The sequence below is a fragment of the Phacochoerus africanus genome, chromosome 4, assembly GCF_016906955.1.
Source record: "Phacochoerus africanus isolate WHEZ1 chromosome 4, ROS_Pafr_v1, whole genome shotgun sequence".
Lineage (NCBI taxonomy): Eukaryota > Metazoa > Chordata > Mammalia > Artiodactyla > Suidae > Phacochoerus > Phacochoerus africanus.
Window position 1 is genome coordinate 59,104,383 of NC_062547.1, and position 72,089 is coordinate 59,176,471.

The 72,089-nt window shown below is 41.5% G+C and overlaps 2 protein-coding genes across 9 annotated transcripts in view; both read left to right on the forward strand.

Moving 5' to 3' along the window:
* Positions 1-9,015: 9,015 nt before the first annotated feature.
* On the forward strand, positions 9,016-22,966 carry ZFP62 (ZFP62 zinc finger protein). 4 transcript variants are annotated; one of them, XM_047776385.1, is made up of 3 exons: positions 9,025-9,104; positions 17,342-17,435; positions 19,102-22,966. In XM_047776385.1, the coding sequence occupies exons 2-3, from the start codon at positions 17,390-17,392 to the stop codon at positions 21,813-21,815; spliced, it is 2,760 nt and encodes a 919-aa protein (XP_047632341.1). In that variant the 5' UTR covers positions 9,025-9,104; positions 17,342-17,389; the 3' UTR covers positions 21,816-22,966. The 4 variants fall into 4 exon arrangements, with proteins under 4 accessions (XP_047632342.1, XP_047632341.1, XP_047632344.1 ...); XM_047776386.1 differs by lacking the exon at positions 17,342-17,435 and having other exon boundaries at positions 9,016-9,104; XM_047776388.1 differs by lacking the exon at positions 17,342-17,435 and having other exon boundaries at positions 9,029-9,108.
* A 40,305-nt stretch (positions 22,967-63,271) lies between these two features.
* Positions 63,272-72,089, forward strand: part of MGAT1 (alpha-1,3-mannosyl-glycoprotein 2-beta-N-acetylglucosaminyltransferase) — a 20,532-nt gene continuing 11,714 nt past the window's right edge. The window contains exons 1-3 of one of the 5 annotated variants that reach the window (XM_047776405.1): positions 63,615-63,767; positions 64,079-64,216; positions 64,349-64,781. The gene's annotated coding sequence lies outside the window, so the exon portion shown is untranslated. Of the gene's footprint in view, positions 63,403-63,614; positions 63,768-64,078; positions 64,217-64,348; positions 64,782-70,136; positions 70,300-72,089 lie in introns of those variants that run through there. The other 4 variants (XM_047776406.1, XM_047776407.1, XM_047776408.1 and 1 more) reach the window with 4 other exon arrangements.

A 72,089-nucleotide genomic window follows, 5' to 3' on the forward strand; every position in this document is an offset into this window, starting at 1 on the left:
TGATCTGCATCACACTTTATATGAGCAACAAATAAACTTTCTTACTGTTCAGCCACTGGAAATGGAAGGTTTATTTGTTAATGCAGCTTGGTCTAGTCCATCCTGACTAAGGATTGCCTTTTCCTATTTTCTCTCTTTCTGGGTCTTTGGGGTATTCCATGTATTCTTCAGGGCAGGTCCAGATTGTATGCACGTCTACACAGAAGTCCCCTTCAGCTTAGAGTGCCTTGTATAGACAGATTATCTCCAGAGTTTCAGGAACCCTGTTGCCCACCATGAAGGTAAAAATAAGGACCTGAGTCTTTTCTGTAATTTTCCCTAGCCCAGCCAAGACCAGGACATCATGTTTCACAAGATTTCACTATTGGAATAATAACCTACCACTGGTTACATTTGACATCCACAGACTAGGCAGTCTTTTGGGGCCCCTACAGACACCCCCCAACCCCTGCAAATGCAGGCATGCTCCCCTGAATGCTTCTGTGGTTTCCAAGAGAGCCAGACCCAGGGAGAAGAAGTCAATTTTTGACTCAGCAAAGAAATGCACTTCTAAGACACCAGGTCCTGCCTTAATATCTTCCTCTTCCCTGGAGGATGAATGATGATGATCCCCTTAGGCTCTAATGCTTCCAGGAATGTGACCACAGTAACGACAGCAGTTAATACTGGTAAAGTGCATATTATACGACAGGCTCTGTTCTAAGTGGTTTATATGTACTAGTTTATTTTTCATAGTAATTCTATGAATTAAGAGCTATTATTACCTATCTTCCAGATGAGGGAAGTGGGATCCAGGGAAGTTAAGTACCAACACAGGGTTACACAACTATCTAGAAACCTAGATCCCAAAACTGTTTCAAGAGAAATACTTTGAGGCAAGTCCCATTTTCTAAGAGCAGGCCATCCAAATCCTTTAATTTTCAACTTCCCCAAGGTCTTATATAACTGTGAGTTAATCAATGTGTACAAGAGGAAGTCTAATTCTCTCTCATTTTAAAAAAAAATTCCCATCTCCCACCAAATTGGCAGAGGCCTTGGTGGCATCCCAGTGTCCTTCTACTTCATCTTGGTGTTCTGTGGTCTGTTTGCAACAACTGGAGAAAAATAATAACTCCAGGAGGAGACCAGAAACCTAGGCTTGGACCAGCAGGTGCCAAATATGTTTTCAGGACAGAATGTTTCATAGATGTCAAAGATCCTAGCTTCAAAACTTTCAGCTAAGTATTCTTGGATACTTCACTTATCATCTCTGATCTATAAGGTGGAGAGATAAATAGACAGTGCCTTCATCATAGGGTTGATGAGAAAACTCAATATATCAATATATGTAACATATTTAGAACCAGCACAATATACACACCATAACAATGCTCCCTAGTGTTGATTGTCACTGCCGATGCAAGTTTCAACCAGGACTTCTGGGAAGAAACACATCTGCTTTTGCCCCAAAATGAGAACAATGGGAGAACTACTGTCTCTTCCAGATCTTCTTCCAAGAATTGTGAGTTATCCTTTTAGAGTCCCAAATAACTAAGATTTCTGCAGGTTCACCACTATCTTTCTTGCAGCACAACAGTGCCAACTGCCACATATGAAATTTATACATCCATTCAAAGCTTCCCAATGTGAAAGGAAATCATTGACCTTAAAAGGTAAACAGCAAAGAGAATAGTAACATTTATGGCAAATTCAAAAATAAATTTCTTTAATATAGAATCTATTCCTACAAGATACAGAAACTCCACCAAAGGTGTCAAGGTGATATTTGATCTAAGAAGGGCCAGTAACCACTGGAGATCTCTGTAAGGGTAAGCAAATTAATCAAGACATGACTTTTTGCCTGCAGACTTAGAGAAAAAAGCAAACCTGCTAAATTCTAATCCTTGAGAGGTGAGTGTATAAAGGGCTCTGTATTCATGGTTTGAGGACTCATAAATTGATATAATCCTTCTTGAGAGCAGTTTAGTGGTCTGATTCCTGTAAGTTTTATTATGCTTAAATTAAAATTTTGAATAAATAATGCACTCTTATGGTTCAAAATGCAAAGAGTACAAAAAGGATATGTACTGAAAATCTTTTTCCCCAACCTTCTCTTCCAGCAACCCAAGAACCTCTCCACTGATAGCCAATGTTAGTGGCTTTTGATGCTAACTTTCAGGAATATTTTTATGAACATAAACAAATATGAACATATTATTTGCATTATTTTTTGTACAGGTAAAGTATATGATAACTTGGAACATTGATATTTTGCATCTTGGAGGTTTTCCCAAGCATTCCGTAAAGAGCAACTTTCTTTTTATGTGTGAATGTTAGTCCATCACATGATGCTATGGATTGTATTTTATCCCCTTTGAAAAGTCTTATGTAGAAATCCTAACTCTGAGTACTCAGAATGTGCCCTTATTTGAAAATAGGCTTATTGCAGACATAATTAGTTAAGATGAGGTCATACTGGTGTATGTGTAACTGAGTCCAGGCTCATACTGCTTGCCGTGTGGCCGCCAGTAAATAAAGAGACAAGTTGTTGAGGCAGGGAATATTGTGTTTTGTTCAGAAGACCTGTAGTCTGAGAAGATGGTAGACTTGAGTCCAAAAAGCCATCTTACCTGAGTTAGAAATCAGGCATCTTTTTTACTAAAAAAGGCAGGGGATGTAGCTTGTTTTTGCAAAGTTCTTGATACTAGAATCCTTTGCTCTTGCAGCTGTCCAAGTAGATCTTGTCACAATGTTGCCATAAACCTCCCATAAGACAAATGTTGTTCTCTGTTACATAACTTTTTGATGGAAAAGTGTTATACCTTTAAAGTTCAGAGTCTTGAGTGGGCTAGCCTGTATGTGTCAGGTTCTAGGCAACTCTCTTTTACAGAGGTACAGACCCAGCTTGACTAAGCACAGGCAGCAGAGCACAAAGTTTAGAGCTAAAGGACTAGATTCAATATGGAGCCAGACTTTTTCTCTGTTATATAGGTTGGGCTCTAATCCAATATAACTGGTTTCCTTATTTATTTATTTGTTTGTTTGTTGATTTACTTTTATGCCTGCACCCACGCCATATAGAATTTCCCAGGCTAGAAGTCGAATTGGAGCTACAGCTGCTGATCTACACAGCCATAGCAATGCCAAATCCAAGCCGCATCTGCAGCATACACCACGGCTCACAGCAATGCCAGATCCTTAACCCTCTGAGCAAGGCCATGGATTAAACCTGTCCTCAAGAATACCAGCTGTGTTCGTTACCGCTGAGCCACAATGGGAATTCCACTGGTTTCCTTATTTAAAGGGGACATTTGTACATAGACATGCACATAGGGAGAATGCTGCATGAAGATGAAAGCAGGGATGGCATGATCTGTCTGCAAGCCAAGGAACACCAAAGATTTCCAGCAAACCACCAGAAGCTAGATGAGAAGCATGGTATAAATTCTCTCTCACAGGGCTCAGAAGGAGCCAACTCTGCCAACACTTTGATTTTGGACTTCTAACCTCCAGAATTGTAATACAATCTATCTCTGATATTTAAGCCCCTCCAGTTTCTGGTACTTTATTATGGCAGATGTTTATTTAATAACTTCCTTACTTTAGACTTTCTAGGTTTCCTTCAATCTTTTACTTTTAAAAATGCTGCAGTGAATGACCTTCACGCACATCATTTCACGAGTGCATGAGTACACCATCATGGTGAATATCTAGAGCAAAATTGCCAACGCAAAGGATGTATGTGTAATACTGTATGATGTCACTTACATGTGGACTCTAAAAAAATACAAGAAACTAGTGAATCTAACAAAAAAGAAACAGACATACAGATATAGAGAACAAACTCAGGATTACTAGTGGGGAGAGGGAAGGAGGGAGGGGAAAAAAGTTTAAGAGGTACAATCTATTATGTATAAAATAAGCTACAGGAGTTCCTACTGTGACTCAACAGATTCAGGACCAGAAGTTACCTCTGTGAGGATGCAGATTCAATCCCTGGCCTCACTAAAGATCTGAAATTGCCTCATGCTGCAGCATAGGTACCAGATGTGGCTTAGATATGGTTTTGCTGTGGCTATGGCTTAGGCCACAGTTGCAGCTCCGATTTGTTCCCTAGCCAGGGAACTTCCATATGCCACAAGTAAGGCCTTAAAAAAGTACAAGGATATATTGTATAGCACAGGGAACATAGCCAAAATTTTGTAATAACTATAAATAGAATATGAACTTTAAAATTGTGAATCACTATACTGTATTCTGTAACTTTTATAATATTGTATATTGACTATACTTCAGTTAAAAAATTTTTTTTAAAAACGATATGTGTGTGAATATCCATACTGCTAAGTGCCTGACCAGGGATTGGGAGAGTCTGCACTCCCTCCAGCAAGGCAGGAGATAGCTTCTTCCCCTTTTTCCATTACCACTGTGTGTCTTCAAACTTTTGGATCTTTGCCCATCTGATAAGAGAAAAATAGTGTCTCTGCGCAGTTTGGGTTTGCATTTTTTATTATGAATCATTTGTGTATACTTCTCTGTGAACCCATTTTTCTATTGGATTGTTGGTCTTTCTTATCAGTTTTGGAGGAGCTTTTTGTGTATAAGGGAAATAGACCTTTTGTGATATAAGATGCAAATACTTTTTCCCAGTTAGCCATTTGATTTTTCACTTTTATTATGGTGGTTTTAAAATTAAATATTTTTGTGTATTTGAAATGACTACTCTCCACTTTTATGGTTTCTGGATTTTGTTAGAGCAACAAAGAACAAAACCTTTTCCATTCCAATATGACCTAAGAATGGTCCAATAACACCAAGTTTCATGACACCAACTTAATTATTAACATGCTATAACAGTGCTCCCTCATCACTTGTATTTTTTTATTTTTTTATTTTTTGCTTTTTAGGGTCATGAGTTATGGAAGTTCCCAGGTTAGGGGTTGAATCAGAGCTACAGCTGCTGGCCTGCTCCACAGGCACAGCAATGCCAGATCCAACCCACTGGGCAAGGCCAGGGATCGAACCTGCAAACTCATGGATCCTAGTTGGGTTTGTTAACCACTGAGCCACGAAGGGAACTCCAACACTTTTTTTTTTTCAGGCATTTTCTGGCTAGAAAAAAAAAACAAGCAAGAGTTTGCTCATTTTTCCACTTGAACTTTAGAATCAATTGTGTGTTGCTAAAGAAGAAACTGTTGCTCTTTTTAATTGGGACCATTGCAATTATAGATTAATTTAGAGAGAAATTACATTTTCTGATGGTGAGTCTTTACATGACTGGGAATGGTGCATCCAAGAATCTTTCCATAAATTTAATTAATCTTTTGTGAACCCTGGAGCAATGTAACTTTTCTTCATAGAGGTCTTATATATATTTTATTAATCTCTTATTTTACTTTTTGTATATTTGTTTCCATTTTACATATAATCTTTCCTTCCCTTACATTAGTCTAACTCTAGTTTGTACATAAGGAAACTATTGGTTTCTGTATGTTGATTTGGAACTACACCTCTTACAGAATTCTGTTTTTTCTAGTTGTTTTTTAAAGCTAAAAACAAGGGTTTTCCCAAAATAAAATCTATTTATCTACAAATAGGGTAACTATACCCCTGCTTTCCAATGTTTATATTCTGCTTTCTTTTTCCTTATACAGCTGCAATGAGAAATAATGATAGGAGGGGTAACATACCTATCTGGTTCTCTACTCTGATTGCTTCCAATGTTTCTTGATTTTCCTTGCCAACTATTCCAAAGAAAACACCAAAAAAGCTTTTGCACACTACCATGTATTACAGCACTGATTTATTTTTAAGAAAAGACTTTATAAGAACTTCTATTATTAACAACAGAGAAGTTGAAGAGATTGTATTTCAATAGAATACCACAAAGAGGATTTCCCTTGTGGCACAGTAGGTTAAGGATCTGGCATTGTCACCACAGCAGCTCGAGTCGCTGCTGTGGTATGGGTTCGATCCCTAGCCCAGAAACTTCCATGTGCCACAAGTGTGGCCAAAAAAAAGAATATCACAAAGAGTAACAACATGAAAAATGATAATGTATAACATTATTTGTAAAAACACTCTCTGAAAGTTGCAGATGCTGTACAATTATAACCATCTGAAAAATTTGAAAATTGGGAATAGAAAGGAACAGAAGTTCTCTAAGATGTTAACTGGTTGTCACTAGGTAACAGGAATAAAAGTGAATTGTTTTCCTAATTTTTCTTTTTAATATTTTACATAATGAATTGATAGTATGCCATAGTGGGAGAGAGACTTTCATATAAAAAATTTGTGACCAATTTCAATGACGAAGAGTAGAGTTGGAAACAAGCCCCTTTGGGCATAGCTCAACATTTATCTGCACTTGAACCACTCCAAAGGGGGCAGAAGAACACAAAAAGAATGGCAAACTCTGGACAACATCATGCTGCACTTTTTGACCTTCTGCAGCAACATATAGAAAATAAAATCTAGAATGAAATGCCAGCCATGTATGTGACTTTTGATTTTCTGGTTAGACACATTTAAAGTGAAAAGAAACAGGTGAAATTCATTTTAACAATATATTTTTGGAGTTCCCATTGTAGCTCAGCGGTTAATGAATCCGACTAGGATCCATGAGGACATAGGTTCCACCCCTGGCCTGGATCAGTGGGTTAAGGATCTGGCATTGCCATGAGCTGTGGTGTAGGTCGCAGAGGTGGCTGCAATCCAGAGTTGCTGTGGCTGTTGTGTAGGCCGGCAGGTGCAGCTCCGATTCAACCCCTAGCCTGGGAAACTCCATATGCCTGGGGTGCAGCCCTGAAAAGACAACAAACAAACAAAAAGCAACATATTTTGCTTAACCCAATAGAACAAAAGTGTTATCATTTCAGTATGTAATCAACATAAAAATTAATAATGTCTTACATTCTCTTTTTCTACCAAGTCTTAGAAACCCAATGTGGATTCTACATTTACAGCACAGACTGTGTTTCACATGCTTAATAGCCATATGTAAATACTGGCTGCAATATTGGGCAGGGCAGGTCTACATACTACTCTGATTTGTAGATTTCCAGAAAAGACAGGTATTAGACACTAGAAGAAGCACATGTGCCTCTGTGTGTGTGTGTGTGTGTGTGTGTGTGTGTGTGTGTGTAGACACAAGTCTAAACAAAAGGTGCCTGGAGTACAAAAAATCTTGTGGAGGAAAAGAATCATCTAAAATAAAAATCACCTGAATTAAGATTACGTGGGTCTCTCACACTCCCACACTCCCATCTCCATACTACCTTTCACTGAGCAAAGCCACCCCAGCCTGGACATAAATATTTTCCACTTTGCTGCCTAAAGGGAAAAATAAACAAACTAAAAAACAGTCTTTCTCTGCCATGGGCAACAGGCTGGCCCAATATAGCAACCTTCTATCTGAATCCTTCTAGAGGCATGTGAGGACTGCTCAAAGTAACCTCTAGAGGTGTGCTATCCAATAAGGTGGCTGTTAGCCACATGCGACTATTTAACTAATTAAAAATTCAGATGCTCAGTCAGCTAGTCATTTTTCAAGTGCTCTACATACATTCTAGATTACTTTGGGAGGGTGTATCTCAAAATTATGCATGTGTTTTTACCTAAATCCAGGCAGCCTGAGAAAGTCCTGGTTGGAAGTTACCTGGGTCTTCTCTGTGACAAGAGGATTACTGGGTACTCATGGAGCCAAATGGGTCAAACATCCATTGCTAAAAGGAAACCTTTTCTATTCCTTCTACTTACCTGCATCTATAAAAAACGAAAAATAGGTATAGAAATGATGCTGAACATCTGCTCACTTCAGCGTTAAATAAAATCCATCCAAGTAATTTGCATATATTGAACTGTTAAAAAATCCATCTTAAAAAGTTGTGCGTCCAAGCATTTCACTTTTTGCCTAACAATCAATAGTAATATTCTGCAATTTATATACTTTTTAATTAATAATCCAGAAAATATTTAACGTAAATACTAATTTTGTTACAGAAATGCATACTATGGTGAACAATAAAACTTAAAGCATAAAACTATTTTACATTATGATAAAATTGAGTGATGTATGCAGAATGAAAATATTTTTGATTTGAATAAAAAACACGTGACGGACATAAAAATGTTTAAGGAGAAAACCCAAAAAGATGTAAAATTCATCACAAAGTGGATGATAGTATCAAATAGCCACGAATTTAAAGTACTTTGGATACTTTTTTTTTTTTTTTTTTTGGTCCTTTTAGGGCTGGACTCCCGGCATATGGAAGTTCCCAGGCTAGGACTAGAATTGGAGCTGTAGCTGCCAGCGTACACCACAGCCATGCAGAATCTGAGTCCGGTCTGCAACCTAAACCACTGCTCACGGCAAAGCCAGATCCTTAACCCACTGAGGGAGGGCAGGGATGGAACCCGTGTCTTCATGGATACTTGTCAGGTTCGTTAACAGCTGAGACGCTCAGGAACTACCATACTTTAAATACTCTTAAAGAATGAGAAGCAGTTGGTTTTTTGTTTGTTTTTTAATGTCAGTATTCACAATGTGCCCTCCAAATGTCTTTTCCAAGTTATTAAAAGATTTAAAAAAAAAAAAAAAAAAAGCTGTTACTTTAAAAAGCTTTCAAGGCCGGGTTTCCGAACCCGACACAGAGGTTCCAATCCGCTGGCGCCGCTGCAGGTTAGGGGTCCGGTCTGGTCAGGAGACAGCCTCCTCCCTCCTGGGGTGCCCCTGGGGCCTCCTTCTGCAACGAGATGTGTTTTCAAGAACAAAGGCCTTTAGGTGTTTATTTTACCGACCCACTTATTTGCTTTACTATCTGCCCCACCCGGGCACATAAAGTCATCAAAAACTGTCATCTTCGCGGTAATTTCTCCGGTTCCAGCCCACTAAGTGCCACTAGAAGCGCTGGGTAAATACTAAAACAAAAACCCTCCCTCGGCGTCCACGCCCTCGCAGCCCACCACGGTCACATGCCCGAAGGGGGGAAGCGACCATAGAGTCAGTCCTCCAGCTTCCCAGAGAGGACCCGGAAGTTCCCCGGAGCCGGTGTGGGTTTTTCCGGTAGGGCCGTCTGTGCTTTTGTCCCGCCGGCGGCCGGGCTCCCGCGGCGCCGCCACAGCCAGTACGTGAGTCCGCGGCTGCCCGCGCTCCCGCCCCTGGCCCTAGCCTGCCACGCCCTTCCCTTCGTGGCCGGGTCCTGACTACCCGGGGTCTCGGGCGGGATCCGGGAGGAAGCGTGCCCGCTCCCCACACACACCTCAGGAAGCGCGTTCCGGGGGAGTGGAGCGGAGGGTAGACATCGGGCCTGCTGACGGGTGTAGGGCGCAGCCCTGGAACGTATTTGGCTCCTTGTGGGCTCCACCTCCAACTGTTGGAGCGGGCCAGGCCCGGGTTGGGGCTGCCTGGTGTGTGGAGAAGGGCCGGGGCCTCGCACCGGTGTTTTGCAGTTCTTCACTGCTGTCTCTGGCGGGAGGGGAACCCTGAAAATTAGCCTCTGGTTGTGCCTACGCGGCAGTTAAGTTTGGCCCTGAGATTTGAGAGTAAATACGGGTGTTAGAGGGATCCCAGGGGGTGATCCGATTGGACCCCGCCCCCCTTTTTTTTCTTGATGGGGGAATGGTGTTGAGAGACTCCTCCTGCAGGTGTGGGTGGAGCTGCTGGTAGCCACTTCTGGTATTCGCCCCAGGGAAAGCTCACCTGTTATACAGATTCAGAATCCCGCGGGGAGACTGCCTGTCGCAGGGTCCACAAGATGGGAAGGAATTGACTAGGTAGGAAGTAGAAGGTCGAGGAGCCTCCTCGACCTGGGGACAGCCTGAGGGAAACCAGGCGTTGGGTTGAGAAAGAAGAATGAGGAATGCTGGGGCTAGGTGTGCTGCCCTGAGACGTTTGGACAGGGTGGCCACCAGGAGTATTTCTTTTTGAAACCACGAGAGAGTTTTCTTTTTAATAAATTTTTGAATATGTATTGTATTCTTAATGGTTCAGGTATTAAGAATATGAAAATATATCAGTGAAAAGGTTTCTTTCTGCCTAGCCATCTTGCTAGGCCCAACTCCCTTAGATAACCAGCCGCATTTGTTAGTTTCAGTATATCTTTCCGAGTTTCTTTATGCAAACCCTGGCAAATATGAATGCAGTTAGTTCCCCATTTTTTCACACAGGTGGTAGGATACTGTTCAGAGTTCTGCCCCTTGCTGCTTTTGCTTAATCTGTCTTAGAGATCATCCGAACACAAAGAGCTCCCCCCCCCCCCCCCCCCCCCCGCCAAATGATATTGGATTGCCTAGTTGGTCATTGTTTGGATGTTTTGCATGTTCCATAATTTTTTGGATCTATTCGGGCTATTTGGGTTGTTTCCAATTTTGTGTTACTTCAAACAGTAGTGGACTCAATGGCATTGTACTGGGGCATAACTGAGCAAGGATTATAAAGAGGGGATTAAGAATCATAAGTTTTTGTTTTACATTAACTCAGTCAGTTATCGATAGATTGTCAAATATGCCAAACCGCTATTATAATAACGTAGAGTGATGAACAAATTAAATCAGGTAGCTTTTCTCTTCTGGGACTTGTGTTTATGACACTTAGCCTTACAGTGGCCAAATAAAATAATTCTATTAGTTATTCTCTTCAAGCCAGTCTTTGTCCCTTTAGCTTCAGAAAATCTCTCAGCTTATCTTTCAGAATCCCTTTTGCTTACCTTCTTTCTTAGGATGATTAGAAATATCCTCACTACCAGGCGTGATAAGATTTTATTTCGTTTTTTACTTTAAGGAAAAAAATCACTTTTAATCATAAGGATTAAGCAGTAGAACCCAACTTATGTTAACCATTTATAACTCTGGTACTCATAAATTAAATGCAGTAATAACTAAAGCACAAATGTACCCTTTTCCCATCTGCGTATCATGTGTCTCACTCCTTAGTCTCATCTTTCATTTCTCCCATTCTCCCACTTCTTTCTTCTGAGTAGGTAAGCATTTTGTGCTCACGTGCCTGTTTTCTCTTTTTCTTTCTTTGGTCACCTCCTAGTCCAGTATAATATTCAAGAACTTAAGACACAGAATCTAAATGGTAGGTTGACTTGTAGAATATGATTGATACTCTGGAAATCCAAAGTAGCTGCAGGCCTGTTGCATCTGTTGCTTGTTGAAGTCTATTGTGAAGGCAGGAATTTTTAGCTAGAGTGAGCCACAGTTCCTCTCTTGTGAGTTGTCGAGTCTCTGGAGAAATTGCCCCTGACTCTCCTGGGCAAGGATAGTAAGAATTAAGGGCAGGTTCTTAATATTTACATGAACTTTTCTAGGAGGCTTTGGGGACAGAACATGAACAACAGGCACATAAGTGCCCAGAGTTTGTGGGTCATGTGGAAGGACTGGACAGCTTTCTGTGGCTGAGACTTAACTGATGGAACCAGGCTATTGGGTCATGCTCTCTGTTGAGAACTGGTGAGAGAGAAGTTCCCCATCAGCTTTGAGAATATTTAAGAAAGTAAACCATCTGACCCTCTCCCTATGCAGGAGTTGTGCTTTTGAGTGATTCTTTTCTTGTGTCATAGAGGCAGATGTGCTAGCCACCACATCAGTCTTTATTGAATTATAATAACCTCCTCCCAGACTCCAAGATTCAGTTCTCTCTCCCCTCAGTCCATTCTTCCACTGCAACCAGTATGAGTAGTCTTTACTGCTTAATTTTATATTATAAAAAACGATAGGAGAGTAAAATAGTACAGTGAATTCTATACATCCATCACTCAGATTCAACAATTATTAGGATTCTGCTTCACTTTTCCCTTTTACATTTTTTCCCCCATGCCTGCAGCATTCAGAAGTTCTGGGGAAAGGGATGAACTGACACCACAGCAGCAACCTGACCCTTAACCCACCGAGCCACCAGGGAACTCCCCCCTTTCATTTTTTTTGTTGAAGTATTTTCCAGACATCATGCCATTTCACCTTAGCATATTTTAGTCTAAAGAAAAGAGACACTTCTAACAGCCACAATACCTTTATCTCACACCATCCTAAATTAATTCTGATTCCTTGATATTATCTAACAGGGACTGGCAGACTACGCTATCCATGGTCTCTTTTTGTGTGACCCGCAAGCTTGAGAATGGTTTTTACTTTGCTTAAGGGATGTTAAAGAAGCAAACCCAAAAGAAAAACAAACAGTAGAATTGTATGTGGCCCACAAAACCTAAAATTTTTCCTATCTGGCCCTTTACTAACCCCTGTTTTGATAGAATAAGTCATCTTCCAAAATGCATATCTGAGTTTGGTACTCTTTGCCTAAAACTCTTCTGGATCAAGTCTGGAATCAGTATGATGGCAGACCCTGGTGTAGCCCTTATTTTTGCCCACCTATCCAGTTGTGCCTGCTATCTTCTGTTCTAGATGTCCAGAGGGTGGTGAACACCAGCCCTTTTGCAACTGCTCTTCCCTCTACTGCAACTACCTTGCTTGTCCTGAAGCTCTTTCCAGTTCATTGATGAAGAGGCTCTCCCCTTCCCTCATCCATGCCTTCTGTCTGCTATTTTTATCATATAGTAGTTATTTTCCTGCCAGACTCTCCTCTTTGCAAGTCCTTATTGACAGGGACTTGTCTTATTCATTTTTGTGTCCCTAGGATTAGCCTAGTGGCTGGAGAGGAAAGCAGGGTGTGGATCATAAGTTCCCTGGGCTACACCCAGCCTTAGAGATAACTGAGATACAGGAATGCATCTTCAGTATTGTTTGTAAGGATAACTTAATTTGTTATTCTCTTGATTGTCTTTACAATTTAACAACTATCTTATTCTGAGTGAGCTGCTATAAGAAAATACCACAGACAAAGTGGCTTATAAACAGAAATTTATTTTTCAAAGTTCTGGAGGCTGGGAAGTCCAAAATCAAGGCACCAAGGGAGCTCTGTGGGATTCTTTTATAAGATCACTAATCCTCTTTATGAAGGCTCCTCTCCTGACCTACAGACTCTTTCTTCCTATCCAAGTACCATCATTATGTTTTAGTGTTTTTCTGCCTGTGTGGGTTTTTTTTAGTGTTTATTTGTTTGGTTTTTGGCCATATGTGGAAGTTCCCAGGCCAGGGATTGAATCCACACTTCAGCAGCAACCCAGGCCACTGCAGTAACAACACCAGATCCTTAACCTGCTGTGCCACAGGGAACTCCTTTGTGTTTTTGACTGAACTTTAATATGAATTTCATTGAAAATCATTTCTTTTCAATGAAGATGCACATTTATATTGCTCTGTTTTGTTTTGAGTTATTAAGAGGATTGGGTGAGCTACATCAGATGATGGGAAGCTCTGCTTTCACACAAATACAGGAGGTTAAGCAGGCCTCGAACAGGGAGACTCCTGGAGGCTGCCTAGGTCAGAGTGGTAAACTGAAGTATTTGTGATTTCATGCAGACCAAGCCAGTCAGCAGCCAATAGAACAAGGAATCCCAGAGGAAGTGAAGGGTTCTGTCAGAGAGAGGGGAAAGGGTCCATCTGAGCCAAGGATGAGTAAATATGGTATCAGCAAGGGGGGAAGTAGCACAGCCCCTTTGGTGTCCAGCAAGTCACTCCAGCTGGCCAGATGCTGAAGACTTCAAGCACCACACTAGGTGGCCTGGAAACAACCATTAGGTAGTTCCCAGATATCCATTTTACAAAACTCAACAGCTGTTGGAAGAAGAATTGGACAGGGATAAGAATGAAGGTAGGGAGACTGGCAGAAGTTCAGGAGGGAATTCAGGAGAGCTTAAACTAAAGCCTTAGCAGTGGAGATGGAGTTGGGGGTGGGGATTTGAGAACTGTAGGTGGTGGAGTTAGCTGGTCTTAAGCAGTCTTTTTGATGTGGAATGGTTAGGGAAAGAGAAGGGCCCACTTACGATTTAGGCAAAAGGGAAGACAGGTGGATATGCAGCTCTATAATTGAAGAGAGTGATCTAGTGGGTGGAATGGATGGGGAGTTTGGGGTTGGTAGATGCAAACTGTTAGATCTGGACACAGATCTTTTTTATAACAGCTTTTCCCTCCAGTACAGATCCAGTTGAGGTCAGGTATTGAATTTAGTGGTCAAATCGCATTACCTTCTTTTATGTAGAACATTTGTATAGCCTTTCTTTGTCTTTTATGAAAATGATACTTTTAAAGAATACAAATACGTTTTAGTAGAATGTTCTTTGTTTTAGATTTATCTAATGTTTCCTTGTGTTTCAGTTCAAGTAATGCATTCTCATAGGTGATGTGTCCTTCTCAGGGTGTCACTTCTGGAAACACATGGTGTTTATCTGCCCCCTTCTTGGTGGTATTTAAGACACCAGGCCAAGGCATTATCTAATCTCCCTACTGTGTAATTAGTATTTTTTTCTCTTGTGGTCTACGGGAGAATATTTTAAGACCATGCATATACACTGTTCCTTGTCAGAATTTCCCCCAGGTTTAGAATCCATTGATAAATCTCTCCTGATCCTGGCTTTATTCTAATAGTTTCAGAATGCTGATTTTTTTCCTTCCAACTCTACCACTCCCTCCACATTTACCAGCCTGCCCCAGCATTATGCTTTAAGTAAGAGGCCTTCCCTTTCACCCCTGTTTGTACCTGTATAGACTCATGAAATCCTATTTTCAATGGTTTATAATTATTTTCATAATTACTATGGCACCTAAATTGGGCATTGAAGTTGGCTCTTGTGTCTTATGACATGCCCACATCATTTGTTTGTTTTTAGCATCTCCTTATTTGCTGGCACAACAAGATGTCTCATCTCATCTTGTACCTATTCTGCCTCTAGCCTGGAATCATCCTGGTTCCTTTTAGTGGGTAATGGTAGTAGAGACCTAGAACAAGGTGCTAAATAATGTGCTCATTAACTCAGGTATTTTTGTTTCTTAGCTTTTCAGACAGAGCTAGGGAGTATATGTACATTAACACACCTACGCACACAAGTATACAATACATGTGAATATACATGTGTATAATGTGCACATTTCTATATAATTTGGAAATCATGAGTTCACACCCAGTCATCTCCACAGGGTTCTTTTGTGTCTTCCCCTATTTCATATTTTTATGATCTTCTCCAGGAGAGCCCAACTAATCAACACAATTACTCAATCTCATAATAGATATAAAATTGTTCCTGAGTTGCTTTGCCCATTCCACTACAGAAAACAAGCCTGCTAAAAAGAGTTGTGTGCGGCTTTTCCACACTGCTCCCTCCAGGCTTCCCAAGACTGAGAGTATATAGTATATAGTCACATGTTATATACCCAAGTAACATGGGTTAGTTCTTTATTTCTTCTTGTGGTATTGGTATTCACATGAAATACAAGTGAGTTGATTGGTTTCCATTCACTTTCAGGCTTAGTAGCTTTCCCCATTCTTACTGTTTTAATTTTATTCTTTTTGAATCTTAAAACATTATCATGCTTCTATAAGTAAAAACTATACAAAAAGTTCTACTCAGGGTGTCTTTCTCCCCTCTCCCTTCTGTTCTATTCCCCTGCCCTACCCCTCATAGACAATAGACTTCACTGTTTTCTAGATTCTCTCACTACTGAAAAGATAAGCAGTTAATGTGCTTGCTTTTTAGTTTCCTTACATAAAATGTAACATATGCTCTTTTCTGTATCAATTTATAGAAATGTTCCTCATTCTTTTTTAGTACTCTATTGTGTATATGTGCCATAGTTTATTTAGCCACTGTTCTGTGCTTGTAGGGTTTTTTAAGATTTTTTTTTAATTAAAAATAATGCTACAGGGAATAACTTTGTGCATATATACTTTTGTATTACTGGAAGTGTATCTTCAGTATAAATTCCTAGATGGGATTTCTGGATTAGAGTACAATACCTACATAGTTGAGTAGATATTGGCAAATTTCCTTCAACAGGGACTATGCCAGTTTGCATTCCCAGTAATGTTTCCCTTTAACCTCACCCACAGAATATATTGTCACCCTTTAAAAAAAAAAAAATGTATTTTGATCCTGCTGTGTAGCACTGGGAACTATGTCTAGTCACTTCTGATGGAGCATGATAATGTAAGAAAAAAGAATCTATACATGTATGTGTAACTGGGTCACCATGCTGTACAGTCAAAAAAATAATAATAATGTATTGGGTAATAAAAAATAAAAAAAAAAAGCTTTGGCAAAGTAAAGGAAATTATCAACAAAAAAAAAAATTTTTTTTTTTTTTTTAATTTTATGGCTGCACCTGTGGCATGTGGAAATTCCCAGGTCACGGAGTAAATCCAAACCATAGCTGCAGCAACGCTGAATCTTTCAACTCACTGAGCTGGACTGGGGATTAAACCTGCTCCTCCATGGTGACCTGAGCCATTGTAGTGGGATTCTTAACCCACTGCCCCACAGCAGGAACTCCATCAACCTTTTAAATATTTGCCAATCTGCCACATGACAATGGAGATCTTAGTATTATTTTAATTTCTTATTATGAGTGAATTGAAAACATATATAAGGGCCATTTTAGTATTTCTTTTTGTGACTTGTCTGTTCATGTCTTTTGCCCATTTTTCTATAGGCTTTTTTTAGTCTTTTTCTTCAACTTTTAAAAATTCTTTGTGTATTAAAGATATTAGCTCTTGTATATGATGTATGGTGCCAAATATTTTCTTCCACTTTGTCATTTATTTCTTGATTTTGTTTATGGTGTTTTTGCCATGGATTTTATTTTTATTTCTATATGGTCAAATTTATCAATCTTTTCTTTTAGTGCATCTGGGTCATAGAAGCTTTCTCTGTACTCAGATTATAGAGGCATCCACCCATGTTTTTTTCCAGTATTTATATAGTGTCACTTTTTGGGGGGGTGCGCCTGCAGCACACAAAAGTTCCAGGCCAGGAGTTAAACCTGTGCCACAGCAGTAGCTCAAGCCACAGCAGTGACAACACTAGACCCTTAACCTGCTGTGCCACCAGGGAACTCCTAGTGTCACTTTTTACTATTTAGACCTCTGCTACATTTGGAGATTTTTCCTGTGTGTGGTGTAAAGAATGGATTTAATTTTATCTGTTTTGAAATGGCTTTATAGTTATTCCAACATTATCAAAAAGAGTATTTTTGCCTCAGTAATTTGATATACCATCTTTATCATGTATTAATTTCTATGTGTAATTGGGACTATTTCTGAATTTTTATTCTGTTCCATTTATTTATACACCAAATACCATGCTGTTTTAGTTATAGCAGCTTTTGGGTGTATTTAATATCTAGTATGGCTAGTCCACCTCCCTTGTACCTTTTCTTTTTATCCCCCTGCCCTGGCAAATTTTGTGTTTCCCTGGCAAACTTAGGGGATTTGGTTTTATGGCTATAGAAACTTGAATGTCTTTCTCTTCAGAGGGCTGAGTGTGAGTATAAGTGCAGGGGCCAAGGCCAAAGAGAAGGGATGGAGCCTGATGTGATGGGAGCAGGATTCAGAGCACAGATAAAAGGTGTGTTGCTGTTAATGGTCCAGAATTCCACTGCTAACCTAATAGCCCTCACATTTTTAGTTACTTGGACTGTTCTGCCCAAGGTAATAAAGGGAGCAAGGAACTACTCTGTACCACCATTCCTCAGTGACTTCTAATGATCTCTTAGCTAATATTACTTCATAGCCATTTTGTGACGCTTTCTCAGATGAGTCACCTTTGGTTTAATAGGTCTGTTGAGTGATTCTTTATTTTACCTTCCTGGTAATTATCTGAGTTCCTAGTTCCTCCTGTTGTGTACATTTTAATTCAGAGTTCATCATTCTAATCCCATAGTATAGGTTGGATCATGAGTGTGATTCTTTTACATGTTCCTCCGGAGTATATATCTTTTCTTTTATTGCCCCTGCTTCCTCATCACATGCTCATATATAGTTTCTAAGTAAAATTATGGAGTACTGACCAAGAGAGTCTGATACAAAGGGTAAGAGGGGAAGTCTGAATTTTAACTAAGTCTGTCTACACATGTCTCATTGTCTAAGTTGGAGAACAACTCGCTTAAAACTGATTATTTTATTCTCAGGAGTCAGTCTTTTAGTAGGTGGATGCTGATAGAATGCCATGTGTGTGTAGAGTACCTTCAAGGGAACAAAGGGTCACTGCTTTCACCCTAAAATCTACTTTGAGAAGAGTTTACCTTTCCTGAGTCCTGTGTTTTATCTTAAGGTTACAACTGTGATCCAGTAACCTGACTTTGATTAAATAATGAACTTGGTGATATAGTATATAGAACTAACAAAGTGACCCCAATTGTTCTCTGTGCTTTATATATTTATTTAATGCTCACATCATTTCTATTGCCATCATTTTACAGATCAGGAAACTGGCATTAAAGAGGTTAAATGACTTTCTTGAGATCATACAGCTATGTATTTGAACCTAGGTAGTATTAGTTCCTTTAGTTGATGGTTTGTGCTTTAGCTTCTGATCTTTGATATGCTCTGACTGCAGTTAGCTTCTTCATAAAGTAGGAATGAAAGCCTCTTTACCTGGCATGCCAGAGTCTGTTCTTCAGTGTAGAGTTCCACCCTGACTAAACCACTCCCCAGGGTCAGTGTTTCCTTGGAGGGGAAATCCAGGAGGCCACACCAACAATAGGAATCTGCAGCTTGTTTTCTTCCTCATCTCTGACATGACTGTCCTCATGATTTCGTAACCAGCTCCCCAGTACCTCCACCCATATACTGATTTCTCCTTTAGTTTTGCCAGCCTTCTGCTGAATGTGTCTTCTTAGCTTTTGTCTTACTTATTAATATTTCATCTCCTACTCTTCAGAGATTCCTTCTACCCATGGTTTTCCCAAGACTAGGTGGCATTTCCCAAAAACTGATCAGTGTTGCTCTTGGTTCTGTGTATCATTTTAACCCATTGCAACTTGCCCTTGTGCTGAGCTGTTATGCAAGAATAAAAGCTGTTCGTTCCATTGATAATCCAAGGCTCTTGCATTTTGACATTAGTTCCATGGGGCAGAAATTTTGACATGTCCATTATCCTATCACTAGCAGTTAAAAATGGTACCTGCACACAGCATGTAGTCAATAAACATTTGTTGAGTGAATGTGGATGTAATTCCTTTGGTTTCTTCTAAACCAAGTGAACAAGTATCATTTTCATTTTCTTGGTTTAGTGTCACATTTGAAGACGAGGGGCACTGAGGATGAGGACTCAACTGAAAATTATGAAATTGGAAATGCAGAATCTTTGTGGCCAAAAGTGGAAGGTCTTCACAAGAATCATATGCAGGAATCTAAGATTGGTGAAACTTATGATTGGGATAGCAAAATAGAGAATCAGGTGGAAAAGCCTGAGGGAAAACGAATGAAGGAAGACAAAAGTGGCACCAGGGAAAAGATTGGCAAAGCCAAGAATACAGTGAATATAAAAATAGAACATGAAGATGAGGCATCTGAGAAAAGCTTATGTCTGAGCTCAAAACATGTTACACACCAGACTGTCCCTATAGAACAGAAAAGCAGTGAACAAGGCACATGTGTGGAGAACATTAATGGAAACTCTCACCCCAGTTTACAGCAGAAAACAACTGCTGTTAAGAAGTCACATAAGTGTGATGAGTGTGGGAAATCCTTTAAATATAATTCCCGACTTGTTCAACATAAAATTATGCATACCGGTGAAAAACGCTATGAGTGTGATGACTGTGGAGGGACTTTCCGGAGCAGCTCAAGCCTTCGAGTCCACAAGCGAATCCATACTGGGGAGAAGCCGTACAAGTGTGAGGAGTGTGGGAAAGCCTACATGTCCTACTCCAGCCTTATCAACCACAAAAGCACCCATTCTGGGGAAAAGAACTGTAAGTGTGATGAGTGTGGAAAATCCTTCAATTACAGCTCTGTTTTGGACCAGCATAAGAGGATCCACACTGGGGAGAAGCCCTATGAATGTGGTGAGTGTGGGAAGGCTTTCAGGAACAGCTCTGGCCTCAGAGTCCACAAAAGGATCCACACAGGTGAGAAGCCCTATGAATGTGACATCTGTGGGAAAACCTTCAGTAATAGCTCTGGCCTCAGAGTCCACAAAAGGATTCACACAGGGGAGAAACCCTATGAATGTGATGAGTGTGGGAAGGCCTTCATTACTTGCAGAACACTTCTAAACCATAAAAGCATCCACTTTGGAGATAAACCTTATAAATGTGATGAGTGTGAGAAATCATTTAATTATAGTTCTCTCCTCATTCAGCATAAAGTTATCCACACTGGAGAGAAACCTTATGAATGTGATGAATGTGGAAAGGCCTTCAGGAACAGCTCAGGCCTAATAGTGCATAAAAGGATCCACACAGGAGAGAAACCTTACAAATGTGATGTCTGCGGCAAAGCATTCAGCTATAGCTCAGGCCTTGCAGTCCATAAAAGCATTCACCCTGGGAAGAAAGCCCATGAATGTAAGGAGTGTGGAAAATCCTTCAGTTATAACTCACTTCTTCTTCAGCATAAAACGATTCACACTGGAGAGAGACCTTATGTGTGTGATGTGTGTGGAAAAACTTTCAGAAACAATTCAGGACTCAAAGTCCACAGGAGGCTCCATACTGGGGAAAAACCATATAAGTGTGATGTGTGTGGAAAAGCCTATATCTCACGCTCTAGCCTTAAAAACCACAAAGGAATCCATCTTGGAGAGAAGCCCTATAAATGTAGCTATTGTGAGAAATCCTTTAATTACAGCTCTGCCCTTGAACAACATAAAAGGATTCATACAAGGGAGAAACCCTTTGGGTGTGATGAGTGTGGAAAAGCCTTCAGAAATAATTCAGGCCTTAAAGTACATAAACGAATCCACACTGGGGAGAGACCTTACAAATGTGAAGAATGTGGGAAAGCCTACATCTCACTCTCAAGCCTTATAAACCATAAAAGTGTACACCCTGGGGAAAAGCCCTATAAGTGTGATGAATGTGAAAAAGCCTTCGTCACATACCGAACACTTATAAATCACAAAAAAATTCATCTTGGGGAGAAGCCCTATAAATGCGATGTGTGTGAGAAATCTTTTAATTACACCTCACTCCTTTCTCAACACAGAAGGGTCCACACTAGAGAGAAGCCCTATGAATGTGACAGGTGTGAGAAGGTTTTCAGAAACAACTCAAGCCTTAAAGTGCATAAAAGAATCCATACTGGTGAGAAGCCCTATGAATGTGATGTGTGTGGAAAAGCCTATATCTCACACTCGAGCCTTATTAACCATAAAAGTACCCACCCTGGAAAGACACCTTACACATGTGATGAATGTGGAAAAGCTTTTTTCTCAAGTAGAACTCTTATAAGCCATAAAAGAGTCCATCTTGGGGAGAAACCCTTCAAATGTGTCGAGTGTGGGAAATCTTTCAGTTACAGCTCACTCCTCTCTCAACATAAGAGGATCCATACAGGGGAAAAACCCTATGTGTGTGATTGGTGTGGGAAGGCATTCAGGAACAGCTCAGGCCTCACAGTGCATAAAAGGATCCACACAGGTGAGAAACCCTATGGATGTGATCAATGTGAGAAGGCATACATCTCACACTCAAGTCTTATCAACCATAAAAGTATCCACAGTGGGCAGCAGCCCTATAATTGTGAGTGTGGGAAATCCTTTAATTACAGATCAGTCCTTGACCAACACAAAAGGATCCACACTGGAAAGAAGCCATACCGATGTAATGAGTGTGGGAAGGCTTTCAATATCAGATCAAATCTCACCAAGCATAAAAGAACCCATACTGGAGAGGAATCTTTAAATGTGACAAGTCTGGGAAGTCATAGTGGCACATTACAAAAAAGAACTCATGAGGTTGGGAATGTTCTAGATGGGACCAAGATGAGCAAATCCCTGTAGGAGGCAGAGCTTACTGAGTATCAACTCAAGTGAAGGAAAAAAAAAAAAAAAAAAAACCTTGTAAGAGTAATCTGAGGTCTATGTTCATGGCTTATAATTTACATAGTATAAATGAAAAGAGTAATTTTTATTTCTGTTCAGTCACACCTAGGAAGGAAGGTCCTAGTGTCAAAGTAGTTGAGCCCTTATGGAATATAAAATAATTCATACTGTGGATAAAACATATCAAAGTGATGAAGTATGAAAAAAAAAACAGACATTTCTGGACAGAAAACACACAAATGAAAAGACTTCTACTAGAAGTCAAATAGTCACAATCAGAAAGTTCATATTTGGGTAAATTCCGTGAATAGAAATGTAGGAGATTCAGGTATAGCTTTGAATCCCGAGTATCCATTAGTCAGTGGAAAAGATTCAAGAAGGACTTCTAATAGGCAAATTCAGGGAGAGAGAGGCTTCAGGGAATATGAATTTATATAGTAGTGATTATGAAGTATAACCTTGATATAATGGAATGATTTGGGGGAGTGATGACAACTTCTGAAACAAAATTTAAATTTCATTTTAGGAAATGTAAAAAGTGTAGCTTATAAACATAACAGGAGATAGGAGAGAGTCACTCATAAATAAATGCAAGTTTACTATACTGTTCTAATGTTGTGTTATACTAGTTGAATGGTTGAAACTTAAAAAAATTTCCCAGATGAACCCCCTCAGTGAATGATGAATGTGTGGTAAGTGAAAATCACACACTATGCTACACAATGAAGGGTTCTACCATGGAGAGAAATTCAGCACATTCAGTAACTAATGGAACACATCTTCAACATGAATTAGCACCTTACATGAAAAGAATTGATTTAGGGATTCCTATGAATAGGAATGCTGAAAAGGAGGACATTTTATTACAGGAGCTAAAAAGTTGCCACCAGTAATCAAGGGATAGGAAATTCATGCTTCTTAACAATCCCGTCTAAATGTTTGATTGTTTTTGATTGTTATTGTAAAGATTTCATGCACTACATGTGTGTATTGTCTGTTGTAAAATGTTATGAGTGCTTTGTTCAGGGCTCACTCTCTTGGCCACAAAGAGCCAGATAGTTGTGGCAAGGTAAGGTGAAACTCCAATAAAGATGTTCCTCAAAAATAAACACGTTGTGACATACTTTAGGTAGAGAAAATGCAGAGAAAGCCATTTGTATGTCATATCTTTGTGAGGTAAGTTATACCAGATCCAGGAGTTCCCATTGTGGCTCAGTGGCTAACGAATCCAACTAGTATCCATGAGGACACGGGTTTGATCCCTGGCCTTGCTCAACGGGTTAAGGATCTGGCATTGCTGTGGCTGTGGCATAGGCCAGTAGCTACAGCTCCGATTCAACCCCTAGCCTGGGCACCTCCATGTGCTGTGGGTACAGCCCTAAAAAAAGACCAAAAAAAAAAGTTATACTAGATCCAAACCCAAGGAGGGCAGCAGGAGAGCTCATCCTGCAGGGCTTGTAGCTGAGATTTTATGAGAGATAAGGTGGTACCTCCATCAGAAGAAGTGCAGATTGGATTGATCCTCACTGGGGCTGGATCACAAGCCCTGGGAGTGGACAGGTTGTGTGAGTGATCAGTCATCACGTAGAAACAGTTCTCTTGGGAACAGATAGAATGTAACAAAATATTTTTAACTGTATATAAGGCTGTTAACTAGGTAACTCAAAGAGTCTTCTGAGAATTAAGTAATCTGTCCAAGAATACTGCGAGTAGAGCCATCAGTAGAGGCTGGAGAATTCTAAGTCAGGTATCTTTGGCTGCAGAATCCAGTTTTTATAAGAGAACATTCTCTGGTCAAATAGTTTCCTGGGAGTTCCCGTCGAGGCGCAGTGGTTAACGAATCCAACTAGGAACCATGAGGTTGCGGGTTCGGTCCCTGCCCTTGCTTGTGGGTTGATGATCCGGCGTTGCCGTGAGCTGTGGTGTAGGTTGCAGACATGGCTCGGATCCTGCGTTGCTGTGGCTCTGGCATAGGCCTGTGGCTACAGCTCCGATTCGACCCCTAGCCTGAGAACCTCCACATGCCGCGGGAGCGGCCCAAGAAATAGCAAAAAAAAAAAAAAAAGTTTCCTGTTTCTATACATATAATTCCCATGCCTTTAGGAGTATTTCACTTTGCAGCCAAACAAGGTAAGTTTTGATGGAGAGGGTAGAGGTGGTGTAGGGTTGATGGTAGAAAAGGAAAAGGGAAAGAACATTTCTGCTTCTCAACTCCACTTTGAAATGTTACAACCACACTTGTTCTTTGTCCTCTCTATACAACACTGGAAAACCTGACCCTATCCACAGGCTTGGGTTAATTTATACAGCAAATAACTTGTTGAGGATCTGCTAGGCACATCCTAGGTACTAGGTACTAGGCAGCAGGAGTAGACAGGAGAGAAACGGTATGAACAAAGCTACTTTGATGGGCTCTACTAAACCATGGGCTTTCTGGGGAACATGATCCACCCACTGGGAAGGGAGGCAGCAGTGACATCTAAGCAGGATATTGAATGGATCTTTTTAATTTTTTGGCTGTGCCCATGGCATGCAGAAGTTCCTGGGAAAGGAATTGAACCTGTGCCACTGCAGTAACAATGCTGGATCCTTAACCTGTTGCACCACAAGAGAACTCTGAGTTGGGTCTTTTTAAATAGAGGAGTGGGCATAGGATGGCCTGATTAAAGACAGCATTGGAAATGCTCATGCATCCTCCAGAGTGGCCAGCCCATGGCAGGTCTGGAGTGCAGTGGACATAAAGGAAGGAGGCCATGGAGTACTGATTCCCAGTAGTCTCTGAGCATTGACCCATCTTTCATTTGCTGAATATAGGACCAGTTATAACTGTTTTGGATGATAGGTTACTTAAGGTTTCCTTGTGGCCAAGGCTGTTGGTGTGCCTCTGGCTTTAGATCCCCAAGTCCTCCCCCCCCACCACCACACACACACCTACATGAGCTCCACGTGGGCCTAAGGCATCACCTACTTTTGAAAGAGGTTAAAGAACAAGGGAGAAGAGAGCTTCCACACGAATGGGGATTCTGAGTGCCTCAGCCTGCTAAGCACCAGGACATCTTCCTACTGCAGCCTCCATTGACTTGGACACATGGGAAATGGGCCATAGTCCGCTTAAGGCTTAGGCCTTGAGTCTACCTAGTGCCAGATATATGCTGCTTGGACTAATCCCAGATGAGGAAGGGTCTTCAGGTCTCCAACCAGTCCAAGTGGACTTTTTGGTACAGATCCAAAAAGCTGGTGGCTACTCCTGTTCAGACTCATCTCAGGACTCAAGCTGGTTTAGGGAACACCAGCCCCCACCCTCTTCCAGGAAATGTCTGTTATGCAAGAAGAAAGAATTGCAAACATGTAGGTAAATCAAAAACACTTATTTTAAACATTGTCTAATTCTCAAGGCTAAAGGATAAATAGAATTGAAATGTGGGACAATAGGTAAATTAGAAGCTGGAAAATCTGCGTGAAATCAGGCTAAAGTGCCTGTATTTGGGAGTATGGTCAAGATGCCCTTTATTGAGTTAAATGCAGTTATTGTGTCATGGGCAAGCACTAGAAGGATAGAAATAAAATACATGAATCTAAAAATCTGGACTGGGAAACCTCAAATCTAGAAAAGAAAATGTTGAAAAGGTGAGACAATATTTTGTTTCTGGTAGAGGTAGGCTAGGTTTTTTGGGTCAGTTTCACACCAAAAACATTGGAAAAAAACATAGTGTTTAAAATAATGGTGTGCCCTCTCCTTGAATGAGATGGAGGCTGAAAAGTCTGCAGTTTAAACAGGCAAGTCTGTTTTAAGATGGGATCTTGTCATCAGAGGTGAACATGAAAGCAGATTAGCCCTAGACTGTTGCTGATGCTGCAGTTACGTACAATTTCACCAGCCACCTACAGAGAGTTGAAGGATAGAGCCAGGCCCACCCAGGGTGATGAAAATTTTTTTTTTTGCAGTGCCCATAGCATGTGGAAATTCCCTGGTCAGGGATGAAACCTGGGCCAAAGCAGTGACAGCACTGGGTCTTTAACCCGGTAGGATACCAGGGAATTCCATAAGGTGATGAAACTTATAAGTGATTTTCAAAGTTAAGTTGGGTTCCCAAAGTGCTTCCCCTAGGACAAGATAAACCAAATCTAGGCCATTCCCCTTCCCCACCACCAGGGAGCTGTAGAAAATGACTTTGTTACTGAGCATAGCAATAAAAGTACAGCAAAAATTGACAGAACATTGTAAATCAACTATAATAGAAAAAATAAAAATCTTGGAAAAGAAAACATCCTTGACAAATTGTGGTCACTCGCCAAAACTTACAACCCAGGTAAATATAACCTGAGGCCTGGCAGAAGCAGATAAAACTCCCTTGGAAGAGGACTTCTTCAATCTAAACCTCAGGCAACACAATAATTTTTCAGGGGGCAATCATCAGTAAGCTAAGATCATGAGGGAAATAAGGAAAAAAGGTAGCATGACTGAAAACCAGCAGGAAAGAATGGACCCACATAGACTTCACATTAGAATGATTCGGTACATTTGTGAAAACAACTGCTTAAAATATTTAAAGATGTACTTGGCAGTAGATTGTGAAACAGAAAGAATGAGAATTGGTGAACTGAAATATATGTTTGGAGTTCCTGCCGTGGCTCAGCAGTTTGGAATGAGAATTGGTGAACCAAAAGATATGTTTGGAGTTCCTGTTGTGGCACATATCTTAGACTGCTCACTGGTGATTGCTCAAAAAAATCACTGTGTTGCCTGAGGTCTAGATTGAAGAAGTCACCATGACTAGTATCTATGAGAATGTGGGTTCAATCCATGGCTTCACTCAGTGGGTTAAGGATCTGGTGTTGCTGTGAGCTGTGGTGTAGGTTGCAGATGCTGTTTGGATCTAATGTTGCTGCAGCTGTGGTGTAGGCTGGCAGTTGCTGTTCCAAGTCAGCCCCTAGCCTGAGAACTTCCATATGCTGCAGGTGCAGCCCTGAAAAGCAGAAAAAAGAGAGAGAGAGAGAGAGGAAAGAAAGAAAGAAAGAAAGAAGAAAGAAAGAAGAAAGAACGACCCTCGATGAAGTCTGAGGGAGAAGGGCGCTCTCGCAGAGATCCAGACGAGAAAATAGCAATCTCTAAAGAAATCAGAAATCACGAAATAACTAAAGACCGAAAGACCCTCCAGCCCTCCCTCCCTCACGACCCTCGCCTCCCTCCTCCAGCAATCCCGCCATGCCAGAAGCCCTCCCTCAAAGAATATCGCACTCCCGCACGTCCTTCTTTCCCGCCCTCCCGCCCTCTCCCTCCACATCACTTCCCTCCCCCTTCCTTCCTACATAAAAAGGAAAAGTACGGAAGGAAGAAGAAAAGAAAACGCAACTGTTTGATTTTTATCCAGATGCACGCAGGAACTAAGACATAGGTGAAATAAGAAGTTTTAACATATTTAATCACAGCCTTAAAAGGCAAGGGCAGGAGGAAAGGGGCAAAAGTAATTGAGCTGATAATATTCCAGAACTGATGAAAAATACAAGTCTATGGATTTAAAACACAACACAAACTAAGGTAAATATATAAAATCACATCTGACATGCATTGTAGTGCAACTGCAGGAAATCAAAGAAAAAAAAAATAACAGCCAAAGAGTTTAAAATTAACTTCAAAGGAACAAAAAACTTCTCAACAGCAGCAGTGGAAGCCAAATGAGTAGAATGAAAACATCAGTATAAAGGTAGAAAATAACTGTCAGCTTAGAATTTTATACCCAATGAAAAATATCTTTTATGAATGAGGACAAATATAAGCACATTTTAAGACAATTTCATTTACCCCCTGCTGACCTGCACTAAAGGAAATTTTAATATAGAAGGAAAGGGGTCTCAGATGGGGTTTTGAGATGCAAAGGAAAATGAAGAGAAAAATTGGTGAGTAAATGTAACTGAACATTTTACAGCAAACAATAAAAATCTAGAGTTTTTATAATAGTCTTAAGGAGTTACCATTGTGGCTCATGACTGGTATCCATGAGGATGTGGGTTCATTCCCTGGGCTTGCTCAGTGAGTTAAGGATCTGGTATTGCCCTGAGCTTTGGTGTAGGTCAAAGATGAGGCTTGGATCCCTGTGATGCTCTGGCTGTGGTGTAGGCCACCAGCTGCCAGCTCTGATTCAACCCCTACACTGAGAATTTCCATATACTGTACCTATGGCCCTAAAAAGACCAAAAAAAAAAAAAGATAGATTTAAAATACCAGATGGCAATGACACATAAGTAAAGAGAGAGTAAAAAGGATTGAGCTATTATATTAGAGCGGTTTTGGTTACTCTCATGAATATTGTAAAATCTAGAGGAATCATACAAATAGGACATACGTAAAATTTCAATACTGTAGAAAAATTTTTAATCAAAAAGATAAGTAAAAAAAGTGGTGAGACCAAAAAAATTGTTAATTTTAAGCCCCAAAATACCAATATTTACATTTAATTTAATTTAGTAAACAGAAGAGAATGTCAGATCAGAGAATGTCTCAGTCTGTTCAAGCTGCTATAACAAAATACCACAGGCTGAGTGGCTTATAGACAACAAATATGTATTTCTCAGTTCTTAAGCCTGAAAGAGTGATTGGAGATCAGCATGGTTGGGTTGGAGGGCTTTCTAAAGGGTTGCAGACTTCTTGTTACATCCTCACATGGCAGAAGGAGCTGGGGAGTTGTGTGGGGTGTCTTTTATAAGAGCACTAATCCCATTCCCAAAGGCCCCCGCCTTTATGACCTAATCACCTCCCAAAGTCCCTACCTCCTAACACCATTGACACTGGGCAGTAGAATTCCAACCTGTGAATTTGAGGGAAACACAAGCATATAGACCATAGCGCATAGGGCAAAATACAAAACCCCACTACATTTCTGCTTACAAGAGACTCAAATATAAATACACAAGTCTGAAAGTAAAAGATAAAAGAATGGAAGGAAGTTATATGAAGCCAATAGAAAACTGGTGTAGCTCTACTAACAGTAAATGGAACAGAGACTTCAGGCACAAACCATTCCTAGAGATAAAGGGAGTTGTTACATTAAGACAAAAGTTTTAAAAAACACTAGGAAAATAGGACAGTTTTAGATTAGCATCTACCTAATAACATAGCTCAAGAGTTGGCAAACACATACAGAACTCAAAGGAGAAGTTTAAAGTCCACAATCAGGATGAGAGATTTTTTTACACCTTTCTCTAATTAACAGGAAAAGCAGACTAAAAACTGGTATACAGATTTAAACAATAAGATTAATAAGCATTCTAATGCATATGTATGGAACAAAGCCCCAGTGTATCAAGGATACATATTTTTTGTCAAGCACACATGAAACATTTTAAAAAACTGACCTACACAATGTTATGTGTCAATTATATTTCAATAAACCTGGGAGTGAGGATTGACAAATACACCGGAACACAAAGGCAATCTCAACAAATTTTAAATAATTGAAAATAGGAGTTCCCATCGTGGCTCAGCAGTAGCAAATCCAACTAGTATCCACAAAGACGTGCATTTGATCCCTGGCCTCACTCAGTGGGTTAAGGTTCTGGCATTGCAGTGGCTGTGGCGTAGGCCAGCAGCTGCAGTTCCTATTCGACCCCTAGCCTGGGAACTTCCATATGCCGCTAGTGAGGGCTTAAAAAGACAAAAATTAAAAATAAAAAAATAATTGAAAATGAATTGGAAATTAATAATTTAAAATACCTAGAACATTCTATTATATTCATAAATTTGGAAATACATTTTAAAAATGTGATTCGAAGAAAGTATTTTCAACTGAATCATAATGAAAATACCACATATCAAAACCAGAATGATATTGCTTAGGAAGTTCTTAAAGGGAAATTTATAGCCTAGAAAGATATTTCAGAAAATCAGACAACCTGATAATCACCTAAGCAACATCTCAAAAAGAGCAATCAAAATAAATCCCCCAAAAAAGTGAAAATAAGGAAGTAATAAATAGCAGAAATTAACTAGATTAAAAAAAACAGAGAATCAACAGAGCCAAATATTTGTGTGGTTAGGAAAGACTAATTGACAAACTTCTGGTGAAAGAAAAAGCTCCACAAATAATCAAAGTCAGAAATAAAAAGGGAGAATATGAAGATCTGTAAAGTTCTCTTTTCTGAACATACACTGACTTCCTTGCTCTCTGGTACTAAGGGATAGCCCACTCCTAAATTCCTGAGTCAACACTTCTGAGAAGAGGATGTAATAGGCAAGATGAGCCAAATCAGAAACAACTCATTTCTGTTAAGATGGTGATAGCTTCCTGACCAAAACCCACCAAAAATGCAGCAGGCAATGCTGCTTTTGTTTCTTTCCTCTATAAAACTTCTCTCACTCCTCATGTTTGGAGAGACATTCCCTTTAAAACTTTCCCTGTTGCAACAGTTTGAATAAATCCCCTTGTAGTTGAATTCTCAGTGAATTTCTAATGTTTTATGTTACAAATGCTGCAGGCATTAAAACAAGATATTATATCACAATTTTGGGCCAGTAAATTAGAAATATTATGTGACAAGAAAATTCCTAGAGGGAAAAACTTAACCAAAACTTACTAAAGGGCCACAATTTACAGATGTGGGGCTCATGGGAAAGACTCTGAAGTAAGTACAGTCCTTCTGGAACAAGGAGCAAGTGGAAGGAGGAGAAAGAAAGCAGGAGGGGAAAAAACTTGATAAACAGTGAGATTGGAAAAGCATTCCATAGGCTCTAGCAAATTTTTCTGAAAGCGAAAGCCTGAAAAATAATTTCATCTGGGTTTACATACAGAGACTCTAAGGGTGAGATGATACTGAATACCAGTCATGCAATGCAAGGGTAATTTCCCCTCCTGAGATTCAAAAATGAGAAAGGGTCACCTGAGGACCATTTAGCTGAGGACTTTGTGGTTTCCCAGGGGATTCCCAGGTCTGGGAGTTTTCTCAGTGCCTCTTCCCCAGCCTCAGCTAAAGGCCTTGGCTAGACACACGGAGAAGGAAATCAGAATACTTTTTTCTTCTTTCCCCTGAGTGTTCCCATTTAGACCTGGCAGTTCTTCTTGGGCTATGAATAACATCACTTATGTTCAGGAAGGAGTTTGTGACTCCCATGTACATAGTGTAGTAGTCAAGAGTACAGTCTTCTCCACCATGAAGTCTGGGTTCAAATAAAGACTCTCTTTTTCCCGGATGACTTTAGGCAAGTGACTAAACTTGTTTTGGTTTTGTTTTCGCTCATATGAACTCCTCTACCTCTTGTTGAGGTAATAATTATAACAATCTCATAGGTTGTAAGGGTTGGAAAAGTTAGAGTCATTAGAGCCCTTAGAATCATGCCTGGAGGGAGTTTCCATTGTGGCTCAGAGGTAGAGAACCTGACTAATATCCATGAGGATGTGGGTTCCATCTCTGGCCCCACTCAGTGGGTTAAGGATCCAGTGTCTCAGTGAGCTGCAGTGTAGGTCACAGATGCTGCTTGGATCCCACTTTGCTGTGGCTGTGGCATATGCTCACAGCTGAATCTCCAACTCAGCCCCTAGCCTGGGAACTTCCATATGCCACACGTTGTCCTAAAAAGAAAAAGGTGGGGGGGTGGAGAGAATAAGCATTTGTAGAAGAGTGTGTGAATTAAGTCTTGCAGTGTGTTGGCCTCTATCCAGACTCAAACATCTGGACACTCAGGCAATGGAAAGAAGCCCTGTCTTCAAGCCAAGAAAATACCCCAAGGACCATCTCACACAGTTTGAGAAAAATTAACTTTTGGAAATATTTACTCAGTGGTGCCTTTCTACTAAGTTAAGCAATCCATTGTTTCTAAGCAAACATGCTTTGTCTTTTTCATTCTGGAAAAGGGATCAACAGGTGGGGCCTCCAGCCCTAATCCAGCGACAAAGAGTGTTGGGAGTGTTGGGTGGGTTAAAGGCTGCTCCACACTTGCTTTTCTAGCAGGCAACCTGCCCACTCATGCTGTATACATTTTTCTCCCCACACCCTCCCCCCCCCCCCCGGTGTTTTCTTGACAGTAGATGTGCAGAAGATTGCTGGAGAAAGGGTTAGTTAGAGCCAAGATGCCACCATCTTAACAGTGGATGTTTTGGGTGTGTCCCTTAAGGTCTCAAAGAATAAAAGGAGGCCCAGGGATAGGCAGAAATTCCTCTGGTCTTAGATGCAAACATTAGGGCTAGTATTTCAGCGAATGCAATAATTATGTCTATAGTTTCCCCATCTGTAAAATGAGGGGGAAAGAAAAGACCCAACTCACAAGGGTCTTTATTTTGACGATTAATGAAAAAACACTTTGTATTTTGTAAAACTTCATACAAACAAACATAATTGTTAGTTGGCTAAGATCTATCTTTTTTTTTAAAGTGCCTGCAGCATGCGTAAGTTTCTGAGCCAGAAGTCAAACCCGAACCACAGCAGTGACACCAGATCCTTAACCTGCTGAGCCACTAGGGAACTCCTGTTTATTCTACTTTTTAAAGTTAAAGGAAGGAGGTAATGAAGGTTAGAGCAAAAATCAATGAAACAAAAAGTAACACAACAGAGAGGATCAAAAGTCAAGGTTGGTACTTTGAAAAGAGTATTAAAATCAATAGACCTCTGGTGTGATAAACAAGAAAGATCAGGAAACACAAATAATTGCAACAGATCCTATAGGTTATTTGGAAGTGTATTTTTAATTTCAGAACAGATAGGGACCTCCTAGTTATATTTTTTTATTTCATTGTGGTCATAAATCATACTCTATATGATTGCTCTCCCTTTAAATCTGTGGAGATTTGGTTGTGTACTTGTTCTTAATGAAAGATCCATGGAACTGGAAAAGAGCATGTGTTCGGCAGATGCTGGGTGCAGTCACCTAGATAAAGACCTTAGATCAATTTTGTAATATATTGTTCAAGTATTCTCTGTTCTTAATGAATTTTATCTGCTTCTTCTATCAATGAATGTGATAATTGTTGGGTTACCCGTTTCTACTTATAGTTTTGTGAATTTTATATATTTGAGGCTTTATATATTTGAGGCCATGTTATTAAGTGCATGCAAATACAGAATTGTTATGTCTTCCTCATAAGTTGAAACTTTAAGAAGTAAACATTTCTGTAGTAATACCTTTGGCTTACTTAGGCTGTCTTTTTCTGTAGTTAATAACAGCAGCTTCTTTTTTTGATTACTGTTTCCTGGCATAGATTTTTCCATCCTTTCATTTTCAGCATTTCTCTATTCTTGTTTTAAATGTGCCTCTCAGAAATAGTACATTGTTGCTGTTGTTTTAATCCAGTTTGACAACTTTTAACAAGAGCATTAGATCTTTCATATATAATTTCTGACACGTTTTGGTTTCAATCTTTTTCACTGCTTTTTATTTATCCCACTTGTTTTAAGTTCTTTTATCTCTTTTCTTGCTTTCAGATTAGCCTAGAATTTATTCTATTAGAATTCAGTTACAACTCTTCTATTATTCTATTTTTCCCTCTATTGATTTTTCTCTTCTTTTAATGGGCAAAGAATTAAAAATATCCATTCTTGAATTATCAAACCCCAGTATTAATTGATACTTTTATCTTCATCCTAGAAAATGCAAAGATCTTAGAATACTTTAACTGTTTATCTCATATCTTATATGCTATTGCTTTGTGGATTTTAAGTAGGTATATATAAATGGATATAGCTATATATTACAAATACATTATTTTCCATACCAAATGTGTATTTAGACTTATTGACATATCCACAATAACTTTCCATTGCTTTTCATTCTTTTCTCCTTCCCTAACTTTCCTTGTTGGAGTCATTTTCTTTGTGTTTAAAAAACATCCTTTAAGGCATTCCATTCTATTAGAGGTAAAACCTTCCAACACTTGTTTGCCTAAAAATAGCTTATCCCTCCTTCATTCTTAACAGATTTTTTTTTCTGGGAATAGAATTCTAGATTGAGTATCATATTCTTTTTTTACATTGGAGGCATCAAGCCATTAATTTCTGACTTCCACCCTGGCTGGTGAGCAGTCAGCTGTTCATCTGTCTAATATATTCTTTTGTTAATGGCATCTTTTAAGATTTTTTTATCTGGCTTATTGCAGTTTTACTATGATATGTTTAGGATTTAGGTGTAGATTATTTTTTTAGTAAGTAATCCTGCTTGGGATTCTTTGGACTATTAAATTTGTAGATTTGTTATGTTTATTCAGTTTTAATAAATTCTCAGCCACTGTGTGCTCAGATATTAATGCTATACCATTTTCTTTCTCATTTCCTTCTGAGACTCCAAACAAAGCTATGTTAGGCTCCCTCACTGTACCTCTTATGCCTCTGAATTTCTCATTTTCATCCCTTTGTCCCCTCACTTCCTATCCAGGCTTCATTCTGGATATGGTTCATCTTCTAGTTCACTATGTAATGTGATGTTAAATATATTTTCTATTTTGCAGTTTTAGACTTTCCATTTGCATCCTTTCTCATAATATGCAGAATTCTCAGGTTTGCCTTTTATTTCCTTCAGCACTGCTATTTTGAAAGCCTTCTCCAATGCTGATCTCTGAGTATGTCACCAGTCCTTTGCATTAGATACCCTCCATCCAAATACAGTGTTTAAATGTTCCTGGTTGGAATCTGATGGTGAAACACTGCTGTCTACCAACCTCTCAACCCTGGGCCTTAAAACTCTCCGTGGAATTCTTTCACAGCCCTTCTTTAGACTTTTGTTTTTTATCTTTTAACAAAAGGGAACTTGGTTCAACACCTATAGATGTTGTGGTCTAAAGCCAAGATTTTAAAGTGAATGCAAACTGGAGTGGGGGTAAGGGGAATTTTCTTTTCAAAGGCTCCTAGTCTTGGTGAAGAATTTTTTGATAACTATTTTTCCTGGGAGGTACATTGACATTCCCCCCATTTTGTTCCAGTTGGATTTTTACACAGCAAGTTCATTTTCTCCTTTCCACAAAACAATGTCTGAGATACAGAGTTTAGTTATTTAGTAATAGTTAAGTCATCTTGAGATCATTTCAATTAAGAATTTAAAAATTTTTATTCAGAATTCATTTTTTAAAAAAAGTATTTCTTAAACACTGTCCTCTAAAGATACCACTAAAACAAAACAAGATGTATCAGTGAGGTCTCCTTCTCAGGAGGTTTTTTTTTTTTTCTCTAAAGACAAAGATCAACTCAAGCATGTTACAAGAGAAATACTATAGTAGCACTACTACAACTAACATTTTTTTTCTTCCTGTGATCTTACTACCCTCCCCTCACCCAAAAAATTTTTAGCCACTTGCATGGGATGATTTACATAATTTCTCAGTTCCTTCTTACTTTCCCTATATATAGAATTCTGGAGGTTATCTAGTCTGGACATTTACTGACTAGTGGGGCTTTGAGGGCCAACCTCAAGGCTTCCCTCATCCCCTGGCTCCTTGAATCTCTGAAGTTGATTGCCTTTGTCATGGCCCATGCATTTAGGAGAAGCCCTGGGTACACCAGCCCTTGGCTTAGATCACTCTCCACTGTGCCTAACCAGTCGGGGTAGAGGAAGGTGGACTAATACTGTAGTTAGAACTTCTTCACAGAACTTGGCCTTAAGTCATAGTGGCCCCAAGGCCCTCTACCTGGGAATCCTCAGCTCACCTCTCATCTTCCTGATACCCTTTCTTTTAGCCAGTCCATAACTGCAGTACTTCAGGTGAACTACAGAATGGTGGAAAGGGACCACATGTGTTCATCTAGCGCAAGATTAAATTAAGTTCCCAATTTCATTGACCAGGAATTCAAAAATCTTATCAGAAACAAGATGGCATCTGGGGCAGTGAAGAAGCAGATTCAGCACATCACAGTGAAGCTCTTTGGTGCCCAGAGTACCTTCAGAGGTAGGATCTAACCAGATCTGGAACATTCATTACTTGTTAGGATACGATCATTTAAAACTCAGAGATAACTATTCTGGAAGAACCTAAACCTAAATTTGTGCATTTACATATTATTAAGGAATTTGTGCAAAAAAATCAGGCTTTCATGGGCTCTGAGCCTGACTCAGCAACACCAGGGAGTATGTGAGGGCAAATTGAGGTATTCTTGCTTCCAAACATTTGATTTTGATTTTTCACAAAAAGGAACATAACATTAATACATTTGCCTGCATATAGTTGTTCATCTTTCTGTGAAAGGATCTATACAACTTTTGTGTGCTTCCCAATGGTTTACTAGTACATCATTGCATATTTTATACCATAATGTATTTAACCAGTCACCTAATGATAAACACTTCAGTTGTTTCCAGGTTTTTTTTTCCTAGTATAAACAGTGCTAGGAGTTCCTCTCATGGCTCAGCAGTAATGAACCTGACTAGGATCCATGAGGATGCGGGTTCAATCCTTGGCCTCACTCATTGGGTTAAGGATCTGGCGTTGCTGTGAGCTGTCGTGTAGTTTGAAGATCCAGCTCAGATATGGCGTTGCTATGGCTGTGGCATAGGCCAGCGGCTGCAGCTCCAATTCGACCCCTAACCTGGGAACTTCCATATGCTGCAAGTAAGGCCCTACAAAATAAGTAAGTAAGTAAATAAATAAATAAATAAACAAACCATGCTGCCATAAAATACATTTCCTTACCCTCAGCAGATTGCTAAGACAAAATTTGCTTTTAAATTTTTGATCGATGTTATAAAATTTGATAAATATTAAAAAAAATTACAAAAATATTACAACCTGTAATTCCAACAATGGTGTCTGAAACTTTTTGTTTCCCCACACCATCACCAACATTAGGTTTTATCCACATTTTTCACATTTGCCAAGCTTATGTTTGACAAATGGTATCATGCTGTTTTTATTTTTCAAATTAAAGATAAATCTTTAAATTGTCCCAAAGAAAAATGGAAAGTATGTATAAAAATTTTCCCCCTGGAGCCATTTGATAATGAAGTTGTCAGAAAAGCATCTCATTACCTCTCATTACTTTTAGTGTATATTTCCTACAAGCAAGGACCCCCTACATCACTACCATACAACCATCAAAATCAGGGAATTAATACTGATTCATTACTACTATCTAATGCTCTAACTCCATCCAAGTATCTTTAATTATTACAGTAATGTCCTTTGGAACAAAAAGATGCAGTTTAGAATAGTGAATTGCTGCTTTAGTTTTTGCTTCTTTTTAGTCTCTTTTAATCTGGAATAGTGTCTTAGCCCTAGAACAGTGCATTAGCCCTAGAACAGTGGTTCTCAAACTTGAGCAAGTATCAGAATCATATGGAGGGCTTGTTAAACACAGACCCCTGGGCCCCATACTTTCTGATTCAGTAGGTCTGGGGTGGCTAGGAATATGCATTTCTACAAGTTTTTAGGAGATACAGATTCTGTTGGTCTGGGGACCACATTCTGAGAACTGCTATTCTAGAACCTCTCCACATTAAAGTCCACCAGCCCTGACAGGTCCCTGAGAGCTCACAAGACAGTAAATAGGTTTGTGCACAAGGTAGAAAGTCAACACATAGTCTTAGCTTCTTAAAATCTAAAATAATGCTTCATTCCACTAATAGGTACTTCAAAAATTACCAAATGTGGTTGTATTGGTTTTCTCTTGCTGCCATAACAAATCACCACAATTTGGTGTCTTAAAACAATATAAATCTATTATCTTAGAGTTCTAGAGATCACCAATCCAAAATAGGTCTCACTGGGCTAAAATCAAGGTGTCAGCAGGAGTTGCATTATTTCTGGAGGCTTTTGAGAATCCATTCCCTGTCTCTTCTAGCTTGTACAGGCTGCCCAAGTACCTTGGCTCATGGCCCCCTTCCCTCTTCGAAGCCAACATGGCCAGACAAGTCCTCATGCTACATCTCTCTGACACTGACTGAGTCTCCTGCCTCCCTCTTTCATTTATAAGGACACTAGTGATTACATTGGATCCAGGGAGATAATTCAGACTAACTACCTCATTTCAAGATCCTAAACATCTGTTAAGCTCCTTATGCCATGTGAGATACATAACCAAAGGTTCTGGGGATTAGGATGTGGACATCTTTGGGGTCCATTACTCTGCATACCACAGTAGTGAAAACCAGTAGCTGTCTACCAAACTCTGCTTACTCCTTCTGTGAGCGCACAGCTAAACAAGATCTTCCAGTCTTCTTTGCAGTTGGTGAACAGCATGACTAAAGTTCCACCACAGGAATGTGAGTAGAACTGTGTGTTCCTTCCATGCCAGGTCCTTGAGAAGCTTCTCTCCATGCTCTGCAGGTTCTTCCCACTTTCTCTAGACCTTAGAAGATGGTGGAGACTGGGTGCCTAAATGATCGCCAAAAAGGAGACTACCCACTGACTTGAATACCCATCATGGACTGCTAAGGGAGCAAGAATTAAAGTCCTATAGCATAGACTTATGGTAGAGCCCTGGCATTTTGAGTCTGCTTGTTACAGTACTTAAGTCAGACCTAACTAATACACTAACAAATCATAGGCTCTTGATTCCCAATGCTCATTTTTCCTAAGACCTAACCTTTTATTTCCCTAAGAGGACTGAGGTAATCTGAAATAGGCAACCACAATTTTTCACCTCTCCCCTTCAAAGGTTTATTACACAGCAGGTACACAGCTAAGACCTGTGATTTCCGTTTCCTTTGTCTCTTTAAGCATACTTTACTTTCTTGTTGCCTTTTCTAAACCAGGTCCCCTTCTTTCAACTCCACTGCCCTCCCCACCTTCTCAACTTTCTCCTGTCCACTGGCTCCTAAGCTTCCTCTTTCAAACATGCTGGCCTTGACCCCAGTTTGAGCCAGCCTTCCTTTACTCTGTTGCACCCTGAAACTCCTTCTCTGTTCCTTTGCCTTCATTAAGTGTCAGATGTCAAGGAAGAATAGGTTACTGCTGGGACCTCACTTTTCTCCCCCTCTACACCTTTCTTCTAACATTCAGTCAGGTTTCCACTTCTCCTTATCTAACTGAAACTTTCTGAGCCCCTTCTTGGTGCTAGAGATGAGGCAAGAGTGAGAGGGTTCCAGAGTTCCCTGGTGGCTCAGTGGGTTAAGGATCTGGTGTTGTCACTGCTGTGGGGGGTTTGACTCCTGGCCTAGAACTTCTGCATGCCACGGACTTAGCCCCCATGCCCCCCCAAAAAAGTGAGAGGGTTCCTACCCTTATGCTGCTTCCTTCCAGCATATAAATTGTTAGCTGGTCATGATAATGATAGAGAGAGAGGTAATGTTCGTAGAAATGATGGAAATCCAAAGATGGGAGGGAGTGGAGACTGACCTGGTCTGGAGGCTCAAGGAAAGGCCAAATGAAGAGGCAGTGTTCAAGCTGAGGGGTGAGGGGTGAGGCTGAGCAGGCATTAGCCAAGCAAAGGAGGAGGAAGAAAGTTATAGGCAGATGGATACGCTGCTGGAAAAAGACTGAATTTGGAAGGCACCGGCAAGCACATGTGATAACTGGGATCAAGGATGGGTGTGAAAAAGAGGAGAGTGCTCTGGGGACAGGAGGAGAGTAAGGGTTGGGAGTTGGAGGTGGGGTAGGGAGAGGAGTTGTTAGGGAGCAAAATGAGGCAGTGGGAGTTGGAGGGGTGCCCCCAGAGGTCCTAGCTCAGATCCCAATCCTTGCTGCTGCACTTCCCCAGCTGCCCTCAGAAATGGGACTGGGACCGCCCCTCTCCCTGCTCCATGGCTCTAAGAAGCAGGGGGACTCAGATTTTGGCTGATTTCCATTCTAACTTACAAAAACATGAGAGAAACCAAGAAGATGGGCCACAACGACTGCTTTCCTCCTGGTTTATTCTCCAAAGGTTCTTTCCCCTAGCCACACTGACTCCTGCAGGAGAGAGGGCCAATATATACTGGGCTGCTAGATAGGAAACCCTGTATCTGATTTGCTCTCCTGCGTCCTAAGGGCCAAACTGTCCTGGGTCTGCTCCACAATGGTTCCAGATATGTTGGGGTGGACTGTGAGCACTGCAGAAGAGCTCTTGGCACATAAAGACTAAGCCCAAATCCTGCATTTAGAGACTTAAACAAACACTAGCACAGTTTTTGACTGCTCAAGGCCATGGTCCTGAAGATCACTATCCAGCCCCCTCAAGTTTCTGCCTGGGAAAACTCAAAAGAATATTCCGTTTGTTCCAGCCAACACTTGAAGGGTCCCTGTCTCCCAGTCTCTGTAGGAGGTTAGAAGCCTAGTCCATAAATGTCAGTTAGCAAGTCCCAACGGCTTAATCGATGCTTTTTTTTGTTTCCACTTCTCAGACTCTGCTCCCTTATTTCCTCTTCTCTACTTTTCATTCTCCCTTTAAAATGCCTAGTTTTATACAAATTGAAGTGTTTAGTTCACACTGGACCTTCTTTCTTATTTCAATAGTTATTGAATAAAATGTGTCCTTACTACTTTAACCACTGTCTAGATTTATCGTTGAGAGCTGGAAAGTAGTATTTCACCCACATTCCCCCTCACCAATCGCCACTACTACCACCAGTTAGGATGGTGCTTGATACTTTAAATGAGACCTTAAATGAAGGTATCTTAGAAAAGATGAGGGTCTGAAACACCAGCCCAGGGCTGCTATGGTAGGTCTCTAACCATTAGGGACCAGGCTCCCACTATCTTGTTATTCAATTTTCTCTTGTCCCACTGAGCGAAGCCAGGGATCAAACTTGCATCTTCATGAACACCATGTCTGGTTCTTAACCCTCTGAGCTACAACAGGAACTCCTAGTTGGTAATCTTGCATATGTGGCAGAATTCCCCTTCCTGAGTTTTTAGAAGGGCTACTATTCCCACTCGCCTTTGCAATTAAGGGTGATCATGTGACTGAGTTCCAACCTATGAGATGTAAGTGGTGTGATACAAGCTACTTCCTGGCTTGGCCCATAAAAAAATTCTGTAACCCCCAGTTCTCTCTCCCATTGTTCCAGAAACCTGACGAGTTCATATTCAAAATGAGTTGATTAGAAGATGGAGGAGTGCCACCAGCACCATATGCATAAGCAAGAAATAAACTCTAAACACATTAACTCACTGAGATTTGGGGTTTATTTGTTTCCTTCTCTAGGCTACTTTGTCCACAGAAAGGCAACATCCATTATTCTCTGTTTTGCTTTTGCTCACAATCACTTCCTCCAAGGCCTAGCACAATGCCTGGCACAGAGAAGACTCTCAGTAAAAACTTGTTCAGTGAATGGTGTATTAGCTAACTTTGGTTCTAAGATGCCATAATACAGATGTAAAAATCAAGCAGTGTAAATGACACATGTATAACAGTCCAGAGGCAGGACTGGAAGGATGGCAGTGTCATCTGCTTCTGGGCCAGCTGACTGCTGCATGCCCTCAATCTAATGGGCAGGGGAAAGGCAGGGCATGCCCAGTCCTTACAAGGAAAAGGCCGGGAGGTTGCACATGTTGCTTCCCCTCATATCCCATTAGCCAGAACTTAGTTGCAAGGACACACCAAGTTTCAAGGAGAGCTGAGGTCAATTGTATTATCTGCCTGCAGTTTTTCCTCTCCTCCCTGCCTTTGGCAAGGTTCACTGAGATGGAGAGTACTTCCCCACTCCATTTATTTTAGGCTTCATCCAGGGGAATATGGGCCAAAGTTCTGAGCCATGGCCTTAAGGGGCCCCTTGTGTTCTGCTTGCCCTACTGGCACAGCTGTCACCTTATGTTGAGAAGAGCCTGCCCCAGGTAGCCATTGGTTCAGAGGATGAGAGACAAGTGTAGTGGCTCTAAATCAGTTCATAGCCTGAAGCAGAGCTGCCTCTGCTGAACCGCAAGAAAAATAAATGGCTTTTGGGGAGAAGCTACAGGGATTTTTGAGTTGCTTGTTACGCAGCATGAATGCAGCAGAAATTGAATGCGGTTGCCATGAACTCAGCCTCAACTGAGGAGTTCTAATATTAAATAGGGAAAAACACACATTAGTGTACTACACATATTCTGTGGGTATAAGAAGGGCCCTTCCTTGGACATAGCAGAGACAAGAGACCTGTGGAGGACTTCTTTATGAGTTCAGAGCATTGCCTAGCTGGCTTAGTTAGCATGAGCATAGTCTAAGGAGGCACACTTTCCTGGGATTCTGCTGTGGGTGAATGCACTGAAGATCAGCTGATCTGGGAGCAGCCAGCATGGTGAGAGTAGAGGGGGTTGGGGAGGGAGCAACCATGTCTGAAGGCTTCTTGAGAATAAAGAGCAGGCTGTGGGTGGGAGGAATGATGGTAATAGAAGACTGCATCAAAACAAATAAAATAGTCACATAAACAAACAAACAAAAAAAGTTTGGGAAGAGTTTTCCCCATGAGTCAAGAGATGGTACTAATAATAGAAGCCTGAAATAACTGTGTATATTACCATATTAAATAGTTAAATAGTGTCTATCTGTTGCCAATACAGCTGTAAGAATGATGCCAGAAAAGATAACTGATGCCTCCATCACAGCAATGAAAATTTAGCTCTAAAAAGCAATCTCCACAGTGCCTCAGTACTCACAGTTTGCACACTGAATGCAGGTTTTCAAAGGAAGCAGCTCTCTGACTACTCGCTGGTTACTGGGCCAACAAGAATTTAGGTGTACAGAAATGGCATCAAGGTTTTTCTACCTGGGAAATTGCTAGAGACATGCAAGATGTAAAAAGCTTTTGAAAGCAGAGCAGTTTGGATATGATGATCCATTTTGAGGTGGATGAATTAATCCTCGATAAAGTACTGGCTTCTTACTTGAAACTGATTGAGGAAAATAAAACAGAATTTACATTTCTTCACGGAGTTTCTGTTGTGGCTCAGCAGAAACTAATCTGAGTAGCACCCATGAGGACGCAGGTTCAAACCCTGGCCTTGCTCAGTGGGCTAAGGATCCGGCATTGCCAGGAGCTGTGGTGTAGGTCACAGAAGTGGCTTGGGATCTTGTGTTCTATAGCTGTGGCCTAGACCAGGAGCTAGAGTTCCAATTGGATCCCTAGCCTGGGAACATCCATATGCCACAGTTGTGGCCCTAAAGACAAAAAAAAAAAAAAAATTTCTTCAAATATGAATATATCCTAAATTTTACCTGTTTGTTTGTTTCTTTGTTTGGTAATCACCTTCCTACACTTTTGTGGTAAAAAGTTAAGAACACATAAAAATATTGAGAGAACTGGGAGTTCCCATGGTGGCACAGAGGAAATGAATCCAACTGGGAACCATGAGGTTGCAGGTTGGATCCCTGGCTTTGCTCAGTGGGTTAAGAATCAGGCATTGCCGTGAACTGCGGTGTACGCCGGCAACTGCAGCTCCGATTCAACCCCTAGCCTGGGAACCTCCACAGGCTGCGGGTAGGGCCCTAAAAAAAATAAAAAATAAAAAATAAATTAAAATATATATATATATATTGAGAGAACCAATATATTGATTCAGTGGTTGTTAATGTTTTACCATATTTGCTTTCTCCTCCTTCCCCACCCCCACCACACATACACCAACATATACCAGTTTTGAAACTAAGCTGTCATTATGACATAATGATCCTTACATACTTCAGTGTGAATCTCCTAAGAATAAGGACAATCACATATATAACCACAATGCCACTATCACACAAGAAAATTAACAATCATTCTATAATTACAACTAATATTCAAGCAATATTTTTCAATTGTCCCCTAAAGACTTCTATGCAATTTCCCCCACAGTCTAATCGGGGTTTATACAGTCTATTTGAAGGTTACTCTGGAAAATCTCCCCTACCTTAACTTCTGTTTGGTTTTAACTTATGACATTGACTTTTGAAGAGTCCAAGCCAGGGGATTATAGAGAGTTGCACATTCTTCATTTATGTGATTGTTTCCTGATGGTGTTCTTTTACTTTCATGTTTGTATTGCCCTTAAAATGGAAATTTTGACTGTAGGCTTGATTACGTTTGGGTTAAACATTTTTTTGCAAGAATGCTTCAGAGGCATCTAATGAAGAGGATCACATGTTGAGTTTTTCCACTACTGGTAATGACTTGGTTGAAAAGGTGACTATCACATCTGCCTGGGCACAAAGACTGAGGCCAAGTTTACTTGACAGTGTTTTATAATGGGTATGAGAGCAAAAAAGGGGGGAAGAAAAGAATTGAGACAGAAAAAGAGGGAGACAAATGAAAGGTGGTTCATTGCTGAGCAGGCAAGGGCTTCATAAGCAGCCTGGCTGGTCACTTAGTCATGTGGGACATCTTTGGAGTTGCTAGAAGATACCCCATCCTGGAGGACTCCTTTGGAATAAAGCCTATGGGGTGTTGATACCTCTGTACCTCTGGACCGTGTTACCAGGCACCTCTGGGCAGCCACTGGAAAAAACAGGGCCTCCACGTGTCCTGCTGTGTTGGACCTGAGCATGGAAGCTCTGCAGCTTTGGTCCTAGCAGGTGTAATGAGAGACTTGCCAGAGCAGAGACATCTTTCACTGTAGGAGGTGAGGTGACTAGATGAAGCCTGGAGCTTTATAGCCATCACTGGGACCCCACTTTACCCAACAATCAAGGCAAGTGGGTCCTGAGGGACAGGCAGAGCCAAATGCATCTGTGGGGGTGGGCATACATTGGATCACATATCAAAACATCTTTCCCATTGAAATTAGTAATGATCTGTGGAGTGGCCCTTTTGGGAATAACCTATTGCCCATTACTTTCAGATAATGGTTATAGTACCCATTTGATTATTCTTGCCTGTACCAGTTATTATATTAAGAGATTCAAGATAAGGGGGCTGGTTGGGCTCATTGCTGCTAGGGTGTCATTTCTAGGCTCCTTCACAAACACAACCAGGAGATTATATAACTACATTAATAGTTGTTTACACACACACACACACACACACACACACACACAAATACATGGAGAATGAGTGAGAAAGAGGGGGAATATGAATTGTATGAGTTCATATGGTTACAGGCATTTAACATAACAGTGCTTTTTAAAAGTTCTCTTTTATTTTTTTTCCTCTTATACTGGAAATTCCTGGTTTCCAATTATATTACTATATATACAGTCAGAGAGTTGGGTCACTGGTTTAAGATACAATTTTGGGGCATTTTTCCTTTATGATTTACTCTTATTTCTAAATATATAAACTACATGGTTCAAAAATTAATATTGTAGGAGTTCCCATTGTGGTGCAGTGGAAACAAATCCAACTAGGAACCATGAGGTTGTGGGTTCAATCCCTGGCCTCGCTCAGTGGGTTAAGGATCGGGCATTGCCGTGAGCCATGGTGTAGGTCACAGACACAGCTCGGATCTAGCATTGCTGTGGCTGTGATGTAGGTCAGCAGCTACAGCTCCAATTAGACTCCTAGCCTGGGAACCTCCATATGCCGTGGGTGCAGCCCTATAAAGACAAAAGACAAAAAAAATAAAATAAAATAACATTGTATAAACATGTTTAGTCAGAGATGTCTCATCCCCTTGAATATCGCCTTCACCCAGTTCCAATTTACCGCTTATAGGTAATCATTTTTTAGTAGTTTCTGGTTTTTCCTTTCCTGCATTTTTTTCACAAAATAAGCAAATACATAAGTACTTCTTAATTTCCCCTTCCTCCCTACACAAAATGTGGCACAGTATATACTGTCTTGCTTTTTTACCCTCTTAATTTATATCAAAATACTCCTTCCATAATTTAAAGTTCATAGATACGTTAAATGCTAAAATTCATTAACTGTTTGTGATATATATTGAGTATATTATTCAGTGTAGGCTAATCAATGCTGCAGTAACAAATAAACCCCAAAATCTTAGTGGCTTTACAAGGAAAGTTGATTTTTTGCTTACATAAAGTCTTATGTGGGTTGAGCAATCTTCCTTTGTCTTGTAGCCACATGACCTAAAACATGTAGCCCCACCAGAAGCCAGGATGGGTAGCCAAAACTAAAAATAGCCCACACAATAACCTAGTCACATGGTCCCAAACTAACTATAAAGGAGGTTGAAAATGTGGTGTCAAGTTCACAAAGAGGAAATGGAAATGGAATTTGGTGAATATATAGCATTGTCTCCACCACACTAGCCTTTACATTTATTCTCTTGAATAAGCCCCGCAACAGCTTACTAGTTAGGTGTCTTAATTTTTCCCATCTTACAGCTAAGGATGTTGAGGCTGCAAAGCCTTATGTGCCTTTCAAAATCATAGTGTTCCTGTGCATCAGAGTTTGTTTCAAATCCTGGTGTATCTGCCTCCAAAGCCAGTACTGTCCATTGAAACACCATGAGAAATGCATTTCATTCACGCATAAATGAAAAATTTGGAGAAATGGAGATTACAGCAATTGGCATAGGACAATAAGTATTTAGACTTAAGATTCATAAACTATTTCCTATAAAAGAGTACAAGATAAAAATTAAATCCCTAGAATAATAAATACTAAAATGTCACAGGACACAATGTTTCAGTAGCAATGGATAATAAAATAACTTTATTTATAATTTACGAATCAAGAGCTAATTGTTACAGAAATTTTTTAAAAATTCAAAGTGAAACTGCAAACATTTTTTCTTCCTCTTTCTAAGTAAAAGCATCATATATTCCTCACATGAGAGAAATTATGACTCTTTCAAAACCATTTAGAGTAGCTCAAGGGAATTATGCCAAGTAATCTCTATGAATTTTAAAGTTGAAAAACCTCCCTTTAGAGGAAGAAATAAAACAAATGTTAAAAACCACTATGGCCATTTGGACAGTGCCTTTAGCTCCACATTATCACTTATGTTTAATGCCTAAGATTGGATGCAACAATATTCTATTTAAATGTATGCTTTTAGTAAGTGATTACTGCAAAATAAAACTAGAAATTTTAAATTATTTAAATGAAGTATTGGCCATCTATATGCAGGGATTGCAGAGTCCATGAAAAGATAAAGTGGTCCCAGAGGGTGATTCTTCCAGAATAAGGCAAAGCTTATCCTAACCTGTCAGTGTGAAACCAACTCATCTTGGTTGTTGATTCAATACAGTTTTCACAATAATGTCTTGCAAGTCTCAAGGTCATATCGGTGCCTTTCAAATATTTTGGACCCTGACTATAGTAGGAAATGTTGTTAGTTACATACACACACAGTGACTCAGAGACACAAAAGATTTTTTTGAGATAAAATATAGGCAATACAATTTGATTCCCTCCCCTAAAACACACCCTACCACCTACTCAAAATGCTGGCATGACCTGGGTTCACAAACTACAGGAGTTGTAACCTGCAGTTTGAAACCCCTGAGCTATTGCCTACTGCTTTGGCTGGCCAATCAAACCAGCCTGTGTAGAGGATTTCTTTTCTCTCATCCCACAGCTCCCAGAGGGAAGAGGGACCCAGTTTTGGAGAGGGAATTATCATCTGGGAGTTAGTAACCAAATTCTAGAGCTTGGAGAACTCAGACCATTTACAAAAGTTTCCACTTTTGCCAAGACATGACAAGACCCTACTACTTAAATGCCATCCTCAAAAATGTTAAGGTTCGCTTAGCATGTTGTTCTGTTACTAGGAATGCCAGATTTAGCAAAACAAATTTTTTAAAAAAAGACACCCAATTAAATTTGGATTTAAGATAAACAAGGAATAGTCTTTTTTAATGTTAATTACGTCTCATGCAATAACAACTATTCCTTATGAAATTCAAATTTAACTGGTTGTCTTATATTTTATCTGGCAACTCAGCTGGTTGCATGCCCTGTCCCTTTACTTCAAAGGTCCTTAATCTTATGGATGGATCTAGGCTGGACAGGATGTGGGCACTGCCTGCAGGAGAAAGGGGGGACATCTGGCTCAGCCTCCTTCTGCCCCCCTCAGTTTTCATTGCCGACTGCATACCTTCAGTCCCCAGAAGGGTTCCCTCACCCAGCGGGCACCCTCTCAGAGAGGGCAGTGGATTGACAAGGAGGCACAAACCCTGCTTCTGCTGTGTCTATTTGACCCTTGGGTCCTCGTGAATCTTGGCATGCCCCATCTCTGGGATGCATACTGTCCCACTGCCAACTCTAGCTCATTGGCAAAGGGACAGTTGCCAGCCCTATCCAGCTGTCAAACAGAACCCCAGCTGGTGTCTCCTTCCCATAGTCACTCCAGTCTCTACAAGTGATTTGCTCAGTGAGGTAGAGACCACAAGGAGGGCAGGAATTCATTTTCTACTCCTTCCCTCCAGAGGCAACGGCCCTGGCCTCCCTCCTCCCTCCCCTTGTCTCCAATTCTATATATCCTAAAGAAAAGTCTTGCCTGTCCATCTAAGCCCACTCTCTGTCCCATATAGGCCATGTCTGTTAGTCCCCTCAGAATTAAGACCTCTGGACTTTTTCTTTTTTTCTAATTCTCCCTTCTTCACCCCCTAGCAGAAAATCGGTAATTGCCAAAATGGCTCACAAATGGATGGTTAAGTCAAGTGCTTCAATTTCCTCTGTCTCCCTGATATTCTGACAGTTCCCTTATTGCTTGGTTAACAGAAAGACAAATGTCACTTCCTGGTCAAGGTTTCAGATCCAGTTCTAAGTTCTGGGGCTTTGCAGGGCCTCTCTCCATGCCTGGGTTGTGTTGTGAGGCTGCTGACTGGTCTGTTTGTCCAATGGGTATGAGGACAGGGGCTTCCACATTTGTGGAATCAGCACATGAAGTGGCATTTGCTGCAGATAGAAAGAGAGGCAGCTGAAAAGTATGGGCCATGGTCTTTTGTGTTCCTTCCATTTGCATTCATCAAACTTCTACAGTAAAAATGCCTTCTTCCCTCTGACTACCAAGAGCCAGTGAGACCTGCTGCCCAAATCACAATCCCTTCTGGAGCTGTCTCTCCCTTTGTTAACACTTATTTATCCAGACTTTTAGCCAGGGCCATGTGGCAAAGGGGTCTTCCAAGTGGCATTTAAAAAAGAGAAATTAGGAGTTCCCGTCGAGGCGCAGTGGTTAACGAATCTGACTAGGAACCTTGAGGTTGCAGGTTTGTTCCCTGCCCTTGCTCAGTGGGTTAACGATCCAGCGTTGCCGTGAGATGTGGTGTAGGTTGCAGACGCGGCTCGGATCCTGCGTTGCTGTGGCTCTGGCGTAGGCTGGTGGCTACAGCTCTGATTAGACCCCTAGCCTGGGAACCTCCATATGCTGCGGGGAGCTGAGAAAATGCAGGGACTCAAAAAAAGGACCTTGCCTGATGTCAGAAAAAAAAAAAAAAAAAAGAGAAATTAATCATTGCTAATGTGTAAGTAATTGTCATTGGGATACATCTGAAATTTTGTATTTTAAAGAAACTAACAGACATTTATTAAGCTCTGCTATATACGCCTCACACTGCAAGGTCACAAAAGGTTAAAAAACAAGTTCCTGAATTTAAGAGCCATACTGGGAAGTTGCCGTTATTGTGCAGCGGAAACAAATCTGACTGGTATCCATGAGGATGAGTGTTTGATCCCTGGCTTCGCACAGAAGGTTGGGGATACAGCATTCCCATGAGCTGTGGTGTAGGTTCCAGACGTGGCTCAGATCCAGCAATGCAGTGGCTGTGGCGAAGGCCAGCAGCTGTAGTTCCAATTCGACCCCCTAGACTGGAAACTTCCGTATGCTGCAGGTATGGCCTAAAAAGAAAAAATAAAAACAAAAAACAACCAAGCAAACAAACAAAAAAAGACTGGAAGACAAGTTTTAAATACATAAAAAGGCATTTTAAAATGACTAAAAGAGGAGTTCCTGTCGTGGTGCAGTGGTTAACGAATCTGACTAGGAACCATGAGGTTGCGGGTTTGGTCCCTGGCCTTGCTCAGTGGGTTAAGGACCCAGTGGTGCCCTGAGCTGTGGTGTAGGTCGCAGACGCGGCTCGGATCCCATGTTGCTGTGTCTCTGGTGTAAGCCAGCGGCTATAGCTCCAATTCGACCCCTGGCCTGGGAAAAACCATATGCCGCGGGAGCCACCCTCAAAAAGACAAAAAAAATTAATTAATTAAAAAATAAATAAAAATGACTGAAAGAGACTAGTAGATAATAAAATGCATTTCAAGGGGCTTATAAAGTATATATGATGACATTGTATTTCATCATGTGTGGAGGATTTGATCAGGTTATGCCTAAGGTTTCTTTTTTATTATTTAAAAAAATTTGCATTATACTTGATTTACAATGTTCTGTCCATTTCTGCTGTACAGCAAAGTGACCCTGTTTTACATGTATATATATATATACACATATTCTTTTTCTCACATTATCCTCCATCATGTTGCATCACAACTGACTGGATATAGTTTACAGCAGGATCTCATTGCTTATCCACTCCAAATGCAATAGTTTGCATCTACTAACCCCAAACTCCCAGTCCATCCCACTCCACCCCCTCCACCTTGGCAACCACAAGTCTGTTTTCCATGTCCATGAGTTTGTTTCATTTCTGTAGATAAGTTCATTTGTGCCATATATTAGATTCCAGATATGTGATATCATGTGTTATTTGTCTTTCTCTTTCTGACTTACTTCACTTAGTATGAGAATCTCTAGTTCCATCCATGTTGCTACAATTGGCATTCATTTGTTCTTTTTTATGGCTGAGTAGTATTCTATTGCGTATATGTACCACATCTTCTTAATCCATTCATCTGTTGATGAACATTTAGGTTGTTTCCATTAGAGAAATGCAAATCATTGGCTCTTGTGAATAGTGCTGCAATGAACATAGAGGTGCATGTATTTTTTTGGGGGGGGGTCTTTCTAGGGCCACACACATGGCATATGGAAGTTCCCAGGCTAGGGGTCAAATCAGAGCTGTTCCGCCTGCCTAGGCCACAGGCACAGCAATGCAGGATCTGAGCTGCCTCTGCAAACTTCACCACAGCTCATGGCAATGCTGGATCCTTAACCCACTGAGCAAGGCCAGGGATCAAACCTGTATCCTCATAGTTACTAGTAGGGTTCATTACCACTGAGCCACAATGTGAACTCCATGTGTATCTTTTTGAATGAAAGTTTTGTCTGGATATATGCCCAGGATTGGGATTGCTGGATCATATGGTAGGTCTATATTTGGGTTTCTGAAGTACCTCTACGATGCTTTCCATACTGGTTGTACCAATTTATATTCCCACCCAGTGGTGTAGGAGGGTTCCGTTTTCTCCACACCCTCTTCTAGCATTTATTGTTTGTAGACTTATTATTAATGATAGCCATTCTGACTGGTGTGAGGTGGTACCTCATTGTAGCTTTGATTTGCATTTCTCTAATAATTAGTGATGTTGAGCATTTTTTCATGGGCCTGTTGCCATCCATATGTCTTCTTTGGAGAAATGTCTATTTAGGTCCTCTGCTCATTTTTCAATTGGGTGTTTGGTTTTGTTTTTGCTGTTGAACTGCATTAGTGATATGTATATTTTGGAGATTAAGCCCTTGTTGTAGCATTTGCAACTATTTACTCCCATTCTGTAGGTTGTCTTTTGCTGCTAAAAAGCTTGCAAGTTTGATTAAGTCCCATTGGTTTATTTTTGTTTTTATTGCTATTGCCTTGGGAGAGTAACCTAAGAAAACATTTCTACAGTTGATTTCAGAGAATGTTTTGCCTATGTTCTCTTCTAGGAGTGTAATGGTGTCTTGTCTTATGTTTAGGTCCTCAAGCCATTTTGAGTTTATTTTTGTCCATAGTGTAAGGGTGTGTTCTAGTTTCACTGATTTATATGCAGCTGTCCAGTTTTCGCAGCTCCACTGAAGAGACTTTTTCCCATTTTATATTCTTGACTCCTTTATCAAAGATTAATTGACCATAGGTGTCTGGGTTTATTTCTGGGTTCTCTATTCTGTTCTCTATTTGTTCTCTATGTCTGTTTTGGTACCAGTATCACACCATCTTGATTACTGTGGCTTTGTAATATTGCCTGAAGTCTGGGAGAGTTATACCTCCTGCTTGGTTTTTCTTCCCCAGGGTTGCTTTGGCAATTCTGGGTCTTTTATGGTTCCATATACATTTTTGGATTGTTTGTTCTAGTTCTTTGAAAAATATCATGGGTAATTTGATAGGGATTGCATTGAACTATAGATTACTTTGGGTAGTATGGTCATTTTAATGATATTAATTCTTCTAATCGAGGAGCATGGGATATCTTTCCATTTCTTTGAATCATCTTTTATTTCCTTGATTAATGTTTTATAATTATCAGCATATAAGTCTTTCACCTCCTTCATCAGGTTTATTCCTAGTTATATACTTTTTTGCAGTGCAATTTTAAATGGTATTGTATTTTTATACTCCTTTTTAATATTTCATTGTTAGTATGCGGAAAAGCAACTGATTTCTGAACGTTAATCTTGTATCCTTCTACTTTGCTGAACTCATTGGTCAGTTCAAGTAGTTTTTTGTTGTTGTTGTTGTTTTGTCTTTTCTAGGGCTGCATCCACGGCATATGGAGGTTCCCAGGCTAGGGGTCTAATTGGAGCTGTAGCCACTGGCCTACACCAGAGCTACAGCAATGTGGGATCTGAACCACATCTTGCAAACTACACCATAGCTCACGGCAACACCAGATCCTTAAACCACTGAACGAGGCCAGGGATTGAACCCACAACCTCATGATTCCTAGTTGGATTTGTTAACCACTGTGCTGTAACAGTAACTCCAGTTTGAGTAGATTTTGTGTGGAGTCTTTAGGGTTTTCTGTAAATAATATCATGTCATCTGCATGTAGTGACAATTTTACCTCCTCTCTTCCAAACTGGATACATTTATTTCTTTTGTTTGCCTGATTGCTGTGGCTATGATTTCAAATACTATGTTAAATAAAAGTGGTGAGAGTGGGCATATTTGTCGTGTTCTGGATTTTAGTGGGAAGGCTTTCAGATTTTCTCCATTGCATAGTATATTCACTGTGGGTTTGTCATAAATGTCTTTGATTATTTTAAGGAATGTTCCCTCTATACCCACTTTGGTAAAAGTTTTTATCATGAATGGATATTGTATTTTGTCAAATGCTTTTTCTGCATCTATTGAGATGATCATGTGGTTTTTAATTTTTCTTTTGCTCATGTGGTGTATGATGTTGATTGATGTGCATGTGTTGAACCATCCTTGTGAACCTGGGATGAGTCTCACTTGATCATAGCATATGATCTTTTTTATGTGTTGTATTTGGTGGACTAAAAGTCTGTTGAGAATTTTTACATCTATATTCATCAAAGATACTGGCCTATGATTTTCTTTTTTTGGTAATATCTTTGTCTGGTTCCAGTATTAGGGTGATTGTGGCTTCATAGAATATCTTTGGGAGTGTTCCTTCTCCTTCAACCTTTTAGAAAAGTTTAAGATGGATGGGTATAAGTTCTTCTTTGTATTTTTGGTAAAATTTGCCTGTGAGGCAATCTAGTCCTGAACTTTTGTTTGTAGGGAGTGTTTTTTTTATTATTATTATTACATATTCAATTTTGTTTCTAGTGATTGCTCTGTTCAGTTGATCTATCTCTTCTTGATTCAGTTTTGGTGGGCTCTATGTCTTTAAAAAGTTGTCCATTTCTTCTAGGTTGTCTAATTTGTTGGCATATAATTGTTCGTAGTATTCTTTTATGTTCTTTGTATTTCTGCAGTATCCATTGAGATGTCTCCTTTTTCATTTCTTATTTTATTTGAGTTCTTTCTCTCCTCTTCTTGGTGAGTCTGGCCAGAGGTTTGCCAATTTTGTTGACATTTCAAATTACCAGCTCTTGGCATTGTTGATCTTTCTATTAATTTTTAAATTCCTATTTTACTGATTTTCCCTCTGATCTTTACGATTGCCTTCCTTCTCCTGACTTTAGGTGTTTTTTGTTTTTGTTGTTTCTTTTTCTAATTCTTTTGGGTTGTAGGTTAACTTGTTGATTTGAGATTTTTCTTCTTTTTTGAGGAAGGCCTGTATCATTACAAACTTTCCTCTAAGAACTGCTTTTGTGGCATCCCATAGAGTTTGAATAGTTGTGTTTTCATTGTCATTTGTCTCAAGTTATTTTTTAATTTCTCATTTGATTTCCTCATTGATCCATTGGTTTTGTAGTAGCATGTTGTTTAGTCTTCATGTAGTCAGTTTCATTTCCTTTCCTGTGGTTAATTTCTAGTTTCATGCCATTGTGGATAAAGAATATGCTTGAAATAATTTATATACTCTAAAATTTGTTCAAGTTAGTTTTGGGCCCCAGTACATAGTCAATCCTTGAGAATGTTCCATGTGCACTTGAAAAGAATGTATATTCTCATGTGGCTGTAATGTCCTGAAAATATCGATTAAGTCTAACTTTTCTATTGTGTCATTTAGGATCTCTGTTGTCTGATTTACTATCTCGAAGATCTGTCCATTGATGTGAGTGGGGTATGAAAGTCTCCTACTATTATTGTATTCCCATCGATTTTCTCTTTTATGTCTGTTACTATTTGTTGTATGTATTTGGGTGCTCCTATATTAGGGGCATATGTATTGACGAGTGTAATATCCTCTTCTTGAATCGTTCCTTTTATCATTAAATAGTGTCCTTCTTTGTCTTCCTTTATGGTCTTTGTTTTAAAATCTATTTTGTCTGATATGAATATTGCATCTCCCACCTTCCTGACTTTTCTGTTCACATGAAATATCTTTTTCCATCTCCTCACTTTGAATTTTTATGTGTCTTCTGCCCTAAGGTGAACCTCTTATAGGTAGCACATTGTAAGGTCTTGCTTTTTTAACCAGTCTGCCACTCTATGTCTTTTGATTGGAGCACTCAGTCCATTGACATTTAAGGTAATTATGGATAAATATGTATTTATCCCCATTTTAAACCTTGTTTTGCAGTTGATTCTTTGTGTCTCCTTTGTTCCTTTCTTTTGCTTGGATGATTTCCTTTATTTTATGCTTGTGTCCTTTTTAGTTTTTGTGAATGTATTGTTTGGTTTTGACTTGTGGTTACCCTGTTTTTCAAGTATGTTAACTGCTTTCAATATCTGCTTGCTTTAGCCTGAAAGGCACAGACTCAAAAAACATTCTTTAGACTCAAAAACATTCTTTAAAAAAAAAAAAAGTCTAGATTTTTTTTTACTTTGCTTCCCATTTTATGATTTTGATGTCACTGAAACTTTGGTTTCCTCTGTGACTGTTGATATCTACTATATCCTGCAGCTGTTCACACTCCAGTGGAGTCTCAAGATACTGCTGGGGGTGAGGTGGAACTGAGGGAAAAGGAAAGGGGTAAGAGGAAAACTGTACCAGAACATACTCCAGTACAAAGCAAGGAAGAATCAGTCCTGATAGCTACTGAGGTTTCAAGGAGGGAGTGGCATTTAAGCTGGTAATAGAAGACTTCTGAGGATCTTGGTGTGTGGAGAAAGAGGCATAGCACCCTCAAGCTGAGGAAAGGGATGAGACAGGATGGGACCTGGGACCTAGGACCCTTTGCTGCAGTGCTTGCACCTGGACAAATGTCTCCCTGTTTCCCCAACAGCAAAATACAAAGAAACTGCAAGGGACTACAAATAGTTGTGTGCATACAGCTGTTGGGGCAAATTATGGTACAAAGAAACCAAAAACCCAACTGCTACTCCTGAGGAGCTAGAAGCAAAAACAGGATAGTGTATATGCCCCTGCACACAGACAGCACCACCAAGGGGGTGGGAAAACCACTTAAGCCACCCCTCTGGCCCCACCCCTATCTTCACCCCATATAAAGAACCAGCTTGACCCACCTTGAGGAGTGAGCAAGTGTTGCTTGTTTTTGGTTCCTCCTCTCCTTCCAAGACCCAAAAAAAAAAAAAAAGTGTTTAAAGGGATGTAAAGGCTGAATTTCTAGTTTGGCCTCTTATCAATTTCTATTGATTAGAAAGGCCAAGGACTCTGGTTGGTAACAGGGAGATGAATCTGTAGTCGGTATGTTGCTCACATCTACCACCCCTTCTCTCTTCCCTGGAATAAATTGCCTCTGGTGTTTCAGGTACTAACAAGGCCCAGAAAAATAATAAATCAAAATTTTTTCTTGAAATATTCTCACTCTGGCTTGAAGCTAAGTAATGTGATCCATTTCATACATCACACCCAATTCTCTACTGAAATTCCAATTGTTTTTCACCCACTCAAGTAGGCATGTCAGAATGCAAGCAAATTCTGCATTCCCCCAGACATGACCTCAAATGAGTCTGATTTATTTAGAAAGGCCAATCATCTGAAAAGGTCAGTCCTTTAACAGTAACTAGGAATGAATCAGTGCAGGACACAATGCAGAGGTGACTGCCATATAGCAGTGAGACACATGGGAGGTGGTAGGCACAGGAAGGAGTGTATTATTAACTCCCAGAATTTGGCGGCCTCTTAACTTTTTTTTCCTAGAACAGTTTCCAGATGATATCTAATGTTTATTTCCTGGGAGTGTGGGATTGTTCTTAAGTTGTTCCACTATTCTGGAGGAGTCTAGTATTGAGGAGTGGGTGGATGGGAGAGATATGTGTACCATACCTTTGTCTCAAAATAAGGTGGAAAACAGTGAACCATACACCTAGCAAAAGATGAGAGAGGGCACTTTCAAAGACCTGTGTTTCCCTTTTATGATTAATAAAGACTATTACTAACAAGTATTTAAATGTTTCTAACAATAGGAAATAGTTATTCTGATTTAAAACCCATTTCATAAAAGATAAAAGAACAATAATATGGTTATAATTTTGGTTTGCGAGTACTAGTTATAATTGTAATGGTAATAGTTGTAATTTCCCCCAATTACTTTTCAACTGCTCCTACGTGAGGATATGTTTTAAAAGACTTGGTCAGGGTGTGTGAACCTGGTCACTGCAATCAGAACGAACATCCACGGTCCCAACACTAGGCCCAGCTTAGATGATAAGGATCGGAAGTATTCCTATTTGAGTTTGGCTCTGCTTGAAGTAAAGGATTTATGACCCCTAAACTAGGAGTTCCTCTCTCCTTCTGGTTCCCTTCAAGACCTTGCTGGTGAGCCACCTACCCACAGGAAGTATTCCTAATTAATTTTACATCCCTTTAAACACTTTTTTTTTTTTTTTTGGCCGCCCCATGGCTTATGGAATTCCTGGGCCGGGGATCAGATCCAAGCCACAGCTGCAGCTTAACCCACTGTGCTGGTCCCAGATTGGACCTTCACCCCCTTGCTGCAAAGACAACTCCTGATCCCACTGCCCCACAAACAGAAATCCTAAACACTTCATTCTTTACATCAGCGCTTCTGAATTTTCTTCAGTGTTTTACTTGTAAGTTTCTTAGTTCTTTCTTGAGAACCAGTCTCCTCTCTCCCTGGGACCCATAAATTCTAAAGGCAAAAGACAATTCTATTTCAGACTGTTCTCCCTTGACTGCTCCCTTCTCATCTCCTCCTCTCTCCCACTGCTCCCAGTACTGGAGGCCCAGTACAGGAAAATCCAGTTTCCTGGCATCAGTATCCAAGGTTTCAAATATTCACTAGGTAACTGGACAACCCCTGCTGATGGAGTTGATCTAAGAGAATACTGTTCCTGGTTTAAATGCAAAAATTCACAGATTTAAAAATCAACCAACCCAGTGATCATCATAACTTATAATGTTAAAGAAAGGTGTTTAAAAGCAGACTAGGGAGTTCCCGTCGTGGCGCAGTGGTTAATGAATCCGACTAGGAACCATGAGGTTGCGGGTTCGGTCCCCTGCCCTTGCTCAGTGGGTTAACAATCCAGCGTTGCCATGAGCTGTGGTGTAGGTTGCAGACGCGGCTCGGATTCCGCGTTGCTGTGGCTCTGGTGTAGGCCGGTGGCTACAGCTCCGATTGGACCCCTAGCCTGGGAACCTCCATATGCCGCGGGAGCGGCCCAAGAAATAGCAACAACAACAACAACAACAACAAAGACAAAAGACAAAAAAAAAGAAAAAAAAAGCAGACTAGCTTTCTCTATGACATGATAATACTTTGAGAACCTTGAAAAAGGCTCAGATGAGAAACAGGAGCAGCTTCCTGGTAGAGAGGAGGGGATGCTCTGGGTTTTCTTTATTCTCAGATGGAAAGGGCATTGAGGGGTTCTCTCCCGAAAACTCAATACAAATAGCACTCTGGCACCTTCTGAATGCTCTCTGGAAACTTCTACTAAACACCATAGATATTTACATAGCTCTTTTCAGTTTTAAAAGGGTTCCCACAGCCTTGACTTCATTTGATCCTCATGAATGCCTTGTCAGGAATGAAGGGCAGATTTCAACATCTGAGCCTTGGAGAAGGAAACAGAATCTCCCCAATCCATGGAAATCAGAGGAGCCCAGGGGATGAAGGAGAAGGGGTTTGAGGAACTTATTTGGGTGCCTCTGATACAGAGTTGATGATGGAAGCCAAGTGGCTTCTGTGGGATTGATCACCTAAAATGAAAGTGTTGGGTAGAGAATAGGAGGGAGGAGGAAGAAGCTAGTTAGGAAGGCTGAGGAGGAGTGGTCAGAGAGGGAGGAGGACATCCAGGAGAGGGTGGAGGCGTGGGAGTCAAAGGGGAAGAGTGTTGGAAATGCATCCAGTGGGTCAGAAGTTGCTAAAAGGTACAATATGAAAAAGGGAGAAAATGAGTTTGGTTATTTCTTTATGGGTTAGAATTTAAAAGTTTTGATACTTGGATAAAAGGACATGTGACAAACTGACTTTTGTACCTATCAGACTCTAAACTAAAATCAGTACAAAGAATACTTGCCAAGGCAGGGAGAAGCCCATTAAATTATAAAAGAATATCTAGTTTCTAAAATGAATCCAAAATAATTATTATCTGAAAAATATACATCTGAAAAAACATATTTGTGAAAAGAGTCAAGAAAACAATGATAAACAAGGTAATACGGGAAGACTTACGAAAGTGCTGGCTGGGTGTGAAGAAAAGGACCCTCCTGCCTGCTAGAGTCAAAGCAGTGACACCTTTCTGTACATCTGCTGACAACATGCATCAAAAGCTTTCAACAATGAGTGCACATTTTGACAACAGTTCCAGGATTTTATCCTAGGGAAATAATTAGGGATGTGCACAGAGATTTAGCTACAAGTAATTTCGCAAAAGGGAAAAGTTGGAAACAATCCAAATGTACAAAAACAGGGATGATAATTATGGTGTATTTGTATAATGGGAGACCACACAGTCATTAGAAATATCAAAGAAATATATTTTTGACATGGAAAAAATGTTTGCAATGCATTAAGCAATAAAAGCTAATTATAATACAATCTCAAATATGCATATACATATGAAAAGAACAAATCTGGAAAGATTGATGATTTCTGGCTGCTTTACAGATGGTTATTTTTGCATTTTGCTTATGATTTACTATTCTTCTGTAATGAATATATATTTCTTTCACAATAATTTTTTTTAAAAAACCTGGTAATTATGAGGTGGAAGGAGCAAAGAAAGAGTTCACCAGAATTAAACTATAACTGATCACCAATAAATAAGCAAACTATAAAGTGCTAACATTTATCTTGAATTAATTTAGTTTTTCCTCCATCAGAGGGAATGAGGCCTAAAATAGAAACTGCCTTGTGTTATAGAAAATAAAGTTACAATTCAGGCATACTTGTCTTTGAACTGTGAAATCTGTACCTGCTACATATGCATATGTGAGTATAAAGAAAATATTTGGAAAGATCTCCATTAAATTTAAGGGTGGTTCAGGAGTTCTTGCTGTGGTGCAATGGGATCAGCAAAGTCTTGGGAGCGCTGGGATGCATTTTTGATCCCCTCCTGTCACAGGGGGCTAAGAATCAGGCATTGCTGCAGCTGTGGCTTAGGCTCCAACTATGGCTTGGATCTGATCCCTGGCCCTGAAACAACATTTGCTGTGGGGCAGCCAAAAAAAGAAAGAAAGAAAAAAAAGTGGTTCTTTTTAGCAGGGAGCGATTAGTGAAGGTAGGAAGATAATTAACTTTCTCTTTGTACAACTCTATTGTTCAACTTATTGTAAAAAGCATGAAAAAGTCTAAGTACATTTAAAAAGCAAAAGTGGTTAACAATTTTGAAAATATTTAGAAACATGATAGTTCTATGGTACAGTGACAAAATACCATAATGCATACTATGCTTATCAGTATGTTCATATATCTGCTGGTGAAAGAGGTCTGCATAAGAATACTCCATTATGAAAATAGTTGTTCAAGCTCATTTATTCCATAAATGTTTGTTGAGCACCTACTAAGGGCCAGGCACATGGCTCTCCTCCAGGCACTTGGGATACAGCAAGGAATAAAGCAGCCAAATATGCCTTCCCTCATGGAACTGATATTCTAGCAGGGATAGACAGTAAGTAGTAAGCCTAATAAATATGTTGGGAGTTGATAAACAAATGCTACCAAACAAATGGAGCAGGGTAAGGGAGACTGGTAATGCTGTGGGCAAATGCACAGGGTTTAAATAGGTTGGTCAGGGAAGGTCTCACTGAGAAGGTGACATTTGAGAAAAGGTTTGAAAGAGTAACGAAAATATGCGAAGAGCTTTACAAGCAGAGAGAACAGCTAGTGCAAAGGCCCTGAGATGGGTTCAAGGAATAGCAATGATGGTAGTGTGGCTGACACAGAGTAAGGAAAGGGAGAGCAAGTTAGGGGTAAGCAGGCTAGTTGGTGTTGGCTCTATAGGCTACTGTAAGGACTTTGGCTTTTTATTCTAAGTGAACTGGGGAGCCCTGTGGGGCTTTAGGCAGAGTAATACCAGGATCCCTCTGGCTGCAATGTGAAGATTAAGCTACTGGAGGAGGCAAGGAAGAGCAGAGGAACCTCATTGTTTAGGTGTGAAATGAAGGTGGTTGTGAGAATACTGAGGTGTTGAACCCTAGACATAGTTTGAAGATATAGCCAACAGGACTTCCAGATAGGGTACAGAATGTGAGAGAGGAGGATGAGGATGGCTCTTGGCATTCTGGACTGAGTAAATGAAATGGAGTCATTATTGATGAGAAAGACAGCTGGTTGGAGTAAGTCTGGGGTTGTGCAAAGATCAGGAACTTACTTGTGGATCTGTATTATTTGAGTGTATCAGCAATATAAATTTTGTTTTAAGACTGTTTCTAATACTATGACATCTTTCCAAATAGAAAAGTCATTTCACGATTCCTGACCTAGCAACTATTTACTTTCCCAGTACTGAAAACATGTAAATTGGTCACTGCTAGTAATCTAGAGAACTCATGTGGAGAGAAGATATTCCAGAAGACAGTTTTGAAAAAGGGGGAAAATCAGAGGCTACAAATCCATCCACAGCACTGGCAAGATTCTAGAACATATCATTACATGCATGACATATAAACTCTTAAAATTAATAGTAGCTCCTCTTGGATTCAGCCTGAAGTCAAGAGCAAGTCAGATCCATTTATGTACTAGAAAAACCCAGTCTTTTATCCTGTGTGTCTTCTTTACTACTCATACAGAACACTTCACTTCTGACACCAAATGTATGGAGGTGTTCACCAAGCAGTGCTCTGTGACACCAGTTGGTTGTCCTACAATTTAACTCAGTTCTGACATAACCTGAAGATAGCATCAGATCCCACAGGTTAGGGGCCAGGTACCATGAGACTGACTCTGCTTCAGACACCAAATGCAAGTAGTAGGTCCCCAAGTTACTCACAGTTTCTGTTCTACTTGGAGGTTCCCATGATATCCTTCCCCTTGGATTTGATTCCCTGCTAGAGCAGCTCACAGATCTCAGGGAAACACTTACTTATGTTTATTAGTTTATTAAAGGATACAAATGAATGTCAGATGAGATAGGGAGGTCAAGGGCTGGGAGGGTCCTGAGCACAGGAGCTTTTGTCCTCCTGGAGTTGGGGTATGGCACCCTTCTGGGATATGGATGTGTTCACCAAGCTGGAAGCTCTCTGAACCCCCTGCTACGGGGATTTTAATGCATGCTTCATCACTTAGGCATGACTTATCATTAACTCCATTTCAACCCTTCTCTCACCTCAAGAGAATGTGTGGGGGGGGCACTAAAAATTCCAAGCTTCTTATTGTGTCTTGGTCTTTCCAACGACCATCTCCCATCCAGAAGCTGTCCAGGAGCCCACCCAAAGTTGCTTCCTTGGAACAAATGACACTCCTATCTCCTAGGAAATTTCAAGGGTTTCTGGGGCTCTCTGTCAGGAACAGAGTGTCAGACACCAAGTATCAGAACCAAAGATCTAACTTGTGCTCTTGTCACTTGTGAAATTCCAAAGATTTTAGAAGCTTGGTGTCAGAAACTAGACAAAGACCAACCACATATATTTCTTCTCATAAGTCACAAAACCACAGAATATATGCCAGAAGGCTGGAATCTAGGTTCCGGTTTTAAATAATGAGAAAAAACAAAGGCTGCACATATGTCCATAGTCCTGGCAAAATTCTAGAGCCTGCCATTAAACGGATGACATATGAACAAAAATTAGTACTAGCTCCTCTTACATTCAGCTTGAAATCAAGAGCAAGTCAGACCGATGTACTTAGAAAAAAGCAACAAGGCAAGTTTGGAACTTGTAAGTCCAATGTTTGAAGGTGTGAAAGGTTTCTTTAAGAGGAGACTGGTCTCAGGTGGCTCGCAATAGTGGCAGTGTAGGTTAACTTACTGACTGGGAAATTCGAGTCCAGCCTCTTATCACTTTACAGCCACGTAACCTCGGGCAGAGTTCTCTGTTGCTCAGGGAGTGGTAACCGTGGTCCTGACCTATGGGTACTAATACTTGCAAAGTGTTCTGCACAGTGCGTGCACAATGGAGAACTAGGTGTCTGGGGGCGCGGGGATCGGGGGGACTTACTTTGTGAGTAGTCTCACTCTTTTCTTTCTCTTTTCAGACCCAAGGAAGGTCCTGACTCCGTGAGAGATGCAGTGAGAAAAAGTAAGCGATGAACAAAATAAAACAGCTTTCCTCTAGTACTGCTACAGAGCCCTCAACACTGGAATGGTGAACACAGGGCTTGGGGCTTCCGGATTTGCTTCTCACCTGGACCGACATCCGGAGAGGGGTCGCAGCCCAGGCTTTTTCAAGAACCCGGAACAAGCTCACCGTTGCTTGGCGACCGTAAAACCAGAGGCCAAAGCGAAACTGCCCCTTGCAGGCTCCGCCCCCACCTCCGCGCTCCTCGCCCCCGCTCCCCGCCCGCTCCCCGCCCAAGTCCCGCCAGCCCGGCAGTCCAAGCACCAACGCTCGCCACCCCGACCGAGACGTCGTGACGCATGCGCTCTTCTTCCCGCGCGTCTCGACGTGACGCGAGCTCCTGTTCTCTGCTACACACTTTGCCCGCCCCTTCTTGCACAGCAGTTACTCTCGTCCCCAACTCCGTTCTCACCCATACCCCGTCCTGCCTACACCACGTCTCCAGTCTTGTGACTAGTGGCTGCAGAGCAACCTCAAGTCCTGCAGACCCACATCTCATGTTCCCTTGGTGGCGGTGGTGATGGGCGGGGGGGTGTAAGGCGGGATTACGGGAGGTGGCGGTTACAACAGGCTCACTTCCGGAGGACGGGCGGAAGTGGCTGTGGTGGGTGGTGGGAGGGGGAAAGGAGCGCAAGGGGAGGGCCCGGCCGCCGGGGGTCGAGGGGGTGGGGCCTGGGCCGGCGGTGAGGACCCAACCTGGGGCCTGGATTTGGACCTGGGGGGAGGCCTCAGTTCCCCTCTGAAGTTGGGGGCAGGGGGAGCGAGATTCAGGTAACACCTCAGCGTAGATAAGGCGAGGGTCGTCTGGGCGGCGGAGGAATAGGTGGTCAGAGTCTAGAGAGGGTCGCGTTGTCACCCCCCTTTCCCTGTGAACACCGAGCACGGGGTTCTGAGGAGAAGGGTGGGAGGAGTTAAATTCTTGGCTGGGTGGGGGGCGTTCTTGTGGACGCCACGCCCCTACAGGAAGCAAGGGCGCGCGCGCGTGCGTGCGTGTGTGTGTGTGTGTGTGTGTGTGTGTCTGTGTGTCTGTGTCTGTGTCTGTGTCTGTGTGTGTTTAGGAATAAACTTAGAACGGAGGGGGCAGCCGGGCTGGGCTACCGGATTGAAAAATTGGGACATCACTGGGGCTATTGCTGGTAGGACTTGGGCCTCAACATTTCTAGAGAGTGCTCCCAGGAATGGCCCCGGGAAGGAGTTTGACGGAGATTGGGTATTACATTACTTGCACAGTTTTGGTAGTTGGGGGTGGAGGTGAGGATGCAGGGAAGGGAGCAAAGAATGTTTTTAGAAGGTGCCAGCGTCTAGGTCTGGAATGGATTTAGTTCATACCGGGAGAACTGGCCGACTAAACACTCTACACCCTAAGAAGCTTGAGAGATGTAGGGCGATTAGTGTCTGGCACTAACAAGATGAAAACTGGAGGATGTTCTTTTCTGTCTTTTCTTAGAAGACAGTCTCCACACAGCAGTTCTTTTGGTTGCTTTTCTAGAGTGGGAATGTGTGCTGTCTCTCCTTTATCCTGAGCCTTAAACATGTATATATATTTACGAGGTGACTGAGTTTGGGGCTGCAAAATGTAAGTGAGGTAGGTATAACCTTGCGGAGTGTTTAAGGAAGGGTTTTTGATGATAGAATAAAGGAATTTAATTTAGGTAGGGAGTCTTAGGAATCCTTTTGGATATATTAGAGAGTGTCATGATGTTTACATATTCTGCAGGTTGATACAGAAATCAGCTTCCTGGGCCATGCGGGTTCTAAGGCCTGTTTCATCTCATGAGCCTGAGCAGAAGACGGACTGGCCAGTGCTCACAGTGGATGACTTCCCCTCCCTGAACAAGAGATGGGATAGTACCTGGGATCTGCTTGTCACCAGACTCTGGGCTTAATAAACCAGCTGAATGAAAGGATGTAGCAGACCTTTGGGAGGGACGCTGAAGCCTGCAGTGGGGGGGGAGGGGCCTGGACATACCCCTTCCCCCCCAGACTCCTCCCCCTCAGAGTCCACTCAGCCATGGACTTTGGACCTGGCTATGAGGAGAGAAGCTGCACTTTGTTTGGTGTACCTGACTTGGGATTCCCAGTTTTGGAAATGGAGTACTGGATGGGAGTTTGATGATCTCCAGAGGAGCAGCTGAGAGAAGAGAAGAAAGGTAAGGTTCCTGTCTCATTTTCCACTTGATATCTTGCTGCACCTGTGCAATAAGTGTGGGATAGAGTAAGTCTTGGGATGCTGTCATACCCCGATGGCCAAACAAGGAGACTTCACCTCTCCTTGACTCTCATGGGTTGCAGGCTTATTCACAGTCTCTCCTTACCTAGGCAGGAGGAGTACCTAGCAAGGGATTGTGAGCAATGACAGTTGTGAGGTTAGGCCAAGGAAAACATGAAAAGAATTTAGGCCTCTGAAGGGAGGTTGGATTATATTACCTGTAGGGGCCTTTTCAACATTGAGATAATAGGATTCCAAATCACTTTGGGCTAAGTACAACTCTGGAATGGATTACCCAGGATAAAGTAGGCTGCTGTGTTTTGGGGAGCTAACTGAATACACTATCTTGATGGGGGCAGGTAGGAGATGATCTAGATAACTTCCTAAATTGTCTCCCTTCCACTATAATCAAGTGAAGGCAGTGAAATCTCATGGAAAGAGCAGAGGAACAGAACACAGGTTTGAGAATCAGGATTTGTGCTCTAGCTCTGCCATGTTCTTTTTACTTACAAAATGGGGATAATTAACTTTTCAAGTCCTTCACAGGTTGTTAACAAGGAACAAATGAAATACAGACTTGAGAAGTATCCAGGGTCATGTACATATAAAACCATAACATTGCCATTGCTTGATATGATTGTATAGTTGTTACATAGATAAAAACTCTGTATTAAGGGTTCTGTTCCTTTATTGAATTAATGCTCTGGCAAAAGCCTTGTTTGTCCTTAATTAAAAGTCTGCTTTAGGAATTCCTGTTGTGGTTCAGCAGTAACGAGCCCAACTAGCATCCATGAGGAGGCAGGTTCGATTCCTGGCATCACTCAGTGGGTTAAAGATCAGGCGTTGCCATGAGCTGTGGTATAGGTCGCAGACACAGCTGGGATCCCAAGATACTGTGACTTGGTGTAGGCCAGAAGCTGCAGCTCCAACTCCACCCCTAGCCTTGGAACTTCCATATGCCCAGGGTGTGGCCCTAAAAAGACCAAAAAAAAAAAAAAAGCCCGCCCTGAATTTTTTCTCATCTTGTGGCTGTTAACAATATCTCAGATAATGAAATGGTGGCAAAGGTGCATGGCTTCAAGGAAAACTGAAATTGAGGTATTCTGTCAGATACCTTGTCGATTCTCAGAGCTCTCCAGTCAGCTTGGCAAGTGTACTTCTTCAGGATAGCAGTGTAAGTCTCAAGGACCAAGTGTCTGATTAGGAGATGGAGCTCCATTTCTTAGCACTGGGCCTTTCCTTCCTATGCCATATCCTGGTCTTCTTTCCTGCTCTTTAAGGTAGTGTTTTTCAGACTGCCACTTTTTAGACAGGTTCTCTTCCCACTTGAGGCAGAACCTCTCATGGTTACCTTCTTAACTCCTGCTTGCTCCTTCCTTGAACTCCAATTTACCTATGCCAAGATGTCTACTTTTCTCAGTGACAACAAACAGCAGAAAGGAGGCATGTTGGGAATTTTGATAGACAGTGGGGTATGGTGGCCTGGGCAAGGGGTAGGAAGCTTGGCTTTTAGCATCTCTTTGTCTCTCACTAGCTGTGTAACACCTGTGCGTCACATTCACTGGAGACTGGCAGCAATAACAGAGGTCATTTGCAAGCTGAAAATCATGTATTTATGACTTAGTTTCTTTCTTTTTTTTTTTCTTTCCTTCCTTGCCACAGGAGTCCCTGAGTCCCCCAGTGGCCTGAGGGCTGGGCAGGCAGACTGGCCCTAGATGTTCCTTCTCTAGTCTAATGCCTGGGGTAGCCCCTTTGAGGCCAGGCTTCTGCCTTAGAAGGTATGGATTTCAGGGTGGCATGTCACCTCCCCAGCTCTGCCCAGCAAATTCCTGGTACTAGTCTTTGCTTAGACACCAGGATCATAGTGATCTCCCAGGGATGCATGGTCCCAGAATGCCTCTGCAGCCTCATCCTGCCTGGGAGGCCTATGAGTGCTTTGAAACACTTGAAGTACTACAGACTTTGTGCTGTATTTGTACAGTGCTTACATTATGTGAAGTGTCCAGGCTGTGTGTTGTGTCAGTTTTTCGTCACCACATTGTTCTGAGGAGAACAGAGCAGGAATTATTCTCCCAGTTTGATACGTTTGGGGGAAGCTACAGAAGCCCTGAATAGGAAGGGCTCGCCTGAGTGTGGAGTGGCAGATGCTGTGATTGCTGTACTGCTTTACAGTATTTGACCTGACAAGGGCCGTCCAGATTCTGCTGCAAACCTCCAGGGAGGGGAATTCAAGTGCCCTGTCAGACAGCCTCTCTGGTAAGACATTTCCTCCCTAGAGTGAGCCAGAATTCCTCTAGCCTGTTGTTGCCACTGAAGGAAATAAATAGTCTTGTCCTCTGCCCAACCCTTCCATGAGACAGTCCTCTCAAGACAGCCATCGGCCTTCTCATTAGGGGCACCTTCTTACAGGGGTGCTGGTATGCCAGGGTACGGCACTTAGTGGATGTCCAGCCACTTAGCCAGGACCAATGATAGACTTAAGCCAAATGTTTTGTATGTGGTGTAACTGATTCATTTATACCCTCTTTCTTCCAAAAGGAATTGTAGGTGGCTAACCAAAAGTTCCATTTCACAGACATTGCTCAGTGATTATTGTGTTCATCTTTTTTCTTTAATATTGATAGGTTGAGTTTCTGGGTCTCCATGGAGAGTGGGACTGTTGAGAGGAGAGGGGAGGGGAAAACAGATACATCATTGATTTAAAACTTTGTTTTTACTTCTACTCATGGTTTCAAGCCAACATCTGTCTTAAGTTCAGACAGATTTTATAATTCTTTCCAAATTATAAAAAGGTTCGGGGTATCTTGGGCATAGTTTATGGGAGGATAGTTTCTCGGAACAGTTTTCACTTCCTTATCTTTCTAATACTCTTTTAGGAGTTGATGGGACCAGATATTCCCATTTCTTCCATTTTCGTGTAATCTAATCCTTGTTTCATTTCCCAAATTCAGGTACCTGGCTCCTTTTTTCTGCCCTCTTTCCCCCATAACCCCTCTCCATGAATCCTCTATCAAGATGCTGGGGCCTTTTTTCCCAGGTCAATTTGGCACTCATCATCCTGGCTTCTTGCCCCTGAGACCAAATGTTTTCTCTAGCTTCCATCCAAGAATTCAGTTCATCCTGATTCTCAAACCAGGCCCTTTGTTTTGGGAGAGGCCTTTTATAGTCAGGGAATTTCTACTCTTAGATTTTCCTATGAGCCTTGGAATTTAAACAGAGGACTATAGTGATGGGATGTGAGTTTTGGTACAGAGTCATCTGTCCTGTTCCCCAATGAACAGCCTTTGATAGAGAAGGACTATTGGTCAAGGCGGGAATCTGATATCTCATGGGCTAGTTGGTTTCCCCACCTTTCAGCATCCCATTGCATTGTGTCCTTTGTCTTAGACAGTGATTTTCCATCCTGATATCTTGGATCTACAAATAGTGTTTCCCAACTTCTTACACTTTTAGAAAACTTTATGGCTTTCTCTTTTGCCTTGACATGGAGTATTAATATGTAGGCCTTCCATATCTGTTTCATGAAGAAAAGCTTAGGAGTTCCTGTCGTGGCTCAGCAGAAACGAATCTGATTAGTATCCGTGAGGACACAGGTTTGATCCTGGCCTTGCTCAGTGGGTTAAGGATCCAGTGTTGCCATGAGCTGTGGTGTAGATCACAGATGTGGCTTGGATCTGGTGTTGCTGTGGTATAGGCCAGAGGTTACAGCTCCGGTTTGACCCCTAGCCTAGCCTGGGAACCTTCATATGCTGCGGGTTTTGCCCTGAAAAAGACCCCCCCCCCCCAAAAAAAAAGAAAGAAAAGAAAAGCTTAGAGTGCTGAGTTACAGAAATATGGGGTGCTGGCTGGCACGTGAGCCTGGCCTCCCATCTCCTGTCACAATCCACATGGTCAGCTAAAACTGGAGACCTTGGACACACACACTGTCCAGCCTCACTGAGGTGTCAGCTCTTTTCTCTTTCAGGGCTAGGATTTTCCTGCTGTCTCACTATGTACCTGCCATTGGACATACAGCTATCTCAAAGAGCATTTGTACCCAAGGCTGTGTGAGGAGAGGGAATGAGTGCCATCTTTGGAAGCTGGAACTGGGTCTAAAACTTGGCCATGACCCTCATTAGGTCTTGTAACCTTCAGCAAATTGGCACTTAACCCAAGCCTCAATCTCTTTATCTGTAAAATGGGACTGTGTGTACTCTGTGGATCTGTTAGGAGGGCAGGGTGTGTGGGGAAGTATCTAGCATGTGGAGGTCTCTGCAATTTCATTTTAGCTTCTCACTCCCATGCAGGGAAATTGTGACATACCCTGCCTTTGTTTCTCTTGAACCCTGCATAATTCCTAGTTTTCACCTAGAAATAAGTTAGTGAGTGAAGTCAGTTACCACATACCACAAAGTTGTGGCCTTCTCTGGGCTCTGGAACACAAGGAGGGAAATGGATTGGGGCAGGTGCCAGTGCTGGAAGAGTGTGTTCTGATCACATGGTAGACTATCTAGCTCTGGACTCAGTCCTTCTCATGAAAGCCATCAGCACGAGTAGCCAGTAGTTCTTAATTCCCCACCCTCACTTCTTAGGTTCAGATAGAGACATCTAGGCTTTTCTAGGGTCCTCCCCCATCGCCTTTCATAGGGTTACCAAAGGCCTAATTGTGGCCTTTCCTTTTTAGATCTGCTGAGTCTACCTTAGGGAAAGGTCTCTCTCTCTCTCTTCAGTGTACTAAGAACTAACAGCTCTCATTCCTCACCCTGAAAGAAAGAAAGGAAAAAAAAAAAACAAACCGAAAGCCTCCAGCCTGCTTTTTCTTGATTTTGGCTGCAGGTGTTTCCTCCCTGGCTTCCTTTTTGGCACCCTGGTTCCTGTTCTCACTTCCCTGCACCCTTGCAGCCCCCCTCTGTGGCCCCGGGCTCCTCCTACCTGGAAGCTAGGAGTTGGGGGAACAGGCCCCCAGACCCTTGGCTTTGGGAATCGCCCTACTGAGGTAGGCTGCTCGGCCTACCTGGGCTCTGGGGCTGGGGAAGTTTGGACAGGAGTGGGTTGAGTGGGGTTGGGTTCACGGGTATCAACAAGTTGGGTTGACTAGTTGCGATTGGGAGCAGGGAAGGGCCCAATGGTAACAGCTGCCTCCACAGCATCTCCCGAAGTTGGGGACCCCGGAAAACTTGGTGCGTTCAGACCGCGAGTCGTCCTGAGAGGTCGGGCAAGGGAGGCGGGCACGGAAGAAGGGGCCCGGGGCGAGTAGGGGCGGCCGACCCCGCCCCTCGGCCGGCCCCGCCCCGCTCCGCCCCGCCCAACCCCGGGAAGGGCCACGTTGCCCGCCTGGCGGTCCGGCCCCCGCGCGCTGCAGGAAGGGCCGGCCAGGCGGAAGGTGCAGGGCAGCACGAGCGCCTGGAACGCGCCGGGGCACCGGGCTCCCCACGCCCCGGGGCGGGCCAAGTTCGGGGCCGGGAAGTTGGAAGGAGTTGGTGAGTAGGGGCCGGGGAAGGCCAGCAGCCTTCAGTTCTGTGGCTTGTCCCCGGAAGGCGACCGAGATCTGACTGAGGGAGGCCCCTCGGGAGCGGAGAGGGCGCTCCGGGGGCTCGGGTCACTGCTTGAGAAACCCTTCGTGTCCCCCGACAGCCCCAGTGGTTGCGAGCCCCAGCGGGAGGGACTTGGCCCGGGCAGTCCCGGGTCCCGGACGCGCGCCTCCTCCCGAGCCGGAAAGTGGAACTCTGCGTTGCGCTTTCGGAATCCCCGGGCCTCCAGCTGTTGGAAAGAGGACGGGCTCCGCGGGGAGAGGGACGGTTGTGAAACAGCCGCTGGGCGACGTGGGTGTGGGGGCCTGGTAGAGCTGCGATCGCTAGAGGGAAAAGTGAGGTGGCTTCTCCCCAGACCCTACGCCAGCATCCTTTCCACAAGTTACCAGGGGTTCTTTCTCCTCAGCCTTGAGGAAGAATTGACTCTATGTGTAAATGTGTACATTGTCAAGGAAACTTTTTCTTACCTGTTGGCTAATGTTTATGGATTAGGGGGCCCCTGAAACGTGCAGAGCCCCCACCTTATAAACTCTAAGCCTAGAGGCCGTGGCCGGCTGGTCTACTGAACATTGAGCCTCGGAGAAGGCTTGGTTAACCTTTGACCCTGTGATGTGTTTAATTAGCCTTTACTTTGCATACATCACTGGCTGATACTGTCCAACTTTATTTTCTGTCGTTTATGATACTTTATAAACCGCATAGCCTTTTCTCTTAGATGCTTACACCCCCCACCCCCACCTTTGCCTCCAATCGTGAATCACTTCTGCCTGACCTCCTTGCTGGAGACCATTGAGCTCTCCTATATCCTCATTCTCTGTCCTTTTCTCGGGTTAGAGAGTAATGTAATGTGTCTAAGCTCAGTGGCATATGTGACAGATTAAATTTGTTTGAGACATTGGAGAAAATGTCACTATCCTTTTCATCATCAGAGCCCAGAGACCTTGGAGATGATCCAAATCAACTTTCTCCCTGTTCAAATGAGGAGCCAAGGCACAAGTAACGTGCCCGGGGTTACTTGTTTTCCCAGGCCTTCATGCTCTTTGCTGCACTAGCATCGTATTTCCCTTTAGCCTTTTCTTTTCCAGTATGAATAACCTGCATCCCGTCCCTCCTAGGTCTTATTCCCTTAAGCCTTTGAATTATTTAGTGTATTTTCTTTGATTCCCTTTCAGTTCTTCCATCCTTCTGAAATTATGGATCCTGATACATGGTACAAGAGTCTAACAGAGGTCTAATAATGAACCAGAAAGTAATTCAGTTAGGTCTCCATTACCTATGGTGTGTTCTATACTTTCTGATTTTCCTTAGGCAGTGCTTTTAATGTACTAAGCAAGATAGAGGAGAAGGTCTGCCAATGTTCTTTAAGCTTCCATACTTCCTAAAAGCTAAATAAGACTTCTTTATTATTGTTCACAATGGGAAGTTGACTATCTGGTGTTCTCTTGCTGTTTAAGAAACATTTTGCCACAGAGAGAGAACTGGCTGGAGAATACCATAGGCATCAGGGTTAGAAAAGAAACAACTCATGGGCAGTTCTTCAGAGGAAGAAACTTGAGATCCACAGGGGTTGGTGGGACCTGCCTAGGGTATTCTGAGGGTTTTATTCTCTAAAAGGCTCACTCCTCAACTCCCACCACAGAGCAGATATCTTTGTACTTGGTGTTGTGGACCAACTGTGTAACTTCCCCTGAAGGAGTTTTGAATACTCTGGCAAAACAAAACCAGTCTGAGTTTGTGCC

Bases quoted from the DNA above. Each gene is read 5' to 3' on its own strand.
- ZFP62 (XM_047776385.1), top strand. From the start codon at position 17,390: ATGGAGCCTGATGTGATGGGAGCAGGATTCAGAGCACAGATAAAAG. The intron at 17,436-19,101 runs GTGTGTTGCTGT...TTCTTGGTTTAG, and splicing joins ATTCAGAGCACAGATAAAAG to TGTCACATTTGAAGACGAGG.